Here is a 58,060-nt window from a genome sequence, read left to right as displayed (position 1 = left end):
ATTGAACTTGCAATAAAAAAAAAATCATAATTCCAGACAAGAGGGATAATTCATATCAAAACATATATCTTGCAAGGTAAGAAAGTGGCCACCAAATAACAAGGCAGTAAAACATGATATTCATTTTTGGCGACCATTTCAGGCATGTATCTTATATACTGTTTAGATGAATTTCCATACTGTTCAAAGGTAATAACTGATAACTTTCGAGACGAACTTGCTAGGAAATCAGGCTTATGAATAACTTATTTAAGTAGAACTTCATACAAGAAATTTCCACAAAATATATGGGGTAAAAAAAACTTGACTTGACCTCGTTACATTAAATATAAACCAAATGCAAGTGTTCAGATTTTCTCGTAACTGTACGCAATTTGTCATGGATTTCGTCGTATTATAAGCGGATCCACAAAATTATAGGGGCATGATCACGATTTTGGTCAAATTCTACCATGCCCTTTTAATTCTATAATATAATAATAGCTTTTTTCTGTTTTAATTATTTACAATGCTTTAGGAATGCATTTCTAATGATCAAATGAATTTTGAGAGTCATTAGTAAAGTAACAGACAAGATACAAAGCTCGCAATTCTTTGTCATGTAAACAAGGCGCGTGCCCTGTTTTTGTTTACATAGGTTCAATATACCAGTAAAAAATCTTTTTTGAGCGGATTTGTCTATTTTTTTTATTTATTTTAAGCATAAAAAAACAGTTCCTAACGTTCAGGTCTAAAATTTGAATTTTCACTTTATTATTCAAAATGTAAACGAAAGCTTTGTTTACAAAGCAAAGAATTGTCACAGGTGCTTGAAGACAGGATCGACCCCCCTCCACCCCCCCCCCCCCCGCCCCAATATATAGACCCCCGGGACTTTATTTTTCTTCTTTATTAAATCATCCTTTTATGACAAAAAATCAATGATTTTTATGACAAAATATAGTATTATATGTACAGAGGGTCTGGGTTTTTTTTAAATGTTTGTTTTATGTAATTTTGGGCAATGAATGAATAAATTAGATTAGAAATATGTCATAAAAGGATAATTTAATAAAAAAGAAAAATAAAGTCCCGGGGGTCTATATATTTGGGCGGGGGGGGTAGGGGTCGATCCTGTCCTCAAGCACTTGTGAGAATTGTAGGCTCTTTAACTCGCTTATAACTCAACGAATGACTCTCAAATTTTGGTTGAATATTAAAAACGCCTTACCGAAGCAGTGTGAACATTAAAATCGAAAAAAAAATTTGACCAAAAATTGTCACCATGCCCCTTTAAAATCTTCATCGAAGAAAGAAAATCTCTCTGACAACTGATGTCGGCAGCTAGTATTTAAACATTGAATATAGTAAATATTGTGCATGAGTATACGTATTGGCTTCCAAAAATTCATAATAAATCGATATTAATTTTACTTCTAGCATTATTAACAGAGCACAGATGTTTAATTCCTTATGATTTATTGTCTGCAAAAACCTTATAAAAGCCGTATTGTTTAGTTACATACTTAGCTAGTACAATAACGATTGATATCATTTAGTGTTTTTAGATTAAATATTAATAAATAATTATAGATATTTTATCTACGTATATACGTGGGGTGTTGTTCATGAATTTCTTAACGGTTTGATTTTACGACATTACGGAAATCTTTATTCTATTATTAGTAGTTTCGTCACGCACGAGTGACTTGGCGCGTAGTATAAATAGTTTTTCATGCGTGATTTTGGTCATTGCGACGTTCGTTACAAGGTTGTAAGGAGTTGATAGTAGCCCTCCCTGCCCGCCCTGTACACTGTATTGCACAATTTACATGCTTGTTTATATGGTATGCAATTATTTTATATATACGTTTGTGTCTAATTGTTATTAAATGCGATCTCTAACCTATTTCATTTAGTTGTTGTTTTTAAAATTAGACAAGAAAATATTTATTTTCGGAGGAGTGAAACGAAGGAGAAAATAATAGGCAATAACGTATATACATGTGTAGAATGTGGTATCATATGCTTCAATAAAATAATAATGTTATATTATTTAATGACAAGAAAAACATGACCATGTATGAACAGGTCGGGTACACTACCTTATATGGATAGCTTTATTTAACACGTGACAACATTTGCGTCAACCAGGTTCTCCAATCCACTGAATCAATAGCCTGTTTCCCTGGCCTACCCGTAATGCTTCGCAACAGTAGCGTAGTTGTGTAGCATGTACTAGTATTTTGTACGCTAAGCATTCTGATGAGTGTCCCTGAAGACAATTCAATGCGAATTCTACTAATGTTGTCCCAAACTTAGGGTATCACGTGAAAAACGGTACTCACTGCTTCTAATTCAATAGGACTTCTCTTTTGAACTTCGACAATGGGGTATTTAAATAGTTGATATAAGGCCTCATAGGCAATATTTTTTAAATGTGAGCATAGAAATGAAAGAACCGACATAATTTTCCATATTTATTTCAAAAATTCTTAAAAATAATTGAAACTGAGTCTCCAAAGGACAATTCAAAATGGTATAATTTTCAATACTCTTTGTATACACTGAAACTTGTAGTAGCCCACAATGCCTTGCAACTCATTCATCTGATTGGTCTGTCAGATAGCTAATTTAGTATGCAAATTTATTTCGACATCACAAAATCTTGTGGTCTCGACCTGATGAACATGAAGAATGACATATTCATGTTTTATAACAATAAATAAACTTTTACACGTGTAAATATTTAAACAATAAATGCTTTCTTTGGTGATTCATTCGGGATATGAAGGTATTGCAGAAAAAATACATAACCCGCGTTAGCAGGTTATGTGAATTTTTTCTGCAATGATCGCTACCTTCATTACCCGAATGAATCATCAAAGAAAAACATTTTATTGTTTATATTAACATCTTTCTTTTAGCAAATTGATAAATTGATTATGAACAGTAAGTAAAATTTACTAAATTACTGTTAATGTACGTAAGTACGTTAACTAAAAGAAACAGCCAAATCGTCTCCTGTGAGACTTTGAGTCTGACGTCGTCATGATTATTTCGTGCAGTCCGTGATTTTTCCAAGGTAGTTGTAGGTCTCGACCAATCGATAAACTGGGCGTGTCAAGTTTGGTCCTGTCACTTTCTTGTCAGTTTCAGCCGCTGTAGATTTCGACCAATCAATAAACGGGGCATGTAGATTTCAATCTGGCTGTTTCTATAGAGCTGTGAATTAACTATAAGTTACCATAAGAAATAGAGGGAATAATATTTGGTAGATGTAAATATATCAGTATATACAATGTACAAACAAATAACGATGAAAATTGATTTTGACGCTGCTAGTTGTGTACATGTGGAACCACATGTTGCTCAAGGTTTCAGGTTCAGTCGTGTTATCGACAGTCGTACCTCTAACTTGTATAATCCGTTATGTGAAAACTAGCAGCTCGTGCACAGACGATTGCATAATATTACTACTTTATCGGAGGGATGAATGAGTGTCTTGATGGCAGAAAGATATAAGACATTCTAGACCACAATCATAATGTTCCAGCTAAAAAGATTGACATTTCTCCTGCAGGTGTTTGATAAATACACTTGATTAATCAAATCAACTTTTTTAATAGAACACGGATTACATTGTTATGATATGGAAATTTTAATGTATAATATGTCGAAAATGATTTCCATAGCATCTATCGTTTTCAAGTTATGTGTTTTTTTTCTGCAATGCGAATTTCTTCATACCCGCATGAATTACCAAAGGGGCATTACATTGTATAAATGTTTGTGTTTTGGGAGTATCCTTATTGGACAAAACAAAAAGGAAATGTTGCATGCATGGAAAACCTCATTTACCGACATTGAGTAAATGTGAATGTAAAATGGTAGGTGCCATTGTTTTCAAAGTAAGAAGAAGTGCTTATATTCATCATTGATAATATTTATCAGAAAAAGCAATCTGTCGAACTGACATGGAATATTGTTCAATTCAAATCTGAACAAGTACGAAAGGTTTGATTTTGTTTGAATTGCAATATTTCGTCGTTCCATTTTTGTTTAAAAAGGTTTTCTATCGTCTCAATCTTTAATCGTATAATCTGTCTTATGAAAATAATCAGTCCTTACTGATAATTTTGTAAAGTGTCGAGGGATCCGTACCTAGTCAATTTCAGAGTCTTGGGTTTGAATATAAAAAAATGAAACAATGATAATTTTCATCTCTAAAATGATTGCTGGTAATATTTGGTACTACAAATATATACAAAATAGCCTACCCTTACTTAGAGCTACATCATACAATTTATGGTTTGAAACTTTTAAACTTTAAAAATACCATGAGGTAAACACCACTAATGCTTTATTCAGGCGATATTCGGGTGTACCCGCGGCACTCCCTAGCTATATAGCCTACTCAAGAGTTAAGCCCTCAACAGAAACAGTCACTGTGTTAAGGCCTTTTGCAGGACGGACAGTGAAAGATCTCTAACCGAAAGCATACAACGTCTCTAATACTTCTAGAGTATCAACAACCACTAAGTTATGCTAACCTCTAAGAGGACAGCCTCTATAATAACAATAGTCGTCAGCCTCCTAACACGACAGGTCTTAAATGATCGATGTGGCAAACCTCTCTTTCAAGGCAACCCACCTACCAAGTCATATCTTTGTCTACCAACGCCAAAATCATGGTTGCTAAGCGACTATATATACAAACACAATCGCCATAGGCCGTATCGCATAATTTATTCTCAAAATACGTAAGTACTGGTCGTTTTTCACATCATATCCTACTTTGATTTATGTAAAAACGGGAAAAGCTTTTAATATGTATATCTTATTTCCCCATCTAGCAGTTATTTATATTAAACGATAATATTCAGAACAGAGTTATCGTTCGTGTTCAACCACGTGTAGAGTGATTGAGAATATAAACATTGGGTTCCTTAATAAAATCATAGCCATGTTTGATGCTTGTGGTGTGCAATACCATGTTTTTAAAAAAATAATGGGTGTCAGTTTTGCATAAAAACTTAGTATATCGAGCCATTTTCAAGGAACATTCTGCATAAAATAGTATAGTGTGTTTCGCTATTGATGTTATTACTAGATCAGGCGCGGATCGAAAATTAATCCTAAGGAGGGATTTCTTTTAAGCAAGTTAATTGTTGCAACAGCAGACAAAAACTAATTTTTGTATAGTCACATTTATTTCTAGAACGCATTTTATTTACCAATTAATGAAGATAATTTAAAATCAATAAACCTCCGGATTTTATATTTGACTACAAGAACCTAAATATTGTGAAATAGACTATATACACAAGGTACTATTTTTTCTTCGAAACTGAAAGGGTCAAATAAAACCACGTGGTCTAAAATTTGAATGACAATAACATTCGCAGGGGTGACGTTTACGATCTACAAATTGTTGGTGAAACGGTCGCCAGGTACGACATCATTATGTTTACTGAATTTAGCAATAATATGACGTTAAATAACATAGCCATGATAAAAGTCTTCGTATTTTTTGATTGACCCTCCTATAGTATGTTTTTTCACATGAAAACATAGTTCATATTAAGTTAAATCGAACTGTCACGTCGAAGATTGCATTGTGAATAAAATATCAAACCAGGTAATTTATCAAATGTTAATTTCTAGGTACTGTATTCCATGATACGTATGTTCAATTTTCAACATTATATATAGGATTAATAAATCGGCAAAACGATACTCAACCAGTACAGAGGAATGCAAATATATATGCAACCTGGGTGTACATACATTGATTTTAATCCTTATTCGGTTTCAATTTAAGACATTTATAAAATCTGAACCAAAAACGTGCACGGGGGTGTTAAGGAAGCATATGGAATCTGAGCTGTATGTAATACGAAGTTTTTGGTCTTATTCAAAATAGTTATAATTTAATTTCACGATTTTGAATATAACAGTCAAAATAAAACCTTAAATTGCCCATATGCTTCCTTAACACCCCCGCATGAGGGAGAAACCTTACTATGGGGGGAAAACTACTGTATAGTAGCCCCCCCCCCCCCCCCGGGGGGGGGGGGGGGAAGGGGGCAGCTCTACAACAGTCATGTGTATCGCCGCTATAAAACCATTATTTACGCTCTTTGTTAGGGATATGAACTATACATGGAACAGCCATATTTACTTGTTATTTAGATAGCTTACGCGACAACAAATATAGTGCCAGAAACTTTGGGGAGAAAAATCTTTTTTATCAAGGAGTAGATATATATTAATTATTTTTTTTGTCAAAAGTACATATCAAACTGATTATGTACGATTGAAAGTTTCATTTAATTTTACAAAAGTAAATATACTCAAAACACGTGGAGACGCATGGCGCATGAATTAGCAAAGTGTATTCATTTAAACAATAAAATACTTTCTTTGGTGATTCATTCAGGGTATGACGGTATCGACATTGCAGAAAATAATACATGACCCGCAGTGATTGCTACCTTCAAAACCCGCATGAATCACCATAGAAAGCATTTCATTGTTTAAATAAACATCTTTCTTTTGACTAATCAATAAATTTATTATGAAAAATTAGTAAAATTAACTTAATTACTGTTAACGTACATAAGTATGTTAGCTAAAAGAAACAGCCAAATCGTCTCCTGTAAGACTTTGAGTCTGTCATATACATAAATGGGGCGTGTAGATTTCAGTCTGACTGTTTCCATAGAGCTATAAATTAACTTTCTGTAAGAAATAGAGGAAATTATACTTGGTAGATGTAAATATAGAAAATTGAACGTCGCAGATTTCCAATGCAAACATAAGGGGAAATATTCACTGAATATAAAAATATCTGAAACGATCAATTTTTTTTTTATCAAAGTTTTTTTTTTCTGTCAGAGGGAACTCGCCTTACCAGTTATAAAAGATTAAATCACAGAAAATATTGTAATATCTAGAAGATGACAACATAATGTTCAGTCTTGATCTATATTAAACCCACCAACTCTCAACTGTCAAGCTGCTACCCTCACAATACCTTAGATAAACTAACCAGGTTAGAAGAATATGTTCTCTGAAGAAACAGAGCAAGATATCTCATCTGTGTGTTCAAAGGTACGAAGCCACAAAGTTTAAAAGACAATTTATGAGATAACCGAAACGATGAAATGTTATAGTCTCATACTTCAAAACATGTACCTTTTGCTTAATTAACCGCGTGACGTACGGTTGTTCGTTTTGTTTACAGAATACATGCAAAGTAGCTTATGGATACGGTATATGAATGATTTCTTTAAAATTTCATTAACGAAACATAGGTTCTATTTGTTTATTACAAAATAAATAGACTGAGAACAGGAAATAAAATATTTTAGATTTACATACTGTGGAATCATTAGATTTCGTTGTGGTTAATTTTTCGTGGAATTCGTGGATACCTCTCATCCGCAAATCAACATCCTCCACGCATTCTAAATAAATTAGAGTTTTAAAGTTTTATTTCCTTATGTTGGTATAATAAAATACACGAAATTACCTCCCAACAAACATATTAGATTTAAGCAATCCACTAAAGTTGGCCCCCACGAATTTAAATGATTTCCAAAGTAATGGTCCCTAAAACATATATAACTAATTTGATAAAACTAACAAATGTCTGCTCTCAGAAGTGGTAACTTTGATTCTTTTTTGTAAACATTTTCAAGGGGGAGGTCCCCTTACCCCCCCCCCCCCCTCTTTTGCGACCCCTCCCACACCTACCCCTTCCGCACTACGCCTGTCAATGAAGCCTTCGGCTTCAATTTTTTGCGAACACATATATGTGGGACACGCTACGCCACTGCAATTAAAAGTATATATCCAAATAGAAAAAAAATCAAATAACATGAAAATATAATTCTGGAATTACGTAGTGGAAATCCTCACATTGCGGTGATAGGAAAAAATAGAAAATAATGGAAGATAGGTCGTCTCTGACATTAACACCGCAGATTTTTTTTAAATATATAAAGTAGAAGTTAGACTCCGCCTTGCTTTCTAATGTTATTTAAATGTAAGAGATGTGAAAAATCTGTTAATCAAGTATTTCGCGGCTCTTTTTAATGGAAGATACTTTTTGTAGCTATGAAGTACAAATAGTTAAAAAATTCCAAATATTTTATCTACTTTATCTATTTGAATTGAGATTGAACATTTTCTTCTATCTTTTCAAAGAGTTCGTCTTTAAAGAAGATTATTGTAATTAAAAACAAGTGAAAAGCTGTCAATTTGACAGCAAACCGGGTTTTCTTTTATGTGAACTGTATCCATAATCCATGTCAACCCGTATCCAGTGAAAAGGAGTATCCTATATGCAACATTTTGCCAAAAAATGATTAAGTTCAAAAGCTAGTATTTTTTTCATAAATGATTAGAAATCAAAATCCTAGCAATATGCACACCTCTGATATATGTACAATTGATCTGCAAAAGAACAACTTCCTATTTTGAAAACTGTAGGAGGAGTTATCCGTACGATGAGGGTACCCTATATGCAATATTTTGCCAAAAAATGACTAAGTTTAAAAGCTGGTATTTTTGATAATTTATCGGAAATCAAAATTCTAGCAATATGCACACCTCTAATATAAGTACAATTGATCTGTAAAAGAACAACTTCCTATCTTGAGAACTGCAGGAGGAGTTATCCGAACAATGAGGGTACCATTTTGGCAGCCGCCCGCCATTTTCACCATTTTAATAACCGGATTTTTCCTTCGGAAAACCCGGTTAAAAATGATCAAAACCTTTTCTGTAAAGGGCTTCAACAATAAGATGCTGAAATGTTCAATCTAATTAAAATTAGAACTTCCATCCGCTCCCCGGTTTTCTATATGTCACGCGACATATAGAAAACCGGGGAGCTGATGGAAGTTCTAATTTTATTTAGATTGATGAAATGTTCTTATTACTGAGCACCAATGAACATGGGTTTTGTCGTTTTATAGGCGGATCCATAAAATAAGAATGTTCATTGAAGAAAGGGGCACCACTGTACGGTCTCTACTTATTGTTGACTGCACATGGCAATAAAGGCAAAGTATTTCCAACAGTGGGGAGAACAATTTGTCTGCCATGGAATTTCAACATTTAATACTTATCGTGCCAACATAATCCTTAATCCTAGTCAAAGTGAAAGAAGACACTTGATTAATTTTAAAGATTTTGACTTGCAACGGCGCTTTGGGAAAGAAATGAGGACGATATTCAATAACCTACCATCAGACAACTCAGCTAGATTTACACAATATCTTTTATTTTTAGTAACAACTCTATCTACTGTATAGAGAAATGGTACGTATGGCTTTGCAAATCAACCCAAAGCTTTTTTTTTAAATTGATGATATTTGCGTGAAGTAGTTTCAAAACATTTGTTTAGAAAATAGTTTTTTTTAATTTTTCGCGAGTGATTTCTTATCTTCTGATGCACATTGACACTACTTAATGCGTATGGTTATCGTATCAGGTAATCAAATATGTAGGTGTAGTGCTGCCATATATTTAGAGCATTGCAGTCAGCAATAAGGCCTAAAAGCCAGAAATCTGACTTATCCTGATAGTTAACAGTCGTGGCCTCGTAGATATGAAACGTTCCGGTTATTGACAGAAAAGCATATACCAACTAAAGCAATAGCCTTTGAAATCCTTCAACTATAAAGAAAAAATATTTATCGAAAGGTATATACTAGTACCGGGTACTAATCAAAGACAAATCAAAAATCTTTTTATTTACTACGTAACTTGTGCAATGCTTATACACACACACACACATATATATATGAATGAAAAAAATCACAACTCCTGATGATTGATAATGAAACTAGTTGAGTTTATTTAGGTGTTGTGATGTTTTTATATACTACTACGTGTGTGGATTCATACTATATGTTTTTGGAGAATATATATATCTTTAATCTGATGATCCGCACCTGGCAACAAGACGTGATCCGGCTCTTTGGATCCAGTTACTGTTATAATGATAATTGCATTAAATACTCTTGTCCATTTGAAATTTTCATTACAAAACTATCTTTTCAAAATCAACTATATGACGTTTACTAATAATTATAACAAAGCTATTTTGAAACGAACTCTTTTAAAGCACTCTATAATACAGATGTTATTTAATGCGAAGTACGTCATCAGTTTCAGAGATTGGTGATACGGAATCGGAAATCCACAGTGTGTTGATCCGGAATATTGGGTCACACTCTATAAAATCAACAGTACCAAGAAGGGAAAATTGATGGTAATATAATAAGATATTGTAACGATTTTATTTTATGAAATTAGGCGATACAGCCTTTGATGATTGTGCTTGTAGAGTCGCTAAGCAACCATGCTTTCAGAGATTGCCACATAACCGACGATAATGCATTGGTCTGCTGATTTCCTACAGGCTCACAAAGTTCAGAATCCGTCCGGTTAGAATATGTGATTTATAGTATACACTGTATACGTGTATCCTAAGTCCAAAGGACACGCCCCCCTCCCCTTTATCCAACAATACATTCACTCTAGAAAGCCACATACAGTACCGATCAGACCTAACCTAACCCAAACTAAACCCTGGGTTTACTTTCTGGGTTTAATCTGGGTTTACGAGAGTGGTCCCAGAGTAAACCCAGAGTAAACCCAAAGTAAACCCAGAGAGTATACCCCTGAAAGCAGATGCTGCTTGTATATTCGGAATATACAAGGGGCAGGAATTGCAGGCAGTTAGATGGTAAGATAAAATACAGGTCTGCTTCACAGTTCAGTGCGTACAGTTAACCCCAAAAGCAATCCCGAGTGAACCCAAAGTAAACCCCGAGTAAACCCCAAGTAAAACCTAAGTGGACCCAAATTTTCAAAAAGTAAACCCAGAAAGTAAAAAGTAGTTAGGGTTTACTCTGGTGTTAGGTTGGGTCTGATCGGTACTGCATGTATTGCCTAGCTCGTGCTCGGACCAATTACTGACGTAAATTGGTCTCGGCACCTATGTATTTCACAATCGTAAGAATGACGTCATCAAACTTAACGTCACGTATGCATTATCACAAAGTCTCATTCTGGAACGTTTGCTATGAATTCTGGGTCAACGTAGCATAACAAAATGTTAAGATTTCCAGTCAAAGATATCAATACAAAATTGCAAAATACTGAATTACTGAAGAGAGTTGATTTTATTGATAATTTTAATTGATAATTATTCAATTTTAAAATCAACGATATGTAATTTCATGTAGCTTCTTAGGTGTATTGGAATAATACACTCTTTGTAACATAAACTATTGGACCTTTCCAACAAGAATTCAGAGCTATAAACGAAAACCCCCAGATGACTCATTTTGTGTAATAATAAAAGATTCGAGTTCACAAAAACTCTACGATGCAAAACTGTATTCACGCCATTTTCAACAAACAAATAATAATAATGTTTAGCCTTTACTAGTCGTTGTCCTTTCTTTAGATTGGATTGCCTGCTCTTGATTCTAATCGATACCACTATAGAAGAGTCAATCAAATTTTGTGTAGCAATACAGATGGCTACAAAAAAAATCTACATTGCTCGTATGATTTAAAATCTGACTGTTTTTAAAGTACCATGAACACGTTTTCCTGACAAACAATGCTTCTGAATACATTTTATCGAATTTATTAAATATTTTTACGTACTTAGTCTTTCTCAGCGGTGATGATTTGTGCTAGGCTCCAAACATTGTTTTACGTCCATTTTGCCAAAGTTATTGCACAGGAGAGTTGACTAAAATCAGCTCCCAAATATTAACATACATGTAAATAATAGAGGATTTTTTTTAATAGAATTAATTTGAGTGTCCTCCAACAATGACCTTCTACCCCAAGCAAAACGTAGTCTGTTAGTCTGTCCGTTCATCTCATTCCGGCACTATGGGGGTTTAACAGGTTCATCAGTCATCCAGAGATAAGCATCAACCAACCAGGATTACCATCACGATTTTCTTTCGAATGCACATCTCAAATCCAAGTTTAATCAAAGACTGTTTAAGAAACAAGGAAAAATTGTAGGTGGTACACATAATTATGTTCATCATTTAATTCAGACCGGCATAGAACGGATAGAATGTTGATTGGTTACCATTCTTATGATTGATATCAACAAACGTACCAAGACATCAGTTGCCAAGCAGTCGTAGGTTCCGTCTTTGTTGACATCGATACCATGAAATTAAATAGCGAATATCTCAGAATAGACGTCCGTAATCACCGTACATGTACAGTCACTTTACCGCACAAGTAGTATTTAATAGACGTCCGTAATCACCGTACATGTACAGTCACTTTACCGCACAAGTAGTATTTAATAGACGTCCGTAATCACCGTACATGTACAGTCACTTTACCGCACAAGTAGTATTTAATAGACGTCCGTAATCACCGTACATGTACAGTCACTTTACCGCACAAGTAGTATTTAATATAGGTCCGTAATCACCGTACATGTACTTTCACTTTACCGCACAAGTAGTATTTAATAGACGTCCGTAATCACCGTACATGTACAGTCACTTTACCGCACAAGTAGTATTTAATAGACGTCCGTAATCACCGTACATGTACAGTCACTTTACCGCACAAGTAGTATTTAATAGACGTCCGTAATCACCGTACATGTACAGTCACTTTACCGCACAAGTAGTATTTAATATAGGTCCGTAATCACCGTACATGTACAGTTACTTTACCGCACAAGAAGTATTTAATATAGGTCCGTAATCACCGTACATGTACAGTCACTTTACCGCACAAGTTGTATTTAATAGACGTCCGTAATCACCGTACATGTACAGTCACTTTACCGCACAAGTAGTATTTAATAGACGTCCGTAATCACCGTACATGTACAGTCACTTTACCGCACAAGTAGTATTAAAATCCTATAAGAGAGAAATTGTTTTTTTTCAATGTGCATTTTGACAGCTGAAATTCTTGAAGAATATTCACTATCTCCTGGATATCTATTCAAGTCCCATGGTACTGACAGCTGAAAGCTAAACCTAACATAATATCATTTAGCCCATTGCCATCCATATAAACTCAATGTGTACAGGCAAAAAAAAAATAATAACAATTTTTGAAATTAAAAAAAGGATGCTGATTTGATTATATCCATATGTTTAATCGTATATCAAAATCTTTTTAAACTCCATTACGTTGATTATATTGTCAAATATCATGGTCAGCAATCTTTATTCCAATGGCAATGTGCTCTTGGCAGAAATTGCGTGAGATTAACTTTCGGCATATCTAGAGTTAATTGGTAAAGTATAAACAAGAAAAGAACTCGGCAGAGTCTCCAGCACCAAAAGCAAACAACAACGTGGCAAAGATCAATGCAACGTTTGTCATTGTGCAACATTTAATCCTTGCCAGCGTTTTAGATATTTTAATGTATGATAGACGGTATCTTTGCTTTTGGTTACAAGTGTCGAACTTTTGTCCTGTGTAGCAACTGATGGACTTACCCGGATTTTTCTTTATAAGATTCATCAATTTTACATCTGCATTAAGGAGACAGAAGATATTTGTAATATTTCTCTGATTGTATTTCAATGATAATGATGATAATATGAAATTGAACCATTCTTGTTGGAAATATAGGTGCGTTAGTTAAATGCCAAATTATGAAAACATATACTATTTGTTTCGTTTATAACGATGGATGCTATCAAAATCTTTTGCTTTTTTATTCGACCTCTGCATAATAAATTCTCACAGTGTCTGAACGATAACAATGGAATACACTAATATATCTATGTCTTCTATTTCAATGTTGATTTGACCTGATTGTATTATATAAAACAGAAACATAATATATCACCTGGTATATCTTTTTTTTGTCGACTGCATCGTACTGCCAGTATTCATATCTAATTATCGACTTCTAGATTTCATTTCAAAATTCCAAGTGGTTTGCAAGTTGAGATTACAACTTTTTGATCCGCTATTTATCAGAACTAATACTTATATCGCTTTATTCCGTTACCTACATATGAGATGACCTGGCCTGCCAATTGTTGAATAATTATTTTACCCTAAAACGTTCTACTTTTCTCACTTGAACAGCAAGTGAACGGTGAGCTCACGCCGAGCAAGCGGTGAGCACACTCTAAGCAAACGATGAGAGCACACTGAACGGAATTTGGTAATCGCTTATGAACGGTGAACGGTGAGCAAACGCAGAGCGCAAACGGAGCGCCAACGCAAGTGAAATGAGTACGGTGAACGCATGGTGAACGATATGTAAACGCTATTTGGATGCAAAATGAACGATTTATTCCAAGAGCCTTGGGGCTTTTTCTGAACGCTTGTAAATGCACGGTGAGCGCTTTGTGAACGATAAGCGCAAACGGAGTGGAGCAAAGAACTCAAATGAACACATGGTGAACAACTGTGAGCGCATGGTGGGCGCACGGTGAACGTACGAAAAATGGGAGTTAGAACGTTTCAGGAACTGTGTTCGTCATATACTTGAGGCCGTGAATGTTCCGGTCATGTGTATTAAAAAACTAGAAAGATACATGTTACTACGAAACGTCTTTTTATAAAAATTTCATTGATTGCAGTCAGGCATTATATATATATATATATATATATATATCCGTCATGCGCATTATACATATCATGCGCATTGTACATGTATGTCAATTATCTCTAACTTGCATATATATGAAGAAAGCGTCGTATTGAACATTAGTTGTGAAAATAATGGCTCTCCGACCATGGACTTTGCGTTTCCAAAACTGTCTTCCTTTCTCTCAAAAATGGATATATAGATCGGTTCGAAGGTAGAAATTGTTGTTGGTACATGATTCCCAAGAAATCGTTTTATTTTACCGTTTCGTCGGACCAGTAGCTGCTTATTATGTTTCTTAAACCATTTAAGAATTTTTGCTAAAAATCTAGAAGTTTGTAAAAAAAAAAGAAAAGAACTCCCAAAGGTTGTAAAATGATATTTAATAAAGGGATAAGTATCATGAGGTTTTTTCTGTAATTCATTTTTATTTTTTATTCTTTTCCCTGGCTTTAGTTTGAGCGAGCATACTAAGAACATCCGTTACGAGATCCGGCCCCTGAAGCGCGCCGACCTGCCTAGTTTGCACGCCCTCTTGGCCGAGAATAAGTGGAATATGGAGATGTCGTACCTGGAGTGTGTCTTCAACACCGACCCCTCAGGACTGACGGTCGTCGTCAAGGACAACGGAGAGCTCATAGGTCAGAACCATTAAAACCAGTGATAAAGAACTATCTGGTATTATATACTAGGATATGAAAAACAATGTTTAACATTAACTGTGATATTATGATTGTTTGCCACGTTAACTTTTAGACATTTAAGGCCCGAATAGACTCTTAGGGGATATCATCACGCAGAGTGCTGCTATCGTGAACATGTGTAAAGATCACATGTATCGTCACTCGGGGAGTGACCGCCCTTCTTACAAACCTTACATCTGGACGAGTTATGGCAGTCTCTTATATAGTGGGTAGCCTCTCAGAAGTAAGTAAAAAGTGGGGTGCGTTTGTTTGAAGTTTGGCTGTAGTGGTATATGAAAGACTGAAACCCTGCGCATTTGCATTTACGGGGTAGAAATTTGACATCCGAAAGAGCGCTAACATAGATGAAGCCGTTATTCCAGTCATTTTTCTTGCTTTTTGGTTCCCGAATATTTTCATTCTTTAAGTCACTGGTGAAATTTAGACCAAACTGTTTTAGCATTTTCATGATTTCTTTATCATCTACCAACAGAGGGACCCATTTGACCATAATTATGAGAACCTGCTCAGATGGTTCATTAGTACCTGCGAAGAAGGGACTTATGTCATATACACTAATCTGCCTGTTTCTGATATCAAAGCCTGAGGGAGTTTTGACTTGCTTTTGGACGATTTGACAGAGACCCGCCATAGGACCTCTGTCTTTTTGAACGCATTGAATAAGGAATAAAGAATCATTTTTTGAGTATTATGAGGTGATAATTTCGGTCGGGGCGTGATCAAATCCAATAAAGCCGGAAGGGCTTTATGATAGATTTGATCACGCCCCGACCAAAATTATCACCTCATAATATTCAAAGAATGATTCCTTATTACTTATATTTATATAGTTTTAAGCCATCGTACGATTAAATATTTAAATATAAGTAAGCAAACCCCGCTGGCGCCTCGATTTGGCGTCATTTGTATTATGGGTTATATAGTTAAAAAATCGATACGTAGTGTTATCACAGGCAAAGACACTGGAAAATGTAAATATATATCGTTCACAACTTTGCTTGTTGCCACAGAGAGTTCCTAATCAGAAATACGATTAGCGCCTATTGTTTTAATCCCATGGATTTTTGTCATTAAAATTGATGGGTTTCTGAATTTTTCCCGTAAGGTAAGAGAAATTCACTCAGAACACACGCGGTAAGGTGCAGTTCACTTCTAAACGATGCATTGAATACAAAACACCATGTTGTACACAGATTAAAAGACCCGGTCTAAATAAATCGTAAGGTGAATGAAAAGGATGATTCAAAGAAAAACTTTATATACAAACACACTATATACAAAATTAGCGATGGAGATTCAGCCAAAAAAGTATTTAAATTCCTTAAAATCTGCCAAAAACACGGAGCGTGGAACGAACACGTCCACGCGGCTTAACGTCACGTGACTCTTTGTAGCTTTTACCCAGTCCCATCCTATTCTTGTCAACTTTATGATGACAGAACTTTATCGTTTAAGATCACTGTCTCCAATAATATTTTGTTGTTTGATCTCACATTTATATGCATAATAGCAATAGGAAAACAACAAGACAGTACGAGGATAAATCATATAGATTACCCCTGTTCAATAGTAATAAAATGTAACAGTCCTACTTTTAGCTCTCCAGGAGGTTGATAAGTGTAAATGTTTTAGTATAAACATCTGAAGTATGTTGAACATAGTTTTCATACACTAAATTATTCCTGGTATATTTTTTACTCAAATCATCAAAGGTTTACTTTCTTTAAAATATCTAATGAAGCTTTTAGGCAGACAAACTGTCAGCGCTTTGCCTAAGGACTAAATTACGGTTAATCAAATACAGATAACTGCATTTCTAGATTGATCCAGTTTTTTTTAAATTCTTCAAAATCTTGATACGTGCAGTTGAATGTCTTAAACTCATACAAATAATACTATATTTGAAAATAACATTTGGCTGTATAGTGCCTATTCATTTATCCAGGTCATATCGGACTCCTTGCTCACGGCGACACCATAGTGGGTGGCGGATTGACCATCATAAAGGACGGGTATCGTCATTTAGGGATTGGAAAACATTTGTTTCAGGAACAAATGAAAGCGAAGGGAGATCGGAATGGTTTCGGGAATATTTTAACCAATCGGATTTCGTTCTACGCCCCGTTCGGCTTAACTATCATGTCACACATCTTCCATTTCAACCAAGGACCTGTCGACCCAGAATTCATAGCAGACGTCCCAGAGGGAGACTTCGAGGTCGTCAGCGCACGTGACATTAAGTTTGATGACGTTATTGCTTACGATTCTGAAATCCATACGGTACCAAGACCAGTTTACATCAGTAATTGGGCCGAGCACCAGCTAGCCAACACTTACGTGGCCTTAAAGAGTGGACGTGTTGTTGGGTACGGAGTGGTACGTCCGTCTGATGTAGGATACAAGATGCATCCGCTCTATGCGGATGATCCCAAGATTGCCAAAGCTCTGTTCTGCAGACTCGCCTCGCATATTCCAACCGGACAGGTTATGAACTTTTCTCAGCCTATAGGAAATGAGCAGGCCAATGCATTTGTAGTTGGTAACAAACTAACGTCGTACATCTCCATGACAAGAGTTTACGGCAAGTGGAACATACCGGTGGACATACAGAGGGTGTATTCAGTTTCCACAACGGAGTTTTGCATCATTTAGAGATAACACAACCAGTGTTTTAAAAGATTATATAACTAATAATAAATACTATTATAAAGAATAAAGTTTGTTGATAGGTGTTTAATAACAACATTTAACACATACATATCAATGTTTTTTCTACACCTTTACCTGAAAACAGACATAACGAAAGTTAAACCGATAAAAGGTTTTATTGTTATCAACTTCCCGGACACGACTTTCCACAAAGTCTTCACTCAGACAAATGAAGTATAATTAAATGCACCTTTTCATGCATTATCAATACATGAGGTTATAGGGAATTTCCACTTTATCTTCCATCATAGTACTTTTAGAATGTTTCCTACCTCTTTTTTGTACATTTTGCCGGCGAATAAAATGTGTTTTAGATTCAATGCAAACAGATTCTTTACAAAGTAAACTCTTCAAAGCACTCTCTTTAAAGCATATCAGGATTGGAATCAAGTACTTTACTAAATGTAAAAAAAAATGTTTTCAAAAAGTTTTAGTTCTATTTGGTTGCAGCTGAATGAAAAAATTGTATTGTATATAATTGTCATTTATATGTACAATAACACCATCATAACACCACGAGGGAAGCAATACATGTTCCCTGATAGTCAATAAACAGAACGTTTTATTATACATTCATGTTTAATACTGAAATCTGATTGGTTTAGACGCAATTAATAATCCGTTCTATTACCCACAGCGTTATCAACGCACTTGGCAATGGGTAACATTATATAAATAGTGCCTGTTTAAGAGGGTAACAGTTGGTTGACAATGGTTTTCGAGGGGTGTCAAAAAAACAATTTATTTTGTTATACTGAGTGTATTAATTTTAAAGAAAACGTCACTGCTTCTAGATAGGAATAACGTGAATTCTAAGGCGAACCGTACGCGCATGATTTTCGGTTAATTCTTCCTACTGCCCCTTTAAGATGTCTGGCACAGAGAAGTTCAATGTAGTAAGACCTGTTGTTTCATTTGAGAACTCTCTATAGGCAAAAAGTACATATGGTAAATGAACATCCCATTTTAATGGCTCTACAACTGCATAGTTTTTCCTTTCGCTTTTGGCGTTCTCCCTTTGACGCTCGACCCTTTCGCGATAAACTCGAACTTTCATTTCGGAACCTGCGACATTGTGGAATTTTATGCATGGAAACATACAAAAAATGAAATGTTAAAGTAAAAACTTCAAAAATGCAAAAAGAAACCTTTGATTTATACAAGCTCAGATGCATCCTACCGCTGTCACCATTTGGGGAATATGTGGTTATACATCCCCGGAAGTTTACAAAAAACTAAAAAAAAACAAATATTATTTTTTAGCAAAATACTTAATAACAAATTAAATAAGAATAAAGCAGAAAGTTAGAAAAAATATACAAACAAAAGAAATATTTAAATAGAGTTAATGGTTTTATTTATTCGGCCTCTGCACATCAACGTCTGGAAATAGTGTTTAATGAACTTACAATGTTCAAGTTTGGTTATATATATTGCACGGAACAAGTTATACTAACGGGCTGCATGTTTCCTCCTAAGTTTCCATATGGAATGGTCAACTCCTGGTTCAGGCATCAGAAAAGTGTTTCAACAGAACTGAATATTCATTTAATTTCAAAATGCGCAACATGAATTATCAAGTATTAAACGTTAACAATGAAGATGGTTTTTATAAATACTTTGAATAATGAAAATGTTCTACGAGGGTCACCGCAATGTAAACAAGAGGCCCATGGGCCACATCGCTCACCTGAACAGCAGTTCGTTGGAACATTACATTTCGTAGCATATGCTTTTTCTATTTTAAACATTGAACCCCTTTCTGGGGACCCAGTTATGGTCCGAGGTTTATGGTTGGCTTGAACAACATAAATAGTAACATAGGAATGAAAATGTGTAGCACTGCGGTGGGACCGCACGTACACAACCTGAAAAACTGAACGTAGAAGAGTTCCACTTCAAGAGGAATAACTCTCAGACTGTACAGAACATCAAGAAAGATAACTCTTGGTTCCACTACATGAGAGTTTACACAATTTGAGGATCCTTGCATAGTAATCTCACAAACTGTAGCATTATAGTTCTCGAGAAAAACTTTTTAAAAACATTTTCAATATATCTTTCTATGTTAAACTTTGTACCCCTCTTGGGGCCACAGTATTAGTCCAGTGCTAAAGTTTTAATTATTTGGAATCTACATTATTTAAGGATGCTTGCATAGTTATCTCACAAGCTGAAGCATTATAGTTCCCACAATATATACAACCTTTTGTGTATGTATTGGCATTTTTGGTGAAGTGGTTCTTGAGAAGAAAATTTTTAAACATTTTTCATATGTAGTTCTATGTTAAACTTTGAACCCCGCCTGGGGCCCCAGTTTTGATCCGAGGGTCACGATATTTACAATTTAGAATCTTCACTATATATACAAGCTTTTGTGTAAATATTGGCATTTCTGGTGCAGTGGTTCTTGAAAAGAAGATTTTTTAAACATTTTCCTATGTATTTCTATGTTAAACTTTGAACCCCGCCTGGGGCCCCAGTTTTGGTCCGAGGGTCACGATTTTTACAATTTAGAATCTTCACTATATATACAAGCTTTTGTGTAAATATTGGCATTTCTGGTGCAGTGGTTCTTGAGAAGAAGATTTTTAAAGGCATGCACCCTATACTTACTGTTTCTCAATTATCTCCCTTTTGAAAAGGGCTGTGCCCTTTATTTTAACAATTTATAATCCCCTTTCCATAAGGATGCTTTGTACCAAATTTGGTTAAATTTGACCCAGTGGTTTTTGAGAAGAAGTTGAAAATGTGAAAAGTTTACAGACGGACGGACAGACAGACGGACGGACGGACGGACGACGGACAACGGGTGATCAGAAAAGCTCACTTGAACCTTCGGTTCAGGTGAGCTAAAATTGAATAAACTGGATTTATATATGCGTCGTAAGGGCCGCCATAGATTGCTCATACACAACTCTCACTAACATTTTCGGAATCTCAGACACCCGACAGCGGTCTTCTGAATGCGGACCTTTTAGTTGAGGGGACATGTTAAGACGAAAATTGAAGAATATATAAGTGTTAACGATCTTATGCTTTTATTAATTGACTAAGGGTACGTTTAATTAATTTTGTGTGTGTTTTTTAATACGAATAAGCATGTTGATTTTTCTCAACTATGATATTTTTAAAGATTAATTTCAATTAATTTAAGGTACACGTATTTCTTATGTACACGTATAATATTTTTTATTATAATTTATTGTAATTTCAAGATATTCCAAGTGATACTTGACGATATATTTGACCTAAATGTTATCAATGTTTAAAAATATCGCAAAATTATTTATACGTATAACAAGTGTACTGAAACCCACTCAAGCCTTTGAGTTTGTAGATGTTCAGTTTTATTCATAGTATGTTTTCCTACAGCATGTAGTACGCTTTTAGTAAAAAGCTGAAAAAATAAAAATAAATTTACAATACTGAAAATACTGACATTTGACAGTACTGACTCTATGAATACACTGATTGAAAAAATAGACTGACTGAATTCTTTCAATGTAAATAAAGTAAAATATAGACACAAGAAAAGCAATTAGCTCAATACTAATTAAATGTTTGACAATATTTTTTCACATTGAAAAAACCAAACAAATCTATTGAAAATAAGCAAAACTATATTTCTCACAATTGGACACAATATATTATGATATCAATAAGTATACATGTAAATAATTCACAATATTTTAGTAAATTTACTTAATAAACATGAGACCTATAATTTCACGCACGGATGATTTTGGCGCCAATAAGTGAACTATTCTTTGTTGACATTACAACATCATTATATCAATAAACACTGAACATATGGTTTATTTTATATAAATAATAAACAAATACAAGTACTAACAGCGTGGGGCTATAAGTTTCTTGAAAGGAATGTGTACTCTTGTACAAACTGATATTACGGTAACTCTACCGAAGTTGTGTACTGCACGGCTCAGTGCAAAAATCTCTAATGACAAGAGAGTAGAAGAAAAGGGGAATAACTCACTCAAGGAGATTAATTCGTACGTAGAATATTCCTGAAAACACCACACTCCCCACCTAATATCATCCTGATATTACAAGTATGAAAAATGTTAAATATTAAAAATACTTAACATATACTAGTAAGATTAATTACACATGTAAATTCACCAACGTTCTATTGGTAATTATAATAACAGTAAGTCAGTTCATTGTACGCAACAAGTATAGTTACGACCTAATCAATTAATAATACAAGTTCTGTAATGGGTCTCACAAAAGTCACACGTTTCCCATCTCTGATGATGCGAATCTCCATCGTCCTGACTTTACCATCATTCTGACTTAGGAAAACTCTTGTAACGAGACCAAGAGGCCACTGTCCGCGATGAACCGTCGGATCGCGCATGAGAACGACATCACCAGTCTTCAGATCTTGTTGGTTGTTCTACCATTTACGACGGACTTGTAAGTTCTGCAAGTATTCATCTCGCCATCGCTTCCAAAACATGTTGGAGAGATTCTGGACTTGTTTCCACTGAGATACGTACATGTTTTTAATGTTATGAAAGTCAACACGCATCAAGTCAACACTGAAGTCCTTCTGTATTAACAACATCATTGGACTAATAATCACTGGATTTTCGGGATCTGTAGAAATAGGACATATCGGTCTAGAGTTCATGATTGCGGTAACTTCGCACATAAATGTACACAACACTTCATGAGTAGGTTCCTTGGTTTTAGTGTTGAGTAGAAGAGCGTCAAGAATCTTCCTTGCAATCCCGCTCATTCTTTCCCATGATTCGGCCATATGTGACGCATGGGGAGGATTAAAGGTCCATTTGTAGACAGAAATTTCTTTACTGGTCCAGACTCTACATAAATCACATCAACATTAATGTGATCTAATGCTCCTGCGAAGTTCGTTCCACGATCTGATCGAAAATCCTTTACGGCTCCTCGTATGGATATGAATCATGCAAGGGCATTTATAAATGTTGAACTGCTTAGCTCCTCTATGACCGCAATATGGATTGCCCTAGATGTGAGACAGCTGAAGAGTACGGCCCATCTCTTCGAATGTGCTAATCCTCCTCGTGTTCTGCGTGCTACAATGTTCCAGGGACCAAAAACGTCGACGCCTACAATAGTAAACGGAGGTGACGGAACAACTCTGTCTGCTGGCAGGTCAGTCATGATTTGTTGAGAGGAAGGTCTACGTAGTTTCCTACAAATCACACACTTATGTAACACAGAATTGATAATCTTTAAGGCTCCTATAATCCAGAAACCATGAGATCGTAGGGCAGCTTCTGTGAACACTCTACCTTGGTGTTGTACCCTCTCATGATAATGTCTGACTAGTAAAATGGCAGCATGTGATTTCCTGTCAATGATGATCGGTTGTTTTTGGGTTATGGGTAACGGAGATTGACTAAGACACCCACCGACGTTTGCGTTTTCTACCGTTTTCTGTGAACCATACATCGCTACAGCTGGGGATGGTGTGTTTCCAAACACATGGACTTTCATACGGTACTCGATGAGTTCCTCGTTTGGATCGCTGTTGCGGTACCAGAAAAATCTTAGAAAGTCACGATGATCTTCTGTCACTATTAATCTGTAAAACATCTGTTCAATATCGGCTATAATTCATACTGCATCTTTACGAAAGCGCAATAATACACCAGTTAGGTCATTCACAAATTTTGGTTCACTCAATAAGACACTATTTTATGAAACTCCCTGAAATTTCACAGAAGAATCAAAGACACCACGAATTTTGTCTGGCTTTTTGGGATTGTAAACACCAAACAATGGTAAGTACCAACACTCTTTTTTGGGGTCTAATGTTGGAGCGATTTCCATGGCGTCACTTTCGATGAGGTTCTTCATGAATGTCACAAGATGCTCTTTCTTTGTAGGATTTTTCTGTAAATTGGCATGCAGCATTTGAGCACGTTTTAATGCTTGACATCTGTTGTTTGGTAGTGACTGTCGTGGATTTCTAAATGGGAGGGGCGCTTTCCATCGTCCATCTTGATCTTTCGGAAAGGATTTATCCATTAATTCCATGAATTCACGATCGTCGAGTGATAGTCCAGTCTCATTATCATCTGTCTAAACATGAAATATGTTGCTCTGAATTTCGAATTCTGAATTCGAAATTTAGAGCAACATATTTCATGTTCAGACGTCGATGTTGTTTTTTAACTGAAACACATTGGAACATGGTTTAAAAATGGTTTCACGATGGCTGTCAATTATGGTAGTCTTGTATGTTGTAATGTTTGGTTTGTGGAATCTTTCTAAACAAACATCCCCGACCACGACCCATCCAAGGTTCAACTGTTGTGCAAAGGGTGCATCTCGAGCTCCAATACGTTGATCCTTGACATGATGTGCTTCTGCTAAATATCGTCCGATAAGTAACAGTATCTGTGCATCTAGATTAAGTGCAGGAATCGGTATGTCACGCAGATGTGGTTGATGGCGTATGACATCTGGTGTGGAAATTCACTTCGATCGTCAGGAATGTCATTACAGTCAGTTACCATCGGAAGTTCCGTGGTTACGGATCCGTCGATGGATCACACAAAGAAGCCTGAAGTTCTGCGTCCACTCATCTGTTGACGTCCAGCACACGAAGTCAGTGTAAATTGGTGAGTCACTGATTTGATTTTATGCATGTAGTCAAAAGGTTATGATCTTGCAAGTGTGCAATTACTTTGATCATCGATTATAGCATACAAGGTCAAAGTTCGGTTTGGATCACTCTCATGATTAACGTTAACAAGAACAGTCTTTGCACATGATCGTCCTGAAAAGTTGTCACCAAAAACGGCAGTACACTTGTTGTTGATATCGTGTCTCCTGTTGTCAAATCTTACAGAGGCTCCAAGTGGCTCCCCACCGTCAAGTCTTGGAGTGGTTCCTTGATGAGTTTGATGGTACTTGGACGTAGTATGCATAGCTGTGTTGTGTCTTTCACTACCACATTCTAAGCATTTCACATTAGCATCACAAGTTTTATACACATGAGCTCTGGACTCGCAGCATTTGTTACAAAAGTTGTTGTCACGTAATATTTGTTTTCTTTCTCTCAGTGGTTTCTTTCTGAAGTTTCTGCACTGGTTGAGTGTGTGTGGAGCGTTATGTAATGGACAGTTTGGTGATGCTGTAAATTCAGTTTTCTTGACATTCACTTTTCTGTTTTTTCGGTTTGGTTTCCAGATATCGTATTTTTCACACGAAAGACTTGGGTCATTCAAAGTAGTTGCTGCTTCACTGACGAAATCGTACAGAACATGAAATGGGGGAAATGGAACATCGTTATTTTGTTAAATTTACTAGCTCTGGTGACCCATTTGGATTGCTCGGTAATTTGGCAACAATTGGTTTGACTCCTACTGATGTATCAAAGTAGCTCAGTAAGTCATGATACTTTGCATTTCCCTTTAAACACATACTTTCTGACAATAGATCAGAAAGTTCATACAGTTTTCTAACATCACTGTCTGTAATTTTTGGAAATTTGTTTAATCTGGTTTTTGGAAATTTGTTTAATCTGGTTTTCAGAAATGTTTCCACCATTTCCGGCGATCCAAATCGTTCATCTAATCTTGACCATAATTTCTTCACATCCTCGAGTGGATTGTGTAGAGTTGATGTTCTTATGCTTTTTGCATGATTTGTGGATGTTGGTCCTAACCATCGGATCAAGAGATCGAGTTCTTATGGTGGAGAGAGTTCTAAGTCTTGAGACACAGATTTGAAACTACTTTTCCAGGTTTGATAATGTTCTGGCTTGTCGTCAAAAGATGTTATCCTTGACAACATGAGATCTTTCTTCAAGATATAATAAGCGAGCTGTGAAAATGTGAGCTCTCACTAGTAGGTTCATGATTTTCTGTTGACACATGGTGTTGTTCACTATCATCAGGAAGTTCAGTAACAGTTTTCCGATGAACATTAGGTTGTTGAGGAAACATTTCACCTTGTGATTTTTCTGTAGTTGTTGTAGGTATAACGGTTTCTTGATTTCTTGGTTCATAGTCTTTTATTGTTTCGTTGTTGTACTTGAAGACATCATCAATGTAAATTCTTGTTTTTCTTAATTGTTTTCTCTGTCGAATCTATTGTGTCTAAATCTATGTCATTGACTGTCTATCTCATCGAATTCCACCATAGCTTGTAGTTCAGCGTCAACAATTGTTTTTTTTTCTTTTTGAGCACATAAGAGTTCAAAATCTGTTTCCAAATCAACTGATTTTCTTGTTACTTCAGCTCTTCTCTTCTGTTCTTCTTCCTCGAGTTAGGATTTTGGTCTTTTGAGTTCAATTTCTTTCTCTGTGAATTCCAATTTTGCTTTCAGAGCTTCTACTTTTGCACGTTGTCTCAGGATTACGGTCGAATTCGAATAATGTGATTGTACAAATTGTAATTCGTCCGAACAAATCATAATTCGTCCGAACAAATCGTAATTTGTCCGAATAAATCGTAATTTGTCCGAACAAATAATTTCTTCGTCCGAACAAATAGCTATTTCGTCAAAACAAATCCTAATTCGTCCGAACAAATCCTATTTCGTCCGAACAAATATGATTTTTTTTCATCTGGCCCTTCAACGCTGCCGTACACGAGTGTTCATGCTGGCATGAAGAAAGCTATAAATAGCATTGCAGAAAAAAGTTTTTAACCCCATAACCCATCAATATGAAATGTTTGCTATAAATCATGGCCCATTTCAAAGCAATGTAATAACTTTTATATATTTTCATCTACCGTGAATCATTTCATCAGCCATCCACAAAAATTAATAAAAGTATGTAAATAACTGTAAACCGACTTTTATTCGCGTGCAAGAACTGTTTGCCAAGTTCGCCAGAGCTTCCTAATTGCGAATTAATCTAGCCGCGAGCTAGTATAGTACACAAAGGTCTCCAGCATATGGTAATGCAGACAGTCTACATCCTGATCGCAAAAACCAGTGGCCCTAAACCAGTTTCTCTGCGGTAAATTGCAAAATGCATTTGTTGTACACTCAAGAACGAAACAATCTTTATACAGGACTGCTCCCAATCATTTGATAAGAAGCGTCATTGGCCAAAAAGAAGGGAAGATCACTGGTGGAAGATTCTACGGTTCGTCCAACAACCTTTCACAACAGCGATTATTCCCCTACTTAGCTTGTTTATACCATCCTAGAGCCATGTCAGCTTCAGGCACTCCATCCAACACCTCAGTCAACAACCGTGTTACCAAGGAACCATGGAAAGGATTGAAGATGCTGTTGTGGAATTCCTATACCGCTATTCAATCCATAAAGAGACAATTCCAAGCTAAAAACCAACAGTTGCATGAAAGAAATGAGTATATCTTACAGCAAAATGAGCAATTAAAAAGGACAGAAGCTGCTGCAAATAACTCAAACGAACAACATGAACACATTGAAGTAGTAAATGTTGACGATAAAAACTGCAGCCAGACATCCTCCTCATCCACCTCCACTGCCTCAACCTCTTCCAGCCACCCACAACACCAAGAAGAACCTATATTCCCAAAATCCCAGCCCCACAACTCCCAAAGTTTGATGGTAGAGGATAAGCAACGGAATGGTCATTTATGGCTTTTATCTCCTTTGCCAATATCCCTGCAGTGAGAGCCATCCATTTGCTACATTTTTACTTTACAGGGATTTCCTTACAATGGTTCACATTCTTGGATCCCGTAAAAAAAATTCCTTGGACATCTTTAAATGGGCCTTTTTTGATCGGTTCAAACCATCCTCTCCCATTAACAAAGACCTTCTGAGGATACAACAACAACCAGAAGAAGGTGTGAAGGAGTATTTATACAGAGTACGAAAATTGGCCACTGATTCCACCATGGAAGAGTTAGCAGTGACGAAGTTAGCCAAGGATGGATTCATCAAAGACTCTGAGAACTTGGACGAATAAGTTATTTGTTCGGACGAATTACGATTTTTCGGAAGAATTACGATTTATTTGGACATCTAAGATATTTGTTCGGACGAATTATGATTTGTTCGGACGTATTACGATTTGTTCGGACGAACATTCGTTTGGACGAATAAGTTATTTGTTCAGAAAATTACGATTTGTTCGGACGACTTAAGATTTGTTCGGACGAATAAGTTATTTGTTCGGACGAATCACGATTTGTTCGGACGAATAAGTTATTTGTTTTGACAAATTAGAATTTGTTTGGACGAATTATCTATTTTTTCGGACAAATAACTTATATTTTTACATAAAAACAGAATTTTTTATGGGTAATTTACAAGCCTATTTGATCTAGCAATAATGTAGATAATGAAGTGAGAGAGGGTCTGTGATCAAGCCACCCTGGGCACTTCCTCGAATGTCGTTTTTCCTTCAAATGATAGCACTTACAATGTAAATGTTTTACATGTACTAATATTTCAAGGATATTGGCACAGGGGCGGCAGAGGCGGTCGCCACCCCAATAATTTTGCCAAAAAATGAATTTAAACAGACTATATTGAAGTCTAATAACGGCGATCTGTAATCATTGGAGTGGCGATGTTACTGGCGATTTTTGTTTAATGGAGCCGCGAATTAGTGTTAACTTTTTTGTTTACACGGTTAGAAGTGGGGTATATATATACATGTTTCTGGCGTGTTATGACAATCAACAGGGCATTAATTACTTAGGTTCGACATTAAAGAAATACCGTTCTTTAGCATTGATGATCAATTACAAGTTTTAAGTTAGAAACAACTAATCTCATATATTTTATGAGCTATGAAAATAATCATCAACCGAACAAATCATAATTCGTCCGAACAAATAACTTATTCGTCCGCACAAACAACTTATTCGTCTGAACAAACAAGATTCATTTATTTTTTCATCTGGCCCTTCCACGCCGCAATACTTAAGAAAGCATTTTATTGTATAAATAAGTATGAAACAAAAAAAAAATGTTGGATGCATTGAAAATGACATTTGTCGCAAGGAGTAGATGTGCGGATAAAATAGAAACGTGCCTTGTTTGGCAATAAGATAGAAATGCTTATATTTATAACTGATGGTATTTGTCAAAAACAACGGGTGGCCACGTGATACCTAAAATATTGCAACCCTCAAACGATAAGCGTGCGATAATCATTGAGACGTCTTAAATAAATATTTACACAAAATTGAACGTTTACGCTATCGTATTGGTTCATATATATATATATATATATATATATATATATATATATATATATATATATATATATATATATATATATATATATATATATATATATATATATATATATATAAGGGAGCATATTTGCAAGTGTAAATAAAAAGTTTATTTCGCTTGAATTGCAATTCGTCATTTCAGTTTTTGCTTACAAGCGATTATTTTTCATCATTTCATCTTTTATCGTAATTCTGTATAATCTTTCATGTGAAAATTAACAGCCCTTACCGATAATGTGATACCGATTGCATAATTACTTATCTCTAACTTACTGATATATTGTACCCATGAGATAGTGTCTTGTTGACTAGAAAACTACTGAAAACTATGGCGCTCCGACCCTTTACATTGCGTTTCCAGAAATGCATTCTTTTCCCTCAAAAAAGGATAAATAGATCCATTCGCAGGTAAGTATCATGGTTACACGTATCCAAAAAAGGATAGATATATCCATTAATAAATCCATTCACAGGTAAGTGTTATGGTTACACGTTCCAAAATATCGTTTTACTGGCCGTTTACTAGATATGTAGCTTCGTACCGTTCCTTAACTATTCAAGTATCTAATATAAGGGAAACAAAGATTTTTACAAATCAAAGTAAAAATTTTCTTTTAAATTGTAATAAGCGTGCAAATATTATCTCATAAAGGGGTCTGTATCCTGAGGAAATATTTTTTCCAACACTTTTTAAATTTTATTTTTTGGCTGGTTCCAGTCTAAGTGACAGCACAGAAGACATCCGGTACGAGATCCGGTACGAGATCCGGCCCATGAAGCGCGCCGACCTGCCTAGTTTGTACGCCCTCCTGGCAGAGAATAAGTGGAACATGGAGATGTCGTACCTGGAGTGTGTCTTCAATACCGACCCCACGGGACTGGTGGTGGTCGTCAAGGACAACGGGGAGGTCATAGGTCAGTACCATAGAGACCGGTGATTACGGTTGTCATGTTTTAATTAAGAAATAAAAGGCAATGTTTTGATATTTCATTGGGATATAAGCCTGGTTGATTATTTGATGAGTTTCTTTAAGCCGTATGTGGGGTCTTCCCACATGATTTGATCATATACCAACCAATTAAGTCAATATATCTAAAAGGATTCTTTTGAATTCTCGTTTATGTTAATACATGTATAAATGAAAAATCATTGAAAAACTTGAACTTCATTGTGTTTTTATATAACGAACCACTGAAAATGTTCACTACAGATCAAAATGACGGTTTTGCTCTTCAGTCATTTCTTAAGAGATAAATTTGTAAAATAAATGTAGAGAAACTTATATTAACAAAACTGACAAGTGAGTTTAAATTGCAATAAAATTAGATACTAGTACTTGGGGTCCAGATATTTCCTCAGAATTTTTGTTGCATTTCGCTTATTTCCATTCAATAGGTCATAACGGGATCCTTGCTCACAGCGACACCATAGCGTCCTCTGGAATGAATGTCGTAAAGGACGAATACCGGAAGTTGGGGATCGGAAAACAGATGTTCCGGGACGTGATGAAAGTGATGGGAGACAGAAATGTCGGGGGGACTTCGCTATCTAACCGGATCACGTTTTACGCCCAGTTCGGCTGGACCATAAAGTCGTACACCTTCCATTATAACCAAGGACCTGTCAATCCAGAGTTTATAGCAGACGTTCCAGAGGGAGACTTCGAGATCGTCAGTGCACGTGACATTAAGTTTGATGACGTCATTGCATACGACTCCGAGATACATACGGTGCCGAGACCAGTCTACATCAGTAATTGGGCCGAGCACCAGCTAGCCAACACTTACGTGGCCTTAAAGAGTGGACGTGTTGTTGGGTACGGGGTGGTACGTCCGTCTGATGTAGGATACAAGATGTATCCGCTGTATGCTGATGATCCAAAGATTGCTAAAGCTCTGTTCTGTAGACTCGCCTCACACATTCCTGCCGGACATGATCTGATCTTCACTCAGCCTATAGACAATGACCAAGCAAATGCAATGGTCGCCGGCAACAAACTGACGTCCTATCTCTCCATGACAAGACTTTACAATAAGTGGAACATACCGGTGGATATAAAGAGAGTGTATTCAGTTTCCACAACGGAGTATGGAATCATTTAGTGACGACACATCTTGTAGTTTTTTTAATTGTGTAAAACATATATATATACTTAGTTATCATTACATAGATCACTGGCGTCGGAAGCAAATTGAAAGGGGGGGCTAGACTGATCCTCAGAAATATTGAGAGAAAAAAAACCTAATTCCAAAAATAATGAAAATCTTACTCCGGGTGGGGGAGGGGGGGGGGGGGAAACAGAGTATACCTATAGTTCCAATAAAAAAAAAAATCTTACCTACCAAATTCTCTTTTTTTTTCAAAATAACGAAATTCCTAATCCGGGGGGGGGGGGGGGGGGGGGGGGGGCTAGTATGCCTTTGATTTCAACTTCTTGATCTTTCAAACGTACATTACGGAACAATAATGTTTCCTGCGAAAAAAAAGGGGGGGGGGGCGACTGAACCCTCTATTCTGCTATGTGCCTAATGGTTAGGTCTAACTTAGCAAAAAAAGTGGGGGGGGGGGGGGGGGGGGGCTAAGCCGACGCCTATGTAGATTAAAGATTGCTTTAGGTGTACAGTAACCGCTGCTATAAGATATAACCACGTGATTGAAAATTGAAAATATTATTACAACAAATAGAAGATTCATGTTTACAACGGCTTGGACACTACTGAACCAGAAGTATTTAGATAAAATTAACATGCACTTGTTCATGCATAATCGATATTTATGGTTGTATGGGAATATCCTATTGCTCTTCCATGATAGTACTTCTAAAATGTCATCAAGCAAATATAGCAGATGAAAGATGCTCTAAGCTGGATCTATTCTGAGCAGATCCTAAGCAAGATAAACTCTTCAAGGGAGTACTCTTGCAAAAATATAGCATTGTGTTTGGGTTTCAACTTAAACATCATTGCATAGACATATTCTGAAGAATACATACGAGGTCATTTCTATTTCAATGTAGTATGCATGAACCAGGTGGATTCACAACTGAAATACTGAGGACATGTATAAACAAAATGAGTAATCATTTGGGCTAATTTGTCACTTTTTGATGCTCTAGTTGAAAATTTGTGAAGAAGTGTTGAATTTTTACATTACTTTTCCTATTTCTTAGTCTGCAGAAACTCATAAGACTCTGACCATTTTAAAATGACCGACATGCCCAAACAACTTTTGAGACACAAACAATACACTAAAACAATCTTAACCTTTAATTCACATTACTCATTTCTTTTATGTATCAACCAACACTTACTATAAGTCATTAAATGTTAACTTAATTTGTTATTTCATATTACATCCCTACAAATATATCTCATATGTAACAAAACAGCGACCTATACAAGTAAATAACAATGATCAGTACAGCAAACAACTGAGATATTTCCTCCATCACTCTAACGAAAAGACTTAACTTAAAACTTTCAAGTTATGATCTCATGGAAGCAAATACATGTACTCAATATTACATTACAACAACTTAAGCACTAACTGAATATGTTATAAACTTAAATAATAAATCAGCCCCAGTCATTCAATAAAAGCCTCCATTCTCAAACCATCAACAATGACGGGTTTTCCATCACTTGCTGAAATTTCTCCAGAAATTGGGAAGCTTCTGTTTCGTCTATTGCACGACTGTCATACGACATTTTAACGGTGAGATAAGAGCAGGGTTTTCCCTCTGCAGACGGCTTGAGCACAGAGGTCCCCACCGCTAGGACAGCCGTCTGGGGTGGGTTGATGATGGCAGAGAACTCTCCGATACCAAACATTCCTAGGTTAGAGATCCTGCAGTCCAACCCAAAATATTCACATTATTTTGTAATCAAATACTGAAACTGAGTATATATGGCTTTCACATTGATAGGGTAACTTTTTGATATATGTTATAAGAAAAATGAAATATAACATACAGATAAGGTACAAACTGAATAAATATTTACAGGAACAAAATTTCATAAAACTTACGTGAATGATCCTCCCTGAAACTCTTGGGGTTGTAACTTTCCATCTCTGGCTTTCACAGCTAATGCCTATAGTAGAAAAGCTAAATTTCATAATCTAAGTATATTTTTTGGATTAATTCAGCACATGTGGCAGGTGCAATCCATTTATTTGCAAGATGTGACTCCTTCAATAGTGGATACTTAATTTCACAAGTGGCTTAAACCGTAGTACATGTAATGACAGACATTTTTTCTCAAACACAATTTTCAAAGAGATGCAAAAAGTAGCTATCAAACAATCTGGCTCAACAAAAACATTGGTCAACTCATTATAAATGAATAATCAAATGAAATTTGACAACAACTTGTTCCAGGAGTGCTATTAAATTGCTCTCCTTCTTGAACCAGTCAAATATTCATCATATTCCTATCTTTTGACAGGAGTTTAACAACAAGCCATGACAGTATGAATATGTTGCAGCTGTAATTAATGTAGCTTGTTAATACCAAAAATCAAACAAACCTTAGTTGTGGAAGATATCTGTGATAAGCTTAATTCTGCAGCATTCCTAACAATAGGGGTAATGAGTCCACTATCTGTTGCCACAGCCACCGAGATGTCCACAGTGGGCTGGATCTGGATGCTGTCCCCTGACCAATGGGAGTTCACTTTCTGAACACGCTGTGGAAATTTAAAACATAAATACAAATTGTGCGGTCCTTTCCTAAGTTAAAAAGAGTGATTTTTTTTTTACTCCTCTAGAAATACATATACCGGTACTTTAGAATTTAATCTTTTTTCTTACACCAACTTTTTCATGTACATAAGAAAATAAAAATGTGTAACACCTAATATTTCTCTATTATCAAAATCAACATGTATATCAAAATCAACATGTAAATTTTTTAAATGCAAATAAACAGAAAACATGTATCTTCTAATAATTAATAAATAAAGAAAACATAAAAAAATTTGGTTTCATTAATTTGGATTTTCATGGATACTGACTTGGCATGAACTATTATCTAGATGAATTTATTTTTATTGTTTTTACATTTATCAATCTAGATTTCCTTAAGATATTCATTAAATGAATCATATAAAAGATTTACCTGCAATGAGTAACCCGCTGCCTTCACAATGATATCATTCATTGATATTTTGGTTCCAGAAGCTGAAACAGAGTCAAAACAATTAATGTTAGTGAAGGCAGAACTACTTGCAGCTCACAGTATTAAACAGTTCTAGCCAAAGTACTTAAAGATACTGTAGACCAAGTATGATTATGCATTAATAGAATCAGTCATTATTACGAGTGTGGGATAGTGAAATTCCACCGAGGGGACAAGATTCTCAGTCTAGGATGAGGCTCTGCCTAGCCTTGACCGTGAATCTTGGCCCCAAGGTGGAATTTCACTATCCCACATGAGTATATAATGAATATATTTTCTTGAATTATTTTATGTTAAAAAACAATGTCTTACAACTTTCTGTGAAGATGTTCAAAAGATTACTTTCGGTGTATCTCCCTGCATGCTTAGATTAGTGCAAGTCAAAAAGAGAGCATACGACAATTTTTTTTCTTCAATAAAAATATGATAAATTGTAACAATTACTTGATGGATAACGTCAATCCACCATTTAGCATTTCCCTACAGCAGACAATGTTTGTTTACGTTTTAGTAATACACAGTGTAAGACAGAAAACTCTCACACTGTGTCCCACACAAAGTTGTAAGCAGGGGTATTTTACATGGTTTGAAGATTACTGTGCAATGAATGTAAATTTCCCCCATGCATAAATAACCACTTTAATAAATTGTAAAATGCAACTCTGTAAATAAGGAAAATAACAATTGGCTTGGAGAAATTAATCCCAGCAGAGTAGATCTCAACCAGCCATTTCTGTGCCACTTAATTTACTAATAAATGCACCCAGAGTCTTAAAAAATTACAACAAGCTTAAACAAATACAGAAAATAGCATAAAAGACCCTGCAATGTTTATATAGGTAACCAAAGATGATCGTCATGAGAAAAAGTAAATATTTACCAATAAACTTCTTTCTCAATTTCATAGCAGCATCCACCTTACATTCAATAGACACATAGGAATGGGGAATCATTGTCTGAAAGTAAAGAGCAGTAATGGATGAAATATAACTATCAACTCTGATTTAAATGACACATAATATACAACAGTTGTTTACAGAAAACTAAACATAGATGTGATGGTCACCTTTGACTCTGTAAGACGTTTAGCTATCACCCGCCTCATGTTGGTGGTTTCTATGTCCTGGTAGCCACCCTCTGGTGATACTGTGATGGATGGTGGTACCCTGGTCACTGGGGAACTTGTTGGTGTAGAAGGTGTTGTGGGGGTTGACTTTTGGGGAGAGGGGGGGACTTGAGCAGCTTTTCTTAAATCAATTTTTGTTAGATGCTGTGTCTGAATATACTTCAGAACATCACTGAAAAATAAAAAATTTAAATAAACTAAAGTTTAGTTTTAAATACCTTAAAGTTTTAAAATCATTATTACCTTATTGAAATATCAAGGGAAGCAACTTTTTAGGTTAAAATGGCTTTTCAACAAGTGCTTGTAAGCAGTGCATGTACTCAAAATTTTGACAAATCTTTTCTATGTTTATATTTTAAAGCAGAGTAACATTGAAAATTCTAGTATTTGCAAGAATGTAAACAAAAAAATCATTATGAAAACGAGTTTCATATTTTGCTATTTCACTTTGAGAACCTCAGAAATCAGAATTACAATCCTTTTGTTTCGAGGTGGGGAAGGGTGTTTTGCATGTTCAGGAATGTAACAATTTGTTGATTAATTCTCACCCCTTGTTGACCATGCCGTGGGGCCCAGTGGCGGGGACCGTCTGAGGACTAGAAATGTTATATTCCTCCATCATCTTTCTTGCTGCAGGACTCATCCTAATCCTTAGAAATCAGATTATAAATTCTTGTTTTAAAATCAAAATTAGAAAATCAAAGAGCAAATCAATACAAGAAAATGAATGTACAAGAAAGAATCCAAGATGCATGTCTAAAACGAATATGGAACCTTGCTGTTGGTTCCCCAGCTGACGGCGCACTGGATGGCTCACTTGACGTAGATGCTTCTGATGATGACTCTGATGATTCTGGTATCTCAGCATTCTGCCAATCCTCGCCTTCCTCAACCATCACAGCTATCATGGAGCCTATTTTCACATTTTTGGAGTTCTCTGCTTTCTGAGTAAAAATTCATGATAGTAAAATTTATTATACATACCTGGTACCTCTATCACTTTCAGATCTTAACTTGCATCATTATTTATCAATCAACATAGTCTAATTTCTCTAAGAGTCCCATTATTAAAATATATGACAGATAACATTAAATGAACATTCTGAATCTCTTAAACTTGATGGCTTAAGAAACACCATGATATTATTCAGTATATGCTTAGCCTTATGAAGTCTTTTCCAAAACTACAAAAAATTCTAATATTAAAGTATTAGAATATGCTTGCAATACCAGAATTTTGGCCAGTATACCCTCCTCTTCTATGTCAAACGTAATAACCGCTTTGTCTGTCTGGATATCACACAACATGTCTCCAGGGGAAATGGGGTCACCTACAGAAAGGAGGCAGGGTTTTTACATGCAAGCTGATGTACAAATATTCTACAATATCAAATAATGCATAAATTCCAGGCTAATGATTTTATTAAATTAACTTTGTTAATAAAAGCTTATCAGAGTGTAAATCATAAATGTTGATGCATTATAGTTGCTTTTTGACACCCTACCTTCCTTTTTGTGCCATTTAACTATTGTTCCCTCAGTCATTGTGGGTGAAAGAGCCGGCATGGCCACTGGGATGGATGCTTAAAATACAAAAAGATTGGAACGGTGAAACGGTAAATCTTACTTCAGAAATGGTTCAACAGCTGTTCAATAATTATATTGAGTGAAAATATTGTGGATTTCAAATTATTGCAGCATTTAATATGAACTATAATTGACAATCAATTATGCGTTTATTTTTAAATGAATTAAACCAAAGACATAAGCTAGTATATACCTCCCTGATTAAGGTGGTATGGGATACCTCCGTGTTGTGACTTATCATTTATCGAATTAATTAATAAAATCAAGCATGATTTCATAGATCCTTACTCAAAACTGTCATCTAACAGCATAGCGCAGTGGCTAGAGGCTTCACTACAAATCTGTGTGTCATAAGTTCGAATCCTGCTACGCGCTAAGGATTTTAAAATTTCCAAAAACGTTTTAAAATGTATTTTGATTAAATATTGTAATATTAGAAAATTCTAAATCTGTGAAAATATTTCAGATATACCGTTCTTTAATCAACAATAAATTCGACAGATGTCCACCTTAAACAGTTAAAAACTGAAAATCACAAAATCTCCCATTAAGGCCGGTAGCGGGTTTAAAATTTTGTGCCCTCTGCACAGGGTATTGCACATTACTGTTGTACAACACAAATTTAAAGTAAAATGTTCAATGATACAGGGTATCATGTAATGTTTTTATTTCTGAAAAATTACTTATCAAAAAATTATTTAAATGAAAAGAATCGGTAGAATAATGTCAGAAGTATTTTAATATTTTCGCCGCTTCTTCAAAATCAACGTTATTGTCGTCGGAGTCAACGTCTTAAGATGACGTCAGTTGAGACTCTGACGTAACAATTGACAAAAATTAACGTCATGCATTTTCTATTACAGTCAATAATTTAAATCAAAACTATAATTTGCAAAATAAAAACATATTCGCGGCCCTTCTATGTTCTGTGTGAGTGGAAATGTATTTTTTCCTCTAATACAAATAAAATTAAATTTGATTCGTAAACATCCTTTTGTTTTATACAATTCTATAATGTAAAATGGCTGGCACGGCACGTTTATAGGATCAAACTATGAGGACGGATAGCCTAAAAACCATCAGGTCAATTTCGTTTTAATTTGGCAAAATTTTACTTATACGTTAACCTTCCATCGCTGAAAATTTAAAGAAAATCGTATGTTTGAAATTTTTTTAATATGAAATTGAAAATGAAAACCCTCATTTTCCTGTATAATCCTATATAAAATGTCGTTGATGAATCGGGCATACGACCAAAATTTGAGCGCGACAAACAGATAAACTATCCGGTCAATTTACTTTATATTTTGCACATAGTTTACTTATAAGTTGACATTTCACTGTAAAAAATTTAAAGGAAATCGTATGTTTGAAACATTCTCCCCCGACAGGTCCAGTACAATTTCCAGATTTAGCTATTTAGCTTGAATAAGCTAAATAGCTTTATGAAGCTATTCAGAGTAGCTTCATTTAGCTATTTTGTCATACATTTTTCTTAAATGTGTAATTTTTTCAGTATGTATAAAAAATCGCACTTTACTGCAGTGATAATTTTCAACTTTGAACTCTTTTGTAAACAATGCATGTAAAGATTACTCATAAGTTTGCGCCTCCTTAAGAGACTTTGCACTAAAAGTTTTGGGGCAAATGATTTATGACCACACCGTTACTTCTTGAATGAAATATAAAGGAGGTCAGTTATGGTGAACAACATAATCTATTGGTAGTAATTTATCACAATGAGAAGAAATCATACTTATCCATGCCTCATTGCACACTAAGTGGTGAACAGTTACCCAAACAATGGAAATACATTTTTTGCTTAAAAGTGTTTAAAAGCTGCACTGTTAAATCTATCATTAATTTGGGTCAAGTTTATAATGGTCAATGGCGCAAATATGAGTAGCAAGTTGTTTGCAATTTTTCGTCCATTTCTTACAATAAATATTATCTTCAAAAACTGCATATAAATAGCTTTATTAAGCTATTTTGAATAGCTTTATAAAGCTATATAGCTTTTTCAAGCTATATAGCTAAATCAAGAGATTGTACTGGACCTGCCCGAGACTCCTCAATAGCCACTTTGAATATTCAGTCAGTCCCCAGTAACAGGCATGCATGTCATTTGCAAACATGAATATACTCTTTGATGTCTCAATCCTCAAAACTAATTTACGAAACACATGAATTCGTTTAATAAATAAAACAGAGGAAATTCGATCAAACCAGGCTGCATGACAAAACATACACAAAAAAGAAAATTACCATCAACATTCCTGTTCAAATGAAAGGACCTTATCTCGGAAGTAGAGCGCTGCACAACGTTACACGGATCATAATGCAATATTCTTCGAAAGCCCGTAAATTGTATTGATCTGCGGCCAAAGTGACCGAATGCAGACGCCATTTTCCGTGACAGGAAACGACGTCTATGAAACGTTTATATTCAAGTAGAACATAGACAAAATCTTTACATCTTTGCAACGCTGATCATCGTGAGAAGAGAAAGTGAAAATAGTGAATGAGTCAGATGATGTCTGATTCTTGGTTTTGGTGCTCCCAATTGATTTAAATCTAACCGATTTTATTTGGTCTGTACAGTTTTTCAGATTGCTGTAACCAAATGGCAGATATTGAAACTGCCAAGCCATTTTCCGTCCTATTTGTATGTTTAGGTAAGTTAACGAACTGAGTATCCTCGGAGGTCCATGAGTCGTTACCCTAAGAATGTCTTCCACTTTAATCACTTAATGAAAATTTTGACACTAAATTATTAATAGCATATCTAAAGTACATCTATTTCTTCGTAAAACTGTACACTGTATTCATTATTTTTTATTTGATAAACAAATATGTGAGCATTCTAAGCACCAATGAAGCAGAGATGGCCATTTTGAAAACTGGTCCTAGAGTCGTGACGTCGGATATAAACAAAACTATGAAGCCAAAACAATCTAAACTTTAGTTAATAATGGACAATAGTGCTAACAATAACGAATTGCACAATATAGCAAATTATGAAAAGAAATTAAAAATATTTTATAACAAATTGAACAATATAGCCTAATAACACAATAACACCGGACGCTTTCAAAAAAACTGTAGTCTCTGGGTCAACTTTATGCAAAACTCTATCTCTGAGAGTAGCATTTGGCACTTTAAATATCATTGATGCCTTTTTCACTGAAATTTTCATGTTCTTTAACCATTTTGTATGCATTTGTGAAATTTGTTGGGGAGTACATTCTGTTATTGTTTCTTTTAGGAAACGGGATTAACCTAACAATAACACAAAACAAACTTCAAATGCTATAAGGAACTTTACTTCTCGTAACTTAAAATTATCCTAGTTTGGCCTTGAATATTTAAATCAGATCACATGAATTTCATTGACTAGATGTCAAGAAAAGAGACAACCGCTGTTATATTCTTAAATTTTAGGTTTAGACGAGGATTTGGCCATTTTCATCTGTAACTTTATTTGGGAATAAGAAATCTTAGCAACAGTTGAAAATAAAATTTGAAATAAAAAATGTTACCTTTTTTGATCGCATTATCGGCTGCTGTATAGTAAGAAGTGATGTCACATATCGTAGTAATTTTTTTTTTACGGAATGCCTAGCTTAGAACCTAATCTCGAGAAATACGCGAGGAAACAAAAGGGACACGACTCAAGGACCGTAACGAATTTAGGACCTTCGACGATACTGGCAAACTGTACGTTTGTTCAAAATGTTATTTACGTTTTAAGTACGTCTAAATTTAGGGGCCATGGGGACTCTCTCTCTCTCTCTCTCATTTTATGCCCAAAAATTCTATAACTCTATAACATCAGAGTATAAGTTTGAATTATGTAGTGGAAAACTTCACATTGCAGAGAGAAAAAAATAGAACATAATGGAAGATATGGCGCGTCTGACCTTCAATAAAAAACAATATTTATCCTGACTACAGTGTATAGATATGAATTAATTGTGTAGTTTTGGAGGGGATGGGGCATAGGATGGACAAGAGCATCCTACAAATACCAAAATTGCAATCATACCTGTTACTATATTTTCAATAGCCAAAATGATTTGTACACTATTAGTTATCATGCTCGCATTCATATTTGGGGGAAAATGATAAAAACGACTTTGTTTTATATTTGATAGGAAACACATGTCGATCCACAATGTCAGAGGGTATATTGCGTCATTTAGTCAAGGCAAGGGGCCTACAGGATAAAGTGAGTACCACCATTCAGGCACATATAGTGATATACTGTATATATACTAAGTATAGTATATATATATATATATACCATTACTTGTTTTAGTCTTTGTTTATGGTTAACGCTAGGTGTTCATCTCGGTATAGCTTTATGTGAACAATCAGATTGAGAAAAACTTCATTAACCGCCCCTGTAAAACATCTTAGCTAGCCAAAGGTGATGATCCACGGTGTTTAATTCTCTATATGGGTTATGGTTGAATAGAGAAACACAGTGCAGGAACATCACCCTTGGCTAGCAAAGATGTGTTCAAAGAGACCATGTATTGACAAATACAAATATTTAAATGACATAAACACGGTTGCTGGTTACGCTAAAGTAATGTGTAGTTATATACTTGGTACAACATAATTTAATTTCATAAAACATGTGCTGCATGCATTGAAGTGTAAACCTTACATAAACCATTACTTCTTTATATAAAATTCTAGTTAGGTCTTGCTTTATGGATATTATTTGTTTATTAAGTGGGTTATAGATAGTGCTGGTATTGCTGATTGGCACAAAGGCAAACCCCCAGATGAGTTTACAGTGGCAATGTTAGAGAGGAACGGTATGATGGATGGCTACCACCACAGAGCCAGACAGGTGACTGTCTCAGCATCATAAAGTCTTACATAAAAATATAACTTAATAGTCAGGGATTCTATTTTTCACTGAGTATTTCATTGATATGCGATGGGCATTCAGTCGTGGCTCATTGAAATCAATAACATTTGTCCTACTGTTATGCTTTCCCTATTTACTGGGAATTAGATGTGCATATTTTGCTTGAGATCAGCATAATTTCAGCTTGTTGTGATGAAAGACATATATAGACAGTGATAATACACCGAAAGTTCAAATACTTGTTCAATGGCTCTAAGCTTATTAAGGCTCAGAAGAAACCTAGGCAAGGCAAGGAGCCATTTCTATATATATCTCAGTAAAATATATTATCAGCTGTTAAATGCTGGCAACTCTTAACTAGTTGTTGGGAATTTTGGTATTTCTTTTTAAAGATAAGACTTGGTGTTCACAAATGTTTAGTGCAAATTAAAGCAAAAATATTAATTGTATCTCTAACATGTCTTTATTGGATTTTTAGTAATTGCTAGGAGATTATAGTGAAGTTATGTACTTGTTTCTTGATTTTTAGATAACGAAAGAAGATTTTGCAAAGTTTAAATATATTCTGGGTATGGACAATTACAACATCTGGTAGGTCAGCTTTCTTGTTCTGTAACAAATCTAACACATTTTGTTTAGACCTTATAACTTTAAAAGTTTTTGATTGACTCTACTTTCTCTGGTTAATTGATATTTCTTTTATTTTATTACAGTTGCCTTCAGGAAATTGCTCCTTTACAGCACTCAGCAAAAGTCAGTTTATTAGGACAATACGGAATAGATGGAGAGAAACAACAAATTGATGATCCATACATGGCAAGTATCTTTTTTCTCTTTCTGTTTCCAATGCCCCTAGTACAAAGGAGGGGGGTGGGATACATTAATCAGTTTACCTATTCTCCGTCTATAGCTAAAAAGCTCAATCTATTTGTAACTTACATCACTTTCATTTGTAAACGGTAAACATCATATGATTAAACTTGACACACAATGAAAAACATGTTCATATAATTGTATTTAATGCAGTGGAGAAACCAATTTTAAGTTTATACAAATCTTGCATAATACTGATCAAATTAAGAAAAATATATATCTACTCTGTGAATTACATGTATCCCGATTATTGCTGGGTTTTACCATTAGGATTGTATCAGCGACGTGTATATACCTCCCTGATTGTGTATACATTGCTAAAGTTAAAAAGGAAATTGATATTTTTTGCAGCTAGGTTTTAAAAAAAACTAGTTCTCCATAAAAAATTTAATGGCACAAGTGAAGCAGTTCTTTTTTAGATTAACATATCTTAAAATTATTTTCTCTTTTTCATTTGCAGGCTGACATAGAAGTGTTTGAGGAGGTGTACGCAAAGTGCCTGAGGTGTTGTCAGAGGTTTCTAGATTCTCAGGAGTAGAAGCCGATTCCATGTACAGAACTACAGCCCTACATGTACGTTGAATGGGTTACAATGTATGAAGAAGCTGTTGCAAAGTTGACTACCCAAGTATACACTGTGATATGTATAGACATATCATTTACATGAGTTGTAATTTTACAGGATTTGTAGAGCAGCTAGATTCTCAAAGAGCCTTTTTATTGGTTTTTCTACACCTCTGTAAACCCCTTATCCATCTCAGTGATGTATCTAGTGTCACAGTAGAATTTCTCTTCATCACTGCTATATTAATCACACATCATTTTAATTGTCAAATGAATTCTTTTTTTTCTTTTTTTCAGTACAAATATATCTTTGCCATCCACTCACATCACACCACTCACATACAAGTTGGGAAAGTAAACATAACATAACTACATATTATTCCACTTCTAAGAGGCATGCCCATTTTGATCATTTTTTCTGGTAAAATCGGCAGAAAATACTGCTCATTATTTCCGAAAGTGACTGAGAAAAAGTGCTAATTATTATTATTTTTTTTTTAATGTTAATTATTAATTAAAGCTTTAAGAATACTCACCTTAAAACTTTATTGGGGTTTCGCTCTGCAGTGCCCTATGGTATTCAGTCTGGCCATCCATCTGCTCAGTCAACATTACTTATCCAGAGCAAATTTAATTCTCTCCCCTTGGCCCAATCTGGCTCAAAACAAAGTCCTCTAAAATGATTTTCATCCTTATGTTCTATATTTACATTTGACACTTTGAGATTGTTACCATTTAAATGATGTTAAATTTATTGATGACATATTCATCAAGCAAGTTTTGGATAGAAAAAAAATCATCAAAACAAAGGGTGTTTTTTTTTCCACGCAAAAAAATAAGCACAAACATATTAACCTTATCAAAACATTACTCAAACCGAAAGAAATTTATTTTTATACTTCTTTTAATGATGGAATGAATTTCAGAAACAGTCTGGTATACTGTAGAAACTCAAATGGGAACCTTTGGAACACAGAAGAAATAGAGCTAAACTAATAAGTATGTACAAAATGTACAATAACTTAAGTGATTAGTACCTACTTATATACAAAACATTGTATTATATACGAGAGGCAGTGTTTCAAGTTACACAACTAAAACTCTCTTGATTACTCTGTTCCAAAATTTAGATTAGAACTATTCAATAAATCATTTATTCCTGATACTGTCAGAAGATGGAATGCCCCAAGTCCTAAAACAAAGGAGGCAACCTCTATTAAAATATTTAAAAAATGTTTATATAATGATATGGTAAAGCCTCAGAAACATCTTTCATTTGGAAAAAGATTTTCAAACAAATTCATAAATGATTGAGACACAATTCTGACTTATTCCACTGCAACTTAATAGCCAGTCCAAACTGTTCGTGTGGCTTATTAGAAGATGCATATCTTTTGTTTTTTGTCTGTGAAAAATATACAAGCGCTCGAATTTTTTAATGAATAAGCTAATATTCACATTACGTTATGTTCACATTATAGACCCACATTTACTGTTATGGGGGAATGATTCTTTGACAAATACACAAAACACTGAAATTTTCAAGACGGTACAGATTTATTTGAGTGAATGTGGTCACTTCTCAATCTAAATTCATAAATGTGATATTATATATGTAGCAGAATGTTTATTCATGTATATTTATATATGTATTTATATATAACGTTATTACTCGCAATATTTATAGAATTTCATTATTAGGAGAAGACTACATAAGTTATTTAGAACTTGTGTCTAATCCATTTAATTGATTTAATCAATAAAATAGGTTCAATTCAAACTCAAATCAGGAGATTTTATCTGTGATCATAGATTTTTTTTACCTAATATATATGTATGTATTTTTTTTATTTTTAATAAAATTCTTTTCTTGTTCTTTTCGAGTCTTGAATTATGGTTTATAATTAGACTCAAATATCACTAATATGAAGCTTAATTCATGAATTCATGGATTAGTTCCCCTTTTATCTCCGACTACCGCCACACCAGTTGTTGATTTCTATTAATAGTTCTGCTCATCGCTGCAGTACTGTAGTACACACCCCCTATTTAAGGCCGAGGGTACTATAATTCATGCTCACCGCATTCAGGTATCTCATACACCCGAACACGCTCCAGTGGACGAAAAGACTTATAGAAACATTCTGAACAAAAATAATATATGACAAAAAAATAATATGACAACCACTGCAAGCACAAGGAATAGCCAATAAAAATCCAGGCAAACATATTTCACAAATCCTTAATTATTGTAGACCGTTTTCCTGTGTATGTTATAACATCGCACAAAGCACACACTGTGGCAGATCGAGCAATGTTATAGAAACGGAGCATTTTTATAGAAGCTGATGGAAACAATGTTACGTTGTTACTTTCTTTGATTTACTATCAATTATCTTCTGCTGGATGTTGTGTCGCCGGGGTTTTCAAAAAGATGCAGATGTTATGTACTCTATATGAACGGCACACGTGTTCGATGTGAATGCAAAGTACATGTAAGACAGCACTATCTGTGCAAAAAAATGCAGATACCTTGGAGATTCTTTCAAAGAATAAATATATTTTGTTTTATTGATTGTAGTTTCTTTTATTCTTTATAACAAACATTTTACTACAACGTGTAGTTCATGCATTTAGACGTCCACGCAACCTGAAGGCCATTATCGGAATTCGGAAAGCAACATGAGACTTCGCGGCTATGGTACTCTCAGGTGATCGTCAAGGCCTGTGGGCCTCTTGTTTCTTTACGACTTGATAAATAGATATTAAATATTTTTTAATTGAAAAAATCCAGTATATTCGTCTCTGTCAAATGGAAAGAAAATGTTTAAAATTTAGATTTCATACGGTTTGTTTATGTGTCTAAATTGTAGATATCTTTATTTTATAAGATATAAGAAACTTATGTCGGAAATCAATTTGATATTCTGTTAATAATAAGGTTATATAAGAATTTTTAAAAATGATTTTAAATTATGAAACATTTTAATCTAAGCAGAGACGTGTCTAAGAAAAAAAACACCTTTTTTTTTTTTTAATATCGGATGTCCTCGTACAAGAATTGATTTACGTACAACTTTGTGCTGTTAAAGCTAATTCGTGTTTTCATATACAAAAGAGTTCCGTTATGAAACTTGTTGCACAACGTGAATTTGAAGGATTTTAAAGGATAAATCCTATGCATTAGAGCCATGTCTCGTTGCGTTTTATCGAAATGTTATCACTGTTTAAGGAAAAATGTAATACCCACAAATAAAACAATTACAGAAAAATTGTATAGACAAGTAAGTAAATATTTTTTGTTATACCGAATTTACTCTAATGTTCAAACAAACCGGACAGTAATTAGTATGAAAACTGGAATGAACAGAACTTGACTCCCGCTTGGTATGTAAGATAGGAGTTCCAAGTGTTTGATCACTGAGTGGGAGTTTAACAGCTAAATGTTGGCCTGTACCAGGGACGTATATACGTCCCTGCCTGTACCCAACCAGATATATCCTTTCTGGGGAATATGTATGAAACCCCATAATGATAAGGCATCAAGGGTTGTTAATTTAGGTCAAAGTGCTTATCTTTTAAGGTTTTTTTCTAAATTTTTTATATCATTGAGACCAATTATGACTACAGTCTCGTCAAGACTGAAAATCTTTGACCGATGTATCTTCCAAAGAGACCTTAGTGAATAATTTTTCAGTCCTAATGTATCTCGCTGACATTACCGTGACCATAACCATAATAACCTTTTATTATTAAAATTTCATTCTTGTTCATTATGCTAGGTTAGGACTGGACAGTTTTTGAGGATACCACCATGTGAGTCAACAGCTCTATTATCTGTCAGACATCAGGACCAGTCCATGATGAAAGCTGCTGCCATTAAATCTCTCTTCCTTATCACTCAGGTCAGAAGGATTCCATAGTTCTATCCTTATGCTCATGCTTTTTTTTTCCCCCACAGCATTGAGAATATAAGATTTTAATGATGTTTGTTAATCAAATAAATTTAAATTGATTTTCTGATACTATCATTGTTTTTAGCAATCATTGATTCATTTATTTAGTAAATATAGCCATAATTAAATTTGGAGCACATGGCTCACTTGAAATAGATGTCAAGTCAGTAAGCCAAAGGTTACTTGTTTGAGCCCCATTATGGACACTTGATGTTGTTCGTGTCCTTAGACAAGTCTCTCTATCTACATTGTCTTTTTCATTGGATGCCTAAGATGAACTGGTGTCGGGCAGCTAGTGGAAGTCAATGACTATCATACGCACCATGAAAACCAGACAAAAGCTCCGGCCAAATGCACCTTTGTGCTTGAAGAAGGATTTACTTTTTATTTCTTGATCTAATGTAAATAAAGACATGCGTAGAGTTTCAAATTCAAGTTTTGTTTTGTTTGTTTGATATACAGACCCAGCATAGAAAGATGTCAGATATTGCAGAAAAGAGTATAGAACCTTCTGTTGGCAGTAGATGGTTGGAGAAAGTAAAGGCATTCCTCACAAAGACTGATAACCCAACCAAGCTACCTATACGGGTAATCTAAGACCTTGAATTAACACCAGTATCTGTGTATACCCTTGTTTTGGTGATGTACAACTGCATCCTTCTTAAAATAGAGACAGTACAGTTTGATTTTGTAAAAGAGAGAACAATTTTATGTGAAACCTACAAAGTTGGATCTGCCTGCCTATCTTAATAAACCATACTAGACATTGCGTGCTCACCCTTTGATGTCATCTTTCATACTTGAAATTTGTCTTCAGAACAGTGTTTTGAACTTAGCTAGACACTCAGGGCTGACACTTTGAGTAAGTTGTAAGTCCTTTTTTCATTTGCATGTAAAACATTCAAAAATTTGTTTTTCGATTTCGTGTCGTCATAAACTTGGTTTGGTTGTTCTATTATCGTCATCTAATCTCCTATTGAGTTAACTCAACAGATTGTAAAATGTGTTGAATTTATATCAAAAAAAATTTTGAAAAGAGGGAAACCTAGAAAAAAAGGAAACCTTGATTTCTATCAGGTACAAATGTATAATGGTGGGCATATTTTCTCTCAATTGCACATAATTATTGGATTGTTAGTTTTAATCAGGTAATGATTTGTCTTTGTAGCATTTACAAGCTGCAGGATCAATTTTAATCCTGTCTATCTCAGATTATGTCTCCTATGAGGAACTCCTACACAGTAAGGATCAGATAATTTACTTGAAAACTAATGTTTACATGTTTAAATGTTTACATTTTTCTGAAAGTATTCTGTGAAAAATTAGTGGATGTCATTACATAAATCACTTATTCCTCATTACTATCTTTCAGTTTGTAATCTAGACGACACATTTTATTCTTTCTACAAATTACTGGAGCTTCACACATGGTAAGATAAAACTGTAGCAATAGAAATAATCTGTAAACTGTTAAGAAAATAAAAGAATAGTCATGTTTACAGGTTTTAATACTTCAGATATTTTATATTTCTCTATCTATAACACACACTTCATTTTTCATGTCATAGTAATTGCATGAGTCTCAGAGTTGTTTTCATATTTAAAAATTCTTGTCTCATTCTTTTTTGCACAAACTGTTCCAGAATGAGGCTTAAATGCAATCTCCCTAACAAGTCTATGTTTGTGCTATGTACTTAGTTCACCATTTAGACCCACGGGCTTGTTGTTATATTACTGTAAAATCACTTTTATTAGTGGGGGTCAGGCTTGGGGCAAATTACATGGTAAAGTAATGCAATACATTACCATTACATCATGAATTTTGGCATTAAATTACCATTACTTGATTTTCTTGAACTAATGCATTACATTACCATTACATAAGTAAAGTAATGCATTACCATTACTTTGTTTTAAAAAGCTAAATAAAGAGTTTTTGCAAATGTTTCAAATTTAAAACACTCTTTAACATAAACAAATGATAAATCTACAGGTTCATGTTCAGTATCAGGTTCAAATTTTATGACTTGTACAAGATTCATTCTTTATTTGCTCAATATATAACCATCTTATGGCAATATGAACAACATACCACATAATTAGTAAATTGATATTTATAGACATTTGACATGATACAATGTAAGGTATGAAATAGAGACACAGTAGTAAATCCATAACAGAAAAAATTATGGAACAACATTGCTGTTATTAAATGCTAAATAGAGGTATTTCCCCAGATTACACAAATCTTAATAATTTTGGACACTTATCTGTAATTATTTATAAACAGAGGGTTTTTCCCAATAATATTTCTTAATATAATATCTTAATCGGATTTCTTTATACATGTACTGAGGACACTGTAATAAGACAAAAGATTGCTGTTGCACTTTATGATCATCAAAGTTTAAAAGGGTTCAGCTTTTAACTGCATCCTGTTAGGTTTGAAAATCTTTCCAGCTATACTGAAAGAACGTTCTACATGAGCAATGGAAGCTGTGACTGAAAGACTTTTTGGCAATCTTTATCTTAGATTATATATTAAGTCATGACAAGGGAAGGGGATTGGGGTGTTTAGCACTTCTTATAACAATAGATTGTTTTGATACTTGGATTATCCTGGGGGCATAGTTGTTGACACATTCTATATTGACAAGAAAACTAATTGGAGTAAATTGTTTAAATGATTTCAAACTCTTAATAACAACACTCTTAAAATGTTACAATTTAATAAAATGAACATTTTAAAAATCTTTTTTATAATACAACTAAAACATTTTTATCTAAAGAATTATTTCTTTCTTCTTTAAAATAATTTTTATCAAATACAATTTCAACTATTCATTTATTTATCACATTTTTTAAAGTGAACATGCATAAATAAGCATAGTAATGCAACGTAATGCCATGTAATACCAGCATTACACTAGATTTTGGAAAGTAATGAACTACATGTACGTTACCATTACTTGTAATGCTAATTTTGTGGCATTACACATTACTAGCATTATTTTGAAAACATGTAATGCATTGCAATGCATTACCATTACATTTAGCATTACCCCAAGCCTGGTGGGGGACAATGTTCATGGGTAGACAAAATTTACCTGGTCCGTAGGGACGTAATTTCGTTGGTAGTGTAATCAGGATAATTTTATGAAATATTAAACAAATAATAATTGTGTATAAGTTCATAGGGATGTAAATTTGTGGACAAGGGTAACCCATGAAAGCCATGAACATTGGTCCCCCACGAACAATGATGATTCCATGGTATATCCATATAACAACCTTACCGGTACATGATGCCCTGGGCTTACTTAAATCGATGGAGATTTTTGTTTCTATCTGTAGGATGGTATTACATCGGCTGCGACAGGAAGGAAATGATGGACTAGTCGCTGGGATGGCTTTCGTAGACGCCATGTGGAGGGACATTGAACCTCGACTTAAAATTGCTGGGGTATGTTAACAACATCCTAAACATTCATCAATTCAGTTAATAAACTGGAAAGGATGACTACATACACCTGCCATTAAATTAAAATTAATATTAAAGTAAAACCATATGGCAAAATACTTTGGTTACAAGACACTGCTGCTCAGGTGAGTGATGTGGCCCTTTGGCCTTTTGTTGTATTTTGAAGGAATAATCACTAGTTTTAATGTTTCAAAAAACAGCCATGCAACTTCTTTTCAAAATATCAGAGATTATTTGAAATCTTCAATTAATATCATAATCATTTTTTCAATTGTTGTGTAGGCCCAAATGTCTCAGAAGACGGACGGCCTGTATTACCTTAACAATCACTTCAATTCTGCTGTTGTTGCTTATGATGAGGTAAGTGAGAAAGACTTTGGACATCAATAGAAAACAGGAATCTGTGCAACTGGTTGTTTGGCATCATGTCATGCTTTTTGTTTTTAATTGTATAGATCTGTTAGTTTTATCATTGTCTTAAAGGTAATTTTAATTAATCACATGCTTATCATGTGTTTAAAAAATGTCTAATATTTATTGATTTATATTGGCTTTTACAGGCTTTTACTTGAAAATCAATTCATTTTTAACTTGGTTGGTAATAATTTTTTTGGATGAAATGTTTGTCATTGATGATAGACATACATTATACATTTAGTTGATAGTGTTACAAAAAATACACATATTGTCATTCTGAATAAAGTTGTAAAATACAAAAAAATTGCTTTATCACTGAAATTTCAGGCTTTGTTGGTCAATGATGATAAAGCAATGGCTCATGCGCTGTGGTTGAATGTTTTTGATGGCAGGGACTGTGATCCTCGAAATCTAGAACTTTTGTTGGCCTATACCAGGAAACAGGTAAGCTATTTAATTTCTGAATAAAAGGAAAATGTGCTGGTAATTTATTATGATTTGGGTTTTTTTTTTTTTATAAAGTATCTTTTTCATTCATAAACCCTTCTTAATTCTCCAGTCAAATTCAAACAGTCATGATTTCAGTGAATCTGACCTTGGACTACTACATGTAGCTATGACCTTGAACCTTTAATGGCCTAGCTCATACAAAGTGACAGAAAGACAGATAGACTAACAACACTATGTCTTAATGCGTTAATGGAGACTTAAAAGGCAAAATTTTTGGTAATTAGAATCATAGAATATGCCAGTACTGACTTATAGCTTATTGGTGTGTTGCCAAAGTAATGATTCAAGTTGTTAAAACCCAAAGATTATTTTGTTATAGATGCAGCATCTTCATAAAATTGAGTCTAAACTCTTCCTGAATGGACAGAAAATCGAATTTTTACCTATAGAATTTGATGATGGGGATAAACAGATAAAAAGGTACTTGCTTATATTCAATTACCTGTTATTTGTTGCCATGAAATTGAAATAGTCAAGGTTGATCTGGACCTATATCATAACTTTTCATCAAGAATGTTACAGATTAAACCCAGATTTTGGCATTCCAATCATTATTCTATATAAAAACTTCATTATAGAAAATCACAGTGATTGTTTCCTGCATGGAAAAGATAGCATATGTTACACATGTACTTGATTTAAGGAATGAATTCAAAATTTATTTGTTTTATGCGATATAAAATGGTTTGGGGCAGTTTACACTTTATAAACCGCGAAGCGGTTTTAAAAAAGCGTTAACTGTTACAAACCATTTTATATCGTATAAAACTAAAAAATTTTGAATTCATTGCTTATAATTTAATTTTTTTATACTTCATTATATATAAAAACGGTCATTTTACCTTTAAAATGACGTAAAATTGTACAAAATTCAAATGTAACGTCAGGCGTATTGATACATTTTAGAGGATAGTCTTACTATGACGTAGGCAACATTCTTTATACGATATAAAATAATTTTTTGGCCAATCAGAAAGCTTGTTACAACCAGAATTAAATTATTTTCAGACGTCCAAAGAAAGAGTACCATATACCAAGGCCCAAAAAGAGCACGTCCATCATAGACTGAAGACACTGACCCTGCCCTCATGACCTCAGTGTGGCCTTGACCCAAACCCCATTAGGAATACACTTCCATCTGACATTTGTGACAGTAACACAGCTGACTTTGGCAAGATTTGTCTTTCAACACTTATTTATTGCATGTATCTAGGTCACTGCATTTGTCTGTGTTGGACAGAAGGTACAGATAGTTCTAAATTGATATGTTAAAATAAAAGTATTATAAAATGAAGCAGATTTCTTTTTATTGGCAAAAAAATAGGTAACATGGTATTAAAACACTATGCAGAGTGAAGAGTTTTCAAACATTATTTCATAGCAATGCAATTTTCATGACCCTTATTGTTACAAATCTACAAATCCATACTTTCTTTGTTATAATGTAGCATTGAGCATCAATGATAAAATACAGTGGTTGTTCTGTCCAGTGTACATCAATGATGCTGTACATCATGTTGTATTAATTGTTCAATGACTTGTACATCACTGAGACTGTACATTGGTTGTATTGTTCATTGCACATCACTGAGACTGTACATTGGTTGTATTGTTCATTGTACATCACTGAGACTGTACAGAGGTTGTATTGTTCATTGTACATCACTGAGACTGTACATTGGTTGTATTGTTCATTGCACATCACTGAGACTGTACATCGGTTGTATTGTTCATTGTACATCACTGAGACTGTACATTGGTTGTATTGTGCATTGTACATCACTGAGACTGTACATTGGTTGTATTGTTCATTGTACATCACTGAGACTGTACATCGGTTGTATTGTTCAATGTACATCTCTGAGACTGAATTGGTTGTATTGTTCATTGTACATCACAACTACTGTACAATGGTTGTATTGTTCATTGTACATCACTGAGACTGTACATTGGTTGTATTGTTCATTGTACATCTCTGAGACTGTACATCGGTTGTATTGTTCATTGTACATCACTGAGACTGTACATTGGTTGTATTGTTAATTGTACATCACTGAGACTGTACATTGGTTGTATTGTTCATTGTTCATCTCTGAGACTGTACATCAATTGTATTGTTCATTGTACATCACAACTACTGTACATTGGTTGTATTGTTCATCGTACATCTCTGAGACTGTACATTGGTTGTATTGTTCATTGTACATCTCTGAGACTGTACATTGGTTGTATTGTTCATTGTACATCACTGAGACTGTACATCGGTTGTATTGTTCATTGTACATCTCTGAGACTGTACATTGGTTGTATTGTTCATTGTACATCTCTGAGACTGTACATTGGTTGTATTGTTCATTGTACATCACTGAGACTGTACATTGGTTGTATTGTTCATTGTACATCACTGAGACTGTACATTGGTTGTATTGTTCATTGTACATCTCTGAGACTGTACATTGGTTGTATTGTTCATTGTACATCTCTGAGACTGTACATTGGTTGTATTGTTCATTGTACATCACAACTACTGTACATTGGTTGTATTGTTCATTGTACATCACTGAGACTGTACATCACAAAGACTGTTCTTGGGTTGTCGTTTTCCATCACTGAGACTGTACATTGGTTGTATTGTTTACTTGTACATCACTGAGACTGTACATCGGTTGTATTGTTCATTGTACATCTCTGAGACTGTACATTGGTTGTATTGTTCATTGTACATCACTGAGACTGTACATTGGTTGTATTGTTCATTGTACATCTCTGAGACTGTACATTGGTTGTATTGTTCATTGTACATCACAACTACTGTACATTGGTTGTATTGTTCATTGTACATCACTGAGACTGTACATTGGTTGTATTGTTCATTGTACATCACTGAGACTGTACATTGGTTGTATTGTTCATTGTACATCACTGAGACTGTACATTGGTTGTATTGTTCATTGTACATCACTGAGACTGTACATTGGTTGTATTGTTCATTGTACATCTCTGAGACTGTACATTGGTTGTATTGTTCATTGTACATCACAACTACTGTACATTGGTTGTATTGTTCATTGTACATCTCTGAGACTGTACATCGGTTGTATTGTTCATTGTACATCACTGAGACTGTACATTGGTTGTATTGTTCATTGTACATCACTGAGACTGTACATTGGTTGTATTGTTCGTTGTACATCACTGAGACTGCACATAGGTTGTATTATACATTGCTAAGACTTAGGGGGGATGTGCAGCTATCATGCAAATTTGAGAATAAAAATATAAGCATTTCTTGAACTGGCTTGTTTCTATCCAAAACTGGCATACACAGTTTTCAAAAGATAAAACAGGCAATAAATATGAGGTTCTACAGTTGTTCTGTATGTTAAGTGCACATTTAAGAGCAAAACAATGCCCTTTTAATTACTTGGAACAACTGTAAAGCTGCACAGCGTCAGACTTATTTTGAAAATTTAAAAATCTGAAAAACTAAGAGAGGGATTTATTGGTGTCTTCTCTGCAACCATTTGTTGAGGAAAAGGTTGAATCTTGCACATTACCCAAGTAACTTTGGTTCAAAAATGGTACCCAATAGCTAATTTTATCATCAGCATTGGGATCTATTTTTAGAACAAGAACATTCCAGTCAAAACTTATAACTCCTGTGTCTATTAAGGCACATTGACGTTACATTTTCATCGAAAAAATTAATGTCAATTCAAAATAATCTGTGTTGAATGTGACAGTCCAAAAAATTAATAGTCTTAAATAAAAAAAAAATACTGCAGTTTGCATATTTTTCTCATTAAAAATATATCTTTAATGTACCTCCATAGACACAGACAAAAATATCTCGTGCGAATTGATGGTTTTTAAGACCCATTTTAAGAATAGGGTACCCTCATTTGAGACAGTTACACCTTCAATAAGCAAGCTTTGACCTTATTCTCAACAAATGGTTGTATTGTGAACACTTATGTCCTCCTTTGATATAATATCAGATTTTTTAATCTTGAATTTAAGTCTGTAGTTGCGCAGTTTAAAGTGATTTAAAAATGCACTGTTCTGCCATTGCATGCACACTTTGCATACAAAACAACACAGAGAACCTCATATTTATTGCTTTTTCATCTTTTGACAACAGTTTTCCGGTTTTGCGCAGAAACAAGTCAGTTCAAGAAATGTTAACATTTTTATTCTCAAATGACAAATGTACAAGATGGCCGAACATCTCCCTTAAATGGTTTTACAGTTTACCAGTGGAGGACTCTATAGCGGTGGTATTGTTTACAGGTTTTACGGGGGTTTAGTTGTAAATTGTGTCTGTTTACAACATTGTAAATGTACATTGATTGGTAGTAGTTGTTACGCAACCAAATAGCAATAAATTTCATTTAGCAGACTAGATCCGGTACTGGTCACAGTTCAGTTGTTTATTTGGAATTTTTTGGTGTCAATTTTTATTTGAATAAAGAAGTTAACTATGTCGTTCATTCATCAAGTATTCATTTGGTGTAAAATATACTTTACATGTTCATTTATAAAAGATTTGTAAGTAAATAAAACTGACCAATTTTTAAAATGTTTTAAAATGAGGTACATGTATTTATACAATCCATAAATTGCACAACCATAAAACTGACAAATACATACACGTTATATAAAATGCATAGAAATCGAACCTGAATTTAAACATAAATCAAGATTAGGTCCTTCACATAGTTGATAGGACCGTCATTCACATGACACTGACATTCACTGCTCTAGATGATGAAATGATGTATATGTGATCCCCATCTGAAGGTAGAAACGCATCGATTCCTAGCTCTGAATGTCCTGTGAATTCCTTCCTTCTCGCGGTGGTAATGGGCGCTATCAGATGAACTTAAACTATAAAATGCACCATTGAATAACAGCGCGCAATCACTATAGGCTGTGTTCGGGTTACCTCCCCTTGACCCACACCCCGATGATCATGAGCGTATTCCCCTTGGGTGTATTCAGGGTATGATGCAGCTGTTGACGATCATCAGGACCGCGGCAGTGAGCGCGAGGGCAGCCCCGGCCACGTCCAACCCGAAGGACCAGTTCAGGAGGGAGTTGTAGAGATCTGTCAGGGAGGCTCCGTACAGGATCAGGCTCACCGTGATACAAAGTCCTACAGGAGACATAAATATCATTATAGGAGTGATACAAAGGCCTACAGGAATAATAGAAATTATTATAGGAGTAATACAGATGCCTACAGGATCAAGCTCACCGTGATACAAAGTCCTACAGGAGAAATAAATATCAATATAGGAGTGATACACATAGCGAAACAATAGATATAAATAAAAGGACTGATGGAGCCAACAGGATGAATAGAAATCATTATAGGAGTAATAAACAGGCCTACAGAAACAATAGAAATCAATTTAGGAGTTGATACATAGGCCTGCTAAACAATAGATACAAATACGTAGGAATAAAGAGAAATAAATTAAGGGGTTAGATACTGGTATAAGATGTTGCAGAGATAAATGGACATACAGAATTTGATAGACATAGGATCGAATGCTATATTGGGATTTTACACAGGCCTACAGAACAAACGTATAGGTGTGATGCACACGCCTACAAAACAAAAGGATAGGTGTGATGCACACGCCTACAGAACAAAAGGATAGGTGTGTTACACAGGCCTACAGAACAAAAGGATAGGTGTGATACACAGGCCTACAGAACAAACGTATAGGTGTGATGCACAGGCCTACAGAACAAAAGGATAAGTGTGATACACAGGCCTACAGAACAAAAGGATAGGTGTGATACACAGGCCTACAGAACAAAAGGATAGGTGTGACACATAGGCCTACAGAACAAACGTATAGGTGTGATGCACAGGCCTACAAAACAAAAGGATAGGTGTGATACACAGGCCTACAGAACAAAAGGATAGGTGTGTTATACAGGCCAACAGAGGGAAGATGAAGAAATCTAATGAGAAAAGTATGTAAGAGTTATACACAGACCTATAGGTAAAATGCACATAAAAAAGGTAGGCATAATACTAGAATTTACGGAGGAACGGTCAATCCTCCATCAATCGGTAATTTCGATAAGTGCAGCAAAACAGCTCAATATATGCTCAATTTTATATCTTAAAATTTAAAGAGGTTTTTTTATATTAACATGAGGTCTTTGACCGTGCAACCAAACTACTTTAAATCAAATATATCAGTTGAAGATATACACATCGCTGA

General features: G+C 34.8%; 7 protein-coding genes and 1 pseudogene across 11 annotated transcripts in view; 4 read left to right on the top strand and 4 right to left on the bottom strand.

The window, feature by feature from the left end:
- The first annotated feature begins 14,748 nt into the window (after positions 1-14,748).
- Positions 14,749-17,979, top strand: LOC128174218 (uncharacterized). Its single transcript, XM_052839847.1, has 3 exons — positions 14,749-14,828; positions 15,071-15,255; positions 17,264-17,979. Exons 1-3 carry the CDS (start codon positions 14,749-14,751, stop codon positions 17,968-17,970), a joined length of 972 nt encoding a protein of 323 aa, XP_052695807.1. The 3' UTR covers positions 17,971-17,979.
- A 5,001-nt stretch (positions 17,980-22,980) lies between these two features.
- Positions 22,981-23,637, bottom strand: LOC128193084 (uncharacterized). The gene has a single exon (XM_052866329.1). It carries the CDS (start codon positions 23,635-23,637, stop codon positions 22,981-22,983), a length of 657 nt encoding a protein of 218 aa, XP_052722289.1.
- A 2,103-nt stretch (positions 23,638-25,740) lies between these two features.
- LOC128193076 (uncharacterized) lies at positions 25,741-26,467 on the bottom strand (annotated as a pseudogene).
- Positions 26,468-29,508: 3,041 nt separating this feature from the next.
- Positions 29,509-31,388, top strand: LOC128191058 (uncharacterized). Its single transcript, XM_052863201.1, has 3 exons — positions 29,509-29,652; positions 29,963-30,159; positions 30,641-31,388. Exons 1-3 carry the CDS (start codon positions 29,573-29,575, stop codon positions 31,345-31,347), a joined length of 984 nt encoding a protein of 327 aa, XP_052719161.1. The 5' UTR covers positions 29,509-29,572; the 3' UTR covers positions 31,348-31,388.
- A 1,105-nt stretch (positions 31,389-32,493) lies between these two features.
- On the bottom strand, positions 32,494-39,553 carry LOC128182704 (pyruvate dehydrogenase protein X component, mitochondrial-like). The gene is made up of 11 exons (XM_052851431.1): positions 39,401-39,553; positions 37,054-37,131; positions 36,779-36,879; positions 36,323-36,492; positions 36,097-36,198; positions 35,489-35,720; positions 35,303-35,378; positions 34,363-34,424; positions 33,773-33,931; positions 33,272-33,336; positions 32,494-33,091 (listed from the first exon to the last, which is right to left on the bottom strand). Exons 1-11 carry the CDS (start codon positions 39,540-39,542, stop codon positions 32,854-32,856), a joined length of 1,425 nt encoding a protein of 474 aa, XP_052707391.1. The 5' UTR covers positions 39,543-39,553; the 3' UTR covers positions 32,494-32,853.
- A 67-nt stretch (positions 39,554-39,620) lies between these two features.
- LOC128182738 (low molecular weight phosphotyrosine protein phosphatase-like) lies at positions 39,621-45,040 on the top strand. Its single transcript, XM_052851479.1, has 6 exons — positions 39,621-39,810; positions 41,290-41,363; positions 41,877-41,996; positions 42,547-42,608; positions 42,731-42,833; positions 43,351-45,040. The coding sequence occupies exons 1-6, from the start codon at positions 39,759-39,761 to the stop codon at positions 43,426-43,428; spliced, it is 489 nt and encodes a 162-aa protein (XP_052707439.1). The 5' UTR covers positions 39,621-39,758; the 3' UTR covers positions 43,429-45,040.
- A 1,520-nt stretch (positions 45,041-46,560) lies between these two features.
- LOC128182712 (ubiquinol-cytochrome-c reductase complex assembly factor 1-like) lies at positions 46,561-53,112 on the top strand. Of its 5 annotated transcripts, none has more exons than XM_052851443.1 (10): positions 46,561-46,738; positions 47,237-47,359; positions 47,873-47,998; positions 48,579-48,651; positions 48,783-48,840; positions 50,765-50,873; positions 51,174-51,251; positions 51,636-51,752; positions 52,138-52,238; positions 52,827-53,112. In XM_052851443.1, exons 1-10 carry the CDS (start codon positions 46,646-46,648, stop codon positions 52,885-52,887), a joined length of 939 nt encoding a protein of 312 aa, XP_052707403.1. In that variant the 5' UTR covers positions 46,561-46,645; the 3' UTR covers positions 52,888-53,112. The 5 variants fall into 5 exon arrangements, with proteins under 5 accessions (XP_052707403.1, XP_052707402.1, XP_052707410.1 ...); XM_052851442.1 differs by lacking the exon at positions 46,561-46,738 and adding an exon at positions 46,883-47,002; XM_052851450.1 differs by lacking the exon at positions 46,561-46,738 and adding an exon at positions 46,932-47,037.
- Positions 53,113-55,988: 2,876 nt separating this feature from the next.
- Positions 55,989-58,060, bottom strand: part of LOC128167122 (uncharacterized) — a 4,686-nt gene continuing 2,614 nt past the window's right edge. The window contains exon 3 of the mRNA XM_052832673.1: positions 55,989-56,973. Within this exon, the coding sequence (XP_052688633.1) occupies positions 56,816-56,973 (158 nt within the window). The 3' untranslated portion in view covers positions 55,989-56,815. The remainder of the gene's footprint in view (positions 56,974-58,060) is intronic.

This window comes from Crassostrea angulata, chromosome 1, assembly GCF_025612915.1.
Source record: "Crassostrea angulata isolate pt1a10 chromosome 1, ASM2561291v2, whole genome shotgun sequence".
Taxonomy (NCBI): domain Eukaryota; kingdom Metazoa; phylum Mollusca; class Bivalvia; order Ostreida; family Ostreidae; genus Magallana; species Magallana angulata.
The sequence above is the reverse complement of the archived record's forward strand: the minus strand, read 5'-3'. Positions and strand labels throughout refer to the sequence as shown.

Excerpts from the sequence above, each read along its gene's own strand:
- LOC128174218 (XM_052839847.1), top strand. The coding sequence starts at position 14,749 with ATGGCTCTCCGACCATGGACTTTGCGTTTCCAAAACTGTCTTCCTTTC. Across the intron at positions 14,829-15,070 it reads ATATATAGATCGGTTCGAAG|TTTGAGCGAGCATACTAAGA; the intron begins GTAGAAATTGTT and ends CCCTGGCTTTAG. Across the intron at positions 15,256-17,263 it reads GGACAACGGAGAGCTCATAG|GTCATATCGGACTCCTTGCT; the intron begins GTCAGAACCATT and ends TCATTTATCCAG.
- LOC128193084 (XM_052866329.1), bottom strand. The coding sequence starts at position 23,637 with ATGTTTTACAGATTAATAGTGACAGAAGATCATCGTGACTTTCTAAGA.
- LOC128182712 (XM_052851442.1), top strand. The coding sequence starts at position 46,898 with ATGTTGGCCTGTACCAGGGACGTATATACGTCCCTGCCTGTACCCAAC. Across the intron at positions 47,360-47,872 it reads CTCTCTTCCTTATCACTCAG|ACCCAGCATAGAAAGATGTC; the intron begins GTCAGAAGGATT and ends TTTGATATACAG. Across the intron at positions 51,252-51,635 it reads CTGTTGTTGCTTATGATGAG|GCTTTGTTGGTCAATGATGA; the intron begins GTAAGTGAGAAA and ends CTGAAATTTCAG.
- LOC128191058 (XM_052863201.1), top strand. The coding sequence starts at position 29,573 with ATGGCGCTCCGACCCTTTACATTGCGTTTCCAGAAATGCATTCTTTTC. Across the intron at positions 29,653-29,962 it reads ATAAATAGATCCATTCGCAG|TCTAAGTGACAGCACAGAAG; the intron begins GTAAGTATCATG and ends GGCTGGTTCCAG. Across the intron at positions 30,160-30,640 it reads GGACAACGGGGAGGTCATAG|GTCATAACGGGATCCTTGCT; the intron begins GTCAGTACCATA and ends TCCATTCAATAG.
- LOC128182704 (XM_052851431.1), bottom strand. The coding sequence starts at position 39,542 with ATGGCGTCTGCATTCGGTCACTTTGGCCGCAGATCAATACAATTTACG. Across the intron at positions 35,379-35,488 it reads AACGTCTTACAGAGTCAAAG|ACAATGATTCCCCATTCCTA; the intron begins GTGACCATCACA and ends CTTTACTTTCAG. Across the intron at positions 33,337-33,772 it reads AGATATCTTCCACAACTAAG|GCATTAGCTGTGAAAGCCAG; the intron begins GTTTGTTTGATT and ends TTTCTACTATAG.
- LOC128182738 (XM_052851479.1), top strand. The coding sequence starts at position 39,759 with ATGGCAGATATTGAAACTGCCAAGCCATTTTCCGTCCTATTTGTATGT. Across the intron at positions 39,811-41,289 it reads CGTCCTATTTGTATGTTTAG|GAAACACATGTCGATCCACA; the intron begins GTAAGTTAACGA and ends TATATTTGATAG. Across the intron at positions 42,609-42,730 it reads ATGGACAATTACAACATCTG|TTGCCTTCAGGAAATTGCTC; the intron begins GTAGGTCAGCTT and ends ATTTTATTACAG.